Source organism: Juglans regia, chromosome 6 (assembly GCF_001411555.2).
Source record: "Juglans regia cultivar Chandler chromosome 6, Walnut 2.0, whole genome shotgun sequence".
Classification (NCBI taxonomy): Eukaryota; Viridiplantae; Streptophyta; class Magnoliopsida; order Fagales; family Juglandaceae; genus Juglans; species Juglans regia.
The window spans coordinates 36,076,512-36,148,600 of NC_049906.1; the positions used below are offsets into that span (position 1 = coordinate 36,076,512).

Below are 72,089 nucleotides of genomic sequence, written 5' to 3' on the forward strand. Positions count from 1 at the left end.
GCTATAAGCAAAGACCTAGTGAGACGGGGATTCCGGAGTGTGGGACCCACTGTCATATACTCGTTTATGCAGGTTGCAGGAATAACAAATGACCATCTCATTAGTTGCTTCAGATTCCAGGAGTGTGTAGCTGCAGCAGAAGGGAGGGAAGAGAATGGCATCAAGTTACACAAGGCTGGAGAAACAAACCCCGATAATGTGGTGGAGTCAGAACTATCTGTTGCTATTGATGTATTGAGTTCCTCTTCGGAATAATGAACAAAATGTCTTGGTTGGGTGGCAGGTGGAGCTCCAGGCTCAGTCATCAGTTTACCTTGTTGACATGTTCACGGCTACTCATTGACATGTTCGCAGCTACACTGAGTGGTAATGGAGGTGAAGGTGCTGTGTGTATAAAACTTCCTGAATTCCTAATCATCATGGATTCCTAGTTTGTAGATTACTAGAATGAATGAATTTAACTGGTGATTGTCCTGTCAATGGGGCTTATCGAGAGAACCTTGAGATTTGATGTACAATTTTTTGTACAGTTTTAGTTTAAAAGATTAGTAATTAGAATTTTTTTCTCAACGCATTTTTGCATAAGAAGATGGGAAACAAAATTTCTGTTCATTCTGCACCATCTGAATCCATGACTTTACATTTAAAGAGGGCGGGATTGGTTGTTACCCAAAAGCCGAAGGCTACCTTAAAAATCGATGTCATCTGATGGGTAACAATGATTCGATAGTGGGACAGGGATGACTCCCTTTACATAAACATGTTTGTTCTGTTGCTCTTAATATGGTGTACTCTGCTTCAGAGTTGATTGTAGATGAGGCCACATGTTTGTTCCCATGCACTATGACAGAAAGAAACCTTTGAAAATTGAGAAATTCAATGATATATTTCATCACTGCAATCTTACTTCCACTTTAGCTACATGAACAGAAGATACAGTTTCATTGGGTGGTAAGAAATTAAAAGACAACCAAGAATGAAGCGCCTCCAATTCCAACCATTTCACTTTATTGTGATCATTGCTTACGTTTGGATACTATTTTCATTAATTTTGTGAATAATAGTAAAAATATAATAATAAAATATTAAATAGTAATGAAAAATATGTAAAAAATAATAATAAAATAATAAATAGTAGTGAGATAGGGATGAAAATACTGAAGTATTCTCAGTTCCTAAACTAAGTAGTCTTTTTAATATTACCGTTTAAAGTTATTCTTCGAGTATTTTAGTTTTTTTATTTAATAATTAAAAAAGTGACTATTAATAAAAGTGTATATATTTTTTTAATTTTTTTTAATAATTAAAGATAATAAAAAAATTAAAAAAAATGATAAAAGAAAAAAACTATAAATTTGTACTAACGGTACTTCGGAAATATTGACCGGCTTGCTAGCACCATCCCAGTTTCGGGATCCGTTTGGATTTAGATATGAGATAAAATTATTTTAGATGAGTTGAATAAAATATTGTTAGAATATTATTTATTATTATTTTAGGATTTGAAAAAATTAAATTATTTATTATATTTTATGTGAAAATTTAAAAAAATTATAATGATGAGATGAAACGAGATGAGTTGATATCACTTCTCAATCATCCAAACGGTGCCTTATTGCATTTACTCTCTTACATTTAAAAGGGCCATTTACCCATATGTTGCATAAAAGATCCTTTGGATTTTAATTTCTAAAAGAACCCTTCAATTTTTTACTTTTCAAAAGGCCCTTCAGACTCCAATTCAATCGTATTTACTACACAAAAATCAGTGTTTTTCTCCAGCAACGAGTAAATTAGAAGACACAACCAAGAATGAAGCGCCTCCAACTCCCATGGCAGCGTGCATGGGGATTGGTAAGCACACTTAAACTATCCCGTCGTGAAATACTTACCATTCATTTATACGCCGGAGACTAGCTTTTGAGATCTTGTTCCAATTTTCAGGATCCGCCTTGCACTTTTCAAAGAAATCAGCAATCTTGTGGCTCGATTCATCACCATTGTAGGGGTCAATGTGAAATCCTGAGATTCCATCAACACTAATTTCTGCTGGACCTCCCTGATCTGTTGCAAAGGTGGGTAATCCGCTGTTCATTGCCTCCACGACTGTTAGACCGAAATTCTCGTACAATGCTATATGCACAAAAGCTCCTTTTGTATCAGCAATACAGCGGTATAGCTATCCATCTGATGTGGCCCTTAAGTTCGTATTTCTCTATCAAGGCATGCATCTTTTTTATTTCTGCAGTTTCTTCTCTGTCCTTTGATTTCGATGGACTGAAAAATCCCGCTACAACTACATTTACCAAATTTCTTAGCTTCTTGTTCTTTCCATACCATTCAGTTAGTCCAGTAATGTTTTTCACTGTATCAAGTCGTGCCATCGAGAAGATGATTGGTTTATTCTTGTCTGCCAAATATATAAGGAATGATAATAGAATTCAACCAGCTGTGCTTCAATCAAGCAACACAGCAACAGCTGTGCTTCAATCAGCTGTGCTTCAATCTCAATCGAGCAACACAGCACAAAATCAGCCGTGCTTCAATCAAGCACCACAGCTCAACACAGCACGTGATCCCAGCAAGTCAACTAATGGCTATACTTAGGAAATAGATCAAATCTGTCAGCTGTATATAGCTGTGTATTTAATTTATATTTTCTGTATAGCATTCTTTCTATATTTTGTACACTTTCCATAGATGGATCAGCTTGTATATGCTACTATAAATATGGAATGAAAGCACACTCTCTATCTCAACTCGTGAGATAGTAGTTTCTCAAAAACTTCTTTATGGTATCAAGAGCCTATACGGGTTGATAGAGAATTGTGTGTTTTTTTTTTTTCCTTTTCAATGGATTCCTCTGCATTCTCTGGTTCTTCTACCAACTCAGACCCCTATCCTTATCCAGCATCACAAAATGTCGCCAATTATGTATCTCTCAAATTGAATTCAACCAATTTTCTGCTTTGGAAAACACAAATGCTAAACATACTCGAAAGTTATGATCTTCAAGGATTCATAACAGGTGATGTTTCAGCACCATCTCAATTTCTTCAAAATGACTCATCTCAGCCTAACCCACTGTATCAAAAGTGGCGCAGGTCTGATAGATTGGTTAAAGGCTGGCTTACAGCTACACTTTCTGAAGAAGTGTTAGGCATTGTTGTTGGTCTAAACACAGCTTCAGAAGTGTGGAATGCTCTTGTTCATGCATTTGCAAGAGTATCCTCTGATCGAAGTCTTGCTCTTAAGCACAGACTCACCTCCATCACAAAAGGATCTGATTCCTTAAGTGATTACCTAAGGAGGTTTAAGACCATCTGTGATGAACTTGCTGCTATTGGCAAACCAGTGGCAGATCACAAGAAGTCTTGGTGGCTTCTCAATGGCCTTGGCAAGGAGTTTGAAGTTTTCACAGCAACCATGCTCAGGCCACCAGTTCCAGCATACTCAGAAGTTGTCACCCTCTTGGAGAGCTACACAGACAGGTATAAAATTGATGCTAACCCTTCACCTGTGGCCTTTTATGGACAGAAGTCCTATAAGCAAAAGAAATCCAATGCAAATCCTGGCTCCTTTACATCAAAGGGTCGTGGTTTTGTACAAGGACAGTCCACTGGCTCCAAAACAAAGGCTGAACAAAGCTTTAACAATCACTCTCGTGGCTCCCCTTCCAACTTCAAATCTGCAAACAAAGAAGAAGTTTTCTGCCAGATTTGTAACAAAAGAAATCACACTGCTTTAAGGTGTTTTAATAGGTTTAATCATTCTTTCACAAATGATAGCCTCCCTCAAGGTTTTGCAGCATTCAAAATGGAAGACAACTCTGAAAATTCTACATGGAATCCTGACACTGGTGCTACTGACCATATGACTGCAAATGAAGGTATTCTTCACTCACTGACTCCTTACACAGGTCATGATGGTATAATGGTAGGTAATGGGAAAGTATTACCTATCACACATGTTGGTCAGGCCATGGTTGGCCCCCCTACATCTCAGATAATCTTAAATGATGTTCTTGTAGTACCTGCTATAAAAAAGGACCTATTGTCTGTTAGCAAGTTAACTACTGATTACCCTCTGAAATTTGAGTTTGATGGACATGGTTTTGTGATAAAGGACAGGGTAACACAGAAGATAGTGGCAACAGGAAGGAACCAGAAGGGCCTATACACTTTTGATGCTGCCTCAAGTTTTCCAAATAAGGAGAGTTTCTATTCCTCCAGATTTCGATCCACTAATAAAGTTCAATGGCATCAAAGGCTTGGACATCCCAACTCGAGAATTTTAGACTTTCTCTGTAACAAAAAGTTTATTACTCTTGAGTCAAAACAAACTTCTACACAAATTTGTACTAGTTGTCAAATGGGGAAAGCCTCCAAGTTGCCTTTTCTTTCTAGAGACAGCACTGTTAATGTTCCTTTTGCAAAAATCCATTGTGATTTATGGGGACCAGCTCCTACTCCTTCTAGGGAAAAATATAAATTCTATGCTGTTTTTGTTGATGAAGCAACCAAATTTTCATGGCTGATTCCTCTCAAACATAAATCTGATCTCCATTCTGCTTTTGTTCAGTTTCACATGCTTGTACAATGTCAATTTAATGCCAAAATTCGTGTCTTCCAAACTGATGAGGGTGGTGAGTTCAATAACACTACACTCCTTGCATACCTTCAAAGTCATGGCATTCTTCATCAAGCTGCCTGTCCCAAAACACCTGAACAAAATGGAACAGCAGAAAGAAAGCATAGAAGTATCACAAACTTAGGTTTGACTATGATGTTTCATGCTAAACTTCCACCTAGGTTCTGGCTAGACTGTTTTTCTACTGCTGTTTTCTTGTTAAACAGATTGCCAACTCCTGTGCTTAACATGGACTCTCCATTTTTCAGACTTTATGCTAAACACCCTGATTATAGCATACTTCGAACTCTTGGATCTAGATGTTTTCCATATCTTGGAGAATACAGGTCTAATAAGCTTGAACCAAAATCTTTGCCGTGTGTCTTTATTGGCTACAGCAACAAACACAAAGGCTACAAATGCCTTTATCCACCAACTGGTCGTATTTTCACCTCAAGACATGTTGTGTTTGATGAATCTGTCCTACCTTATTCTGAACCAACACTCCTCTATGACTCCCCTACAATTGAGGGGGAACTTTCAACCTTCACTGAATGGCAACAGAATATTTCTACAGAACCTGCAAAGCAGCCATTGCCTTCTGCTTATGCTTTCCCTACAGCCATTCAAATTGAGACCATTTCCCCTTCATCTCCTATGGTTTCAGACTCTACTCCACACACAGAAAATCTGCCTCTGCCATCATCACTCATTTCTGTTCCAGCCACTGAGCAGCCAACTCCTCCACCTCATCCTATGCAAACAAGGTCTAGGTGTGGTATTCACAAACCCAACCCTCGATATGCAGATTTGCATGCTTTAACTCCTATTCCTTCTGAACCAAAATCCATAAAATCTGACCTCAAACATCCTGGTTGGTCTGCTGCAATGGAGGAAGAACTTGATGCTCTTGCCAAAAATAATACTTGGGAATTGGTTCCAAAAACTGAGGGGATGAATATAGTTGGTTGCAAGTGGGTCTATAAAACCAAACTAAAGGCAGACAGCACTCTTGAGAGACTTAAAGCAAGACTGGTTGCAAAAGGTTTTAGTCAAGTTGATGGGGTGGATTTTACAGAAACTTTTTCACCAGTGGTCAAACCTGCTAGCATTCGCATTGTCCTTACACTTGCCACTGTTAAACACTGGAAACTGCATCAATTAGATGTTAAGAATGCCTTCTTACATGGTTTTCTTAACACTCCTGTTTACATGGATCAACCACCTGGTTATGTAGATCAAAATAGATCTCAGCATGTGTGCAAGTTAAACCGAGCATTGTATGGTCTCAAACAAGCTCCAAGAGCCTGGTTTGATAGGCTAAGTGACTTTCTTTTGCAGCTTGGTTTCTACTCAAGCTCGGCAGATCCCAGTCTCTTTATATGCCACTCAGATCAGGGACTCCTTATTCTTCTCCTTTATGTAGATGACATGGTAGTAACTGGTGATAATCCAAAGAAAATTCAATGGTTGATATCTCAGCTCAGCCAACAATTCTCAATCAAAGATCTGGGTTTTCTACATCATTTTTTGGGAATCCAAGTTCTTAAAGTGGGTACTGATCTTTTTCTATCTCAGCACAGGTACATCATGGACTTGTTGACTCGAGCCAATATGCATGAATGCAAACCCTTGGCAACACCTATGCCTTCCAAAGCTCAACAATCCACTGCCTCTGAGGAGCTGTTTCATGATCCAACAACTTATAGAAGTCTTGTGGGTGGTCTGCAGTACCTCACATTCACCAGACCAGACTTGTCTTTTAGTGTGAACTATGTCTGTCAATTCTTGCAAGCACCAACACTGCATCATTTCCAGCTTGTCAAAAGGATCCTCAGATACTTGAAAGGCACTGCACACCTAGGCATTCACATCATGTCCAGCAGCTCACTCGACTTATATGGGTTCTCTGATGCAGATTGGGCAGGTTGCCCAACCACAAGGAGATCCACCTCAGGCTATTGTACCTTTCTTGGAAGCAATTGCATCTCTTGGAGTGCAAAGAAGCAACCAACAGTTGCAAGATCAAGTGCAGAGGCAGAGTACAGGGCTATGGCAGCCACTGCAGCTGAATTAACTTGGATTTCAACTCTACTCAGAGACCTTGGAGTGCCCTTACTGAAAACACCATCTCTTCACTGTGACAACATGAGTGCCCTGTATATGACAGTCAATCCAGTTCTACATGCTAGAACAAAGCACATAGAACTTGATTACCATTATGTCAGAGAAAAGGTGGCACTCGGCTCCTTGGAAACAAAATTTGTTACCTCTCTTGCTCAACTTGCAGATATCTTCACAAAACCTCTGCTCAAAAATCAATTCAAGTTGTTGCGTGACAAACTTGGTCTTTGTTTTCTTCCACAGCCAAGTTTGAGGGGGAATATAAGGAATGATAATAGAATTCAACCAGCTGTGCTTCAATCAAGCAACACAGCAACAGCTGTGCTTCAATCAGCTGTGCTTCAATCTCAATCGAGCAACACAGCACAAAATCAGCCGTGCTTCAATCAAGCACCACAGCTCAACACAGCACGTGATCCCAGCAAGTCAACTAATGGCTATACTTAGGAAATAGATCAAATCTGTCAGCTGTATATAGCTGTGTATTTAATTTATATTTTCTGTATAGCATTCTTTCTATATTTTGTACACTTTCCATAGATGGATCAGCTTGTATATGCTACTATAAATATGGAATGAAAGCACACTCTCTATCTCAACTCGTGAGATAGTAGTTTCTCAAAAACTTCTTTAAAATATCCTCTGTTCCAGGCATACATCAGCTTTAGTGTTAAACTACTATGATATTGATACTTTTAGTACATGATGGATGTGCATAAATTAAATGTAACCGAGAGGCTACAAGAAGCTTTAGATTTACATGTGCACATTTTTGCCGTCCTTTCTGTATAGTAGTTCTTCAATGGCCGGGTGGAAAGAAGTTAGCCGCCTCTGTGTCTCCGTGTACGGGAAGTAGAGAGACTGATCAACCCCAGGGGCAGCAATGTTGAACTTTGGATCAAAGATATTGATGCCCGAGACTACTCGATAAAGTCCAGGCATGGTAAATGCTGTATATGTTTCATACTGTCCGGGTCTATCCTTGCTGGAGAATAAACATATCATGAGTTAACATCATTACAGTTGATGTTTGTTGCATGGTTGTATTCAAGATAATTATTTATTTAGAAGTCCACCTTCCGACTATTTCTTGATATGTGCTTGTTATGATGAAATCGGCTACATTCATTGAAATTATGTCGGCTGTGAACTGACATGAAAAGTGATACCTGGGGTCTAATTCCTTCCATTTAGCATCTGAATCTTCGTAATTTTTTTTCTCTAATGTATGAGCAATAGTTCCCTGGGTTATTAACATGCCAAAGTTCACATTTAGAGTAATAAATAGATTAAAATAAAATGTTTATAAGCAAATCAAGATGATGGATTAGAGCCGTGTTATTCCAAGTTAGCAAGCCATCAAAGACGCGACCAAGTTTCCATAACTATAGTTCCCAATTATGAGGTCTGGTTTGCATTCCATGTGTTCAAGAATCTTAACAGCAGCATCCTAGTGATGGGAGAAGAAAAGGGAAAAGACTAGAATAAGAAAACTGTTTTGAAAAAGAAACTGACAAAAAATGCTAGATAATATCAAAACGGGAAACCCAATGGCGTACAATCCCATTCTCTGTCCTAAATGGGACTCTAAGTATGTGAGAGTGCTTAGTGTTGGCAATAGGCTCCAACTCCTGGTTGCACTTGGTCCCTCGACTATCAGGTATAAGTCTTGTTACCTGTAAAATGAAATTAAGGAGTTAAATGCATAACTAATCCTGATCCTTGCTAACTTTATACTGCTTAAGAATTATTTCTTAAAATCCTTTGTTAATAGCTCACCACAAGAATCTGAGGCTTCACAACAAGACCTTGTTGCTTGATCCCGAGGAGCAATTCTTCCTCTAAAGCTCTTACTTGATCAAAGAATGTATACCACCTAATTGTGAATTATCAAAAGGTGAGCTTAGCAAGATTGTACAATATTATTTTTATCTTTTTGGTGGTGCTTATAATTATTTTTATCATTATTGTTGTTATTGATTAATGATGCTTGAATGCATTATTTACCTGGCCGCCAGTATCAGGCAATCCAAGGACATCTGACTGCCCAAAGCAGCCATGAGGGGAGATGATCACAATGCTGAATATGTCGGGTAGCCTGCTGAAGAGAACCTCCAACTTTGCGGGTTCTGGTGCTTGGAGTACCTCAGAAAGCATCCTAACATTCTCCTGAACACTTTCTGCGGTGTTCCCCCACCCTCTCTCAAAGCCCCACTCCTTAAACCTACAAGAAGGCAAAATACAGAAAAAGCGTGTACTATTCAATATCCACCCATCATGGAATTTGTGTCAAAACAGGTTTTAGGTAAACATAAAATAATGGTCACCTCTGCCCAAAATTAAGAAATGGTATCTCTCTGGGGATTGCAGAGACAAATACAACCAGGGCACTTTGTAGCTTAGCGACTGCATCCAAAGTTGCATTTATTATAAGATCCTGCTAAATTGGAACAACATCCATTATTTGTGTATCCAAAGTATGATACAAGAAATTACTTTCTTCCATTCTCTGTGTGCCTATCCAAAGTATGAGCTGTGTTTATACCTTTCCTTTATAATTTAGGTCGTGTAAGTGCTTGAGTAGGAGCTTTGCACTCTCAGGATTCCCATGCAGCCTTGAAGTCATGAACTTCGAGATGAAGCTGACACCATTTCCGATAGAAGAAGTAAGGGTCATGCGAGGAGTGGATAAGTCAAGGACTCCAAAATCTATCTCCAAGGCATTTTCATCATTTGCCCTGCACATCATATCTGATATAGAATTTTTTTAGCAACAAGATCAAGTACCAAGTTCAGAGTGAAAAAACTCAAAGCCTGCACACACATTTTTTGTTAAAAATACATAATTTCAGGGCTATAAATATCCATGTTTTCAAGAAAACTACAATTTCAAGTCATTGCAAAATTATGTTCCCAATGGTTTTCTCACTCTGCTGTATGCTAGTTTTTCATGTCAGTTTCTCTCCTAAGTCACACTTAATTACCAGTTTTCTTCGAAGATCACTTCTTTGAATCTCAAGTATTCCGAAGCAGTGATAGCGTCTACTGAAAAGTCCTCGGAGTTCACGTTAACAAATTCCCTGAATCCAGGATTTGGTCTTATGGCAAGAGCAACATATGGTGGAACAACTGCCTCCTGCATAGTATTTTGAAGATGGAAAAGAGTTAGTCCCTCATACACAATTGTGCATGCGCATGAAAGAGGTACTAAATGAGCACCTGGGTGGAACATAGGATGTAACCAAGTAGGCCCTCCAAAACCTCTCATGAGTCTCCCTTGTCTTCTATTAATTTATTCAATTCCTCCAGTAAGTTCTGGGATTTCATTACCCTTTTGCCTGTTGCAACAAGCCTTTTCTTTGCAAAAATAATAAATGGAATGTTGATTTTTGCGTGTAAAAATTGGTTTTATGGAGAAAAGTAATCCAAATATTACCTCAAACAGCATCTTTTTATATGATAGTTGCCCTGCGTCAATGCATCCGGCATGCTATCATCATGGCCCTGCATCAATGCATCTGACATATTGTCATCATGGCCCTGCTTCAATGCATCCGACATACTATCTGCAATTAAATATGATCAGTTGTTTACTTATAAAAAAAAAATATGATCAGTTGTCACTTGAGAACTTGCTTGAAAGAAATAAACACAATGTACTCTTGGAAACAGAAAGGTTTAGAACTGAGGTAGTGGTTATTGTTTGTTGTTCTGTGACTTGATTTAATTATGGAGAAGCAGTATGAAGAGTGAAAGATTTGGCAAGCTGAAGACATGGGAGGAGGAGGATAACGAGCATTCTTTGGTTCCATTTGTCTGTAAGGAAGAGACTGAAAGCAAGATTTAAGAAACTTGCCATTAGTAGAAGCAAATTCAGATATACCTTTTATAGCAATAACTATGAAAGTTGAGGGAAAGAAAGTTGGAATCTCTAGTTGTCCTTTGTGAGAGTTTAATAATTTTTTTTTTCTTTTCTATCAGAATAAATAAAGGCACACACCCACACTGATGCTTTTAGCACATTGCCCATAAAAAAGATCCTCTATTACATTATTTCTACATAGTTGCGTTCTTTCCAACAATTTTTTGTCTTTGTTGCTTATCAGTCATTCATATCTCTCTCTCTCTCACCCCCCCACCCCAAATGGACACAAAAACAAACAGAGGGGATATACACTTCCAACCTTCGATCAACACTCTTTATTCAAAACTATCAGAACTAATATATCATACTCACAAACTTTCAAAACTGTAAGATAATGTGTGATTATGTACTATGCCAACTGTGCAGGAAGTAAATGATGCTCTTTATGGAGTATACCTGTGGATAGTAGTCCTGGCCCAAATGGTTTTGGCCGATCAAGCTTTTTCATGGCTTGCTGGGAAATCATTAGGGAACTTGAAGCTGCTCATGAGTTTTTTTTTGGGTCAGAATCTTCCACTCTTTTTCCTCTTCTTTTATAGTCTCAATTCCTAAAGATGAGAATCCTTCTTTTTCTAAGTTTAGACCGATAAAAGAGTTATACGATATATCTGGTGTGGAAGTTTTTTGAAGTTATATATATATGGTGAATAGACTTGCACCTTTCTAGGTGCAAGGAACTTTTATTAAAGGGTTGGAGTATCTTTGATAATATAGCTCTTGCTCATGAATTCGCTCTTAGTCTCAATGAAAAAGTAAAAAGGATGCAATTTGATGGTTAAAATGGATATGGAAAAAGCTTATGGTAGACTGGAATGGAGATTTTTATGGATATGTTTGGCCTTTGGTTTTTCTTTTATACACTGACGACATTGTTATCTTCCTTAATCAATCCAATAAATCCTTGAAGGGTTTATCTGAAGTATTGAGTAAGTGGAAGGAAAAAATGCTTTTGTTTCTAGGAAACATATTATGCTGGATGAAACTGGTTTTTTAGGGATAATTTGTTTCCTTTTACGTATCTTGATGTACCTATTCTCATTAAAAGGAAAAATGTTGGAGCTTCTGTAAGGGAAATTAAGGAATAAGCTTGCTGGTTGGAAGTCAATGTTGTCGTCTAATGGGGGAAAATTGGGCTTGATTAAGCATGTTTTATCAAGCATGCCAAATTATTGGTCAAAGTTGCCAGTTTTGAGGTTTGTTACCATGCTCTTCTCAGACTTTTTCTCTTTGGGGAGATAGAGAATGTAAACTAAAGAAAAAATGGGTTGCTTGTGAAAAAGTATGTCAGCCTATTGATGAGAAAGGATTGGGTGTGAGGGAGTTCTATGAAGTAAAGAGAGCATTACACACATGAAGTCAGCATGATATTTTATATATGGGAGCTCGACGCTCTTTATGGCCCGTCTTTTTTAGATCCAAACACCCGAATCCTTCAAAGAAGCAGCCATCAAATATTGATGGCTGAAAAAGTTGATGTGGCTGGCAAGAAGGTTTGAAACTTAAGAGGTCATGCATGCCTTCATCTGGGAGGAATTTGGCATCTCAGATGAACGCTATACCTTATTGTCCTAGAAGGGGGGAAGATTCACCTGTAAAGGCTAAAGGTGCTAAAGGGAATTCAGGGCTGTGTTTGGATGGCTCTAATCCTCCTGATGCTGTATGGGGTGGTTGATATTAGAAAGAGCTGATTTAGGAAATTTAAGATGTAAATAAGTCTGTTTCAGTATTTCGTTGTTATGTATATGTTGCTCTCAAACTTAATGGGAGTTTTTGAATGACATAAGTGGCGTTTTCTGGTTTTTCAGTGTTTAGCAGAAGAAATTTTTTTCTCATAAGCTATTATTCACTACCTTATACCACACACCTTATGAAAAACATATCACACTTTATGAAAAACACTCACACATCCTATGGAAAAATTGTAGGTGTGGGGTGTGAGAATAACTAGTGGCTGATGAATAAAATTTCTCTTAGTAGAAACTTGCTGTAATAAGGCTTTAGAAGAAAATTTTCAGGGCAGCACAAAACTTAAATTCAGAGATGATGATAGTAGCAATAGTGTAGTGGTCTTAAGATTCAGCTCTTTTAAACGTACATGTCATTCATCCATCTCAAACAAGTCGTAGCTCTAACTCCAAATCTACCTTTGGATCATCATAGTCCTTCACCACCTTATCTGGAACGGGTCCTTTGAAAATTAAGACCTGTTACATCAGTGCACATGTTGTAATGGTTCCTAAACCCAAAAGTTGAGATCAATAGACCTGTTATATTCTTCACAATCAATGCGGTTGTCCTCTTTCTCAATACACATGCATCCCGAGTAGATTAAGGGAATTTTAACATCAAACCTTAACCAAATGACCACCTTCATTTCATTGGCAAAGACTAAACATATATGGTCCATCGTTCACAAAAGTTTATGGGGGCCTAAAACAGGGCAATGGGAAAAAAAACAAGGCACGGAGTCCTTTGAATCATCGTAGTCCTTCTCCACTTCATCTGGAAGTTTGATGCCCCAAGTTTAAGAATATCAGGTGATTGTTTTCATAAACTTAAGTAGCAATCCAAAAACATAAAGTCCATATTGTTGTGCCTTTTTTACTTTTTGAAAAATTAAAATAATACGCAGAGAAGAGGAACAAAATTAAAATTTGATCTTATAAATCAAATTATGTCATGTGAATGGTATGTGATGTAAATATTTTCAAATAAAATTAGTCTTCTAAAAAGCACACATGAAAGATATCCCAACCAAAACACATTACAAACAGGGGCGACTTACTTGGGGTTATCATTAATTGAATTTCTGTTGACCAGGAGTTTTTGCTCTTCTTTCATTCTTGTATACCACTTTGGCTCTGTAGCTTTCATAAAACGGCACCATCCCATAACAATGATTGAGATAAAATTGAACTCGCAAATTGTCCAAAACCTTGAGGTCAAAAGATTGTAAGTTGGAGTACCCCACCCATACAAGATATCCGGTCCAATTTTCCCCTTTGTACCAATCTATATTAACCAATTGTACCCCTTCTTGAATATAACATATATGATTTGAGCTGTTACATGTTATCTTAGCATCACCAATATCAGTCTCCCAGCCTGAAATGGTTATCCAAGAATTTTTAAAATTTTTTACGATATATAGTACAATTCCACTGATCTCCTCCAAATAGTGCGGCCCCTCAATATCTATTACCCACTCTTCTTTTTTCCTCGGTCGGACATAATCATCAGGCCCCTTTAGCATTTCATTACCTTTTAAAAACTCATGAATATAACTCAACCACTTTGAGATCTGATTTTCCGGAAACAAAGTAGCATCATATTCATAGACTCCCTGTTAAACCAATATCATCATCATCGTTATCAATTCAATTTGAGCCATGCATGCTATTAAAAATGAGATCACACATACATACCTTCCACAATAAAGGATTTTGCACTTTATCATTCCATATATTCATATGCATTTTGTCGCAGCCGTTCAATTCAATTAATCCAAGCGATTTGATGTGGCTTCCATTGAATTCCAATATTTTTAATACTTCTCCAAATCTTTCTAGTGACTTGCATTCCATAACATTCACTTCTCTTATATTTGGTGGAAGCTCTGGTATTTCTTCAAGTTTACGACAAAAGCTCAAGTCAAGATTAGTTAGTTTAACGAGTCCTTTGATACTCGTGGGAAGGCTAACAATTTCAGTCTGCGATAGATCTAAACGAAGCAAACTAGCCGAGGAATTAATCATGGCAAAGAAACTATATAGTGGAAAGAAATTTGATTCTGAATGGGAACAACTAATTTGAAAATTCGATACTTGTAATGTAGTGCTCCCATTACTTGAATTTGATATCTCGTCTTCCATTGTTGTAGAATCATTAGGCAGATCAAGGGATTGCCCATCATCCCTTATCTTCTTTACAATATTTGTATAACCACCAATACAAAGCCAGCGTAAATGTTGCAATTGGATCAAACCAATTGGGAGACGTATAAGGTTTTTGCAATACCATAGATTTAATTCCTCAAGTCCAATGAGGTTCCCAATGGATAAAGGTAGTTCTTCTACTATAGTGCCAACTAGAACCAATGTCCTTAAAGATTCCATTTTAACCTCGATTTCAAGAAGATCACGGAGGCTTGAGCAATTCCCAAGATTAAGCTCGCGTAAAGATCTCAACTTGAGGCTTGTTGAAAAAATTTGGAGTTTAGAGCATCCCTCAAAACTCAGATTAGAAAGGTTTTCTAGGGATCCAACGGAATCATGCACCTTAACTAGTCTGTGACAAGATTTAACAGTCAATTTCTTCAAATTAGAAGTGCTTGAAAGATCCGGAATTTCTGTTAAGTAACAACAAAACTCGAAAGCCATGGTCGTCAAATTCTGTAAAAGAAAAGAAAAAAAGTTGAATGGAGTTTACTAAATAATTTAAAGAAAAAAAATTTATTGATGATTATAATTGTACGTACCTTGGGCTTGAATCCGTCCCCTAATTCCTTGATGATGCTATCATGCATTCTAAAGACAATGAGATTCTTCCCTTGAAAATTACGTGGCAATAACTGTGAAGAATATTTAGACCAATCCAATACTCTTAACTTGTCGGAGAGATAATTTTTTTTTTTTTTTTTGAAAAACCCAAATCTCATTAATAGAATCAAAGAATACATGACTTCTCAAGGTGAGTAACAGACATAACCTCTTGAGGACCATCCTCAACCCACACTAATTCACTTTCTAAATGTAATCCTAGTTTAGCAGCCGCATGTGCTGCCTTATTTCCCTCTCTTCTAACAAAACAAATATCCCACTCATCTTGAGCAGACATTAACACTTGAAGATCATCTATCAGATGACCCTTCCAAGACAGATTTGGAATGCATCCCTTTACCTCATCGATGACTTGTTTAGCATCCCCTTCGAAAAGCACCTTATGAATATTCAATTCAAGGCATAGATGGATTCCCCTCATAAGAGCATAGCACTCTGCTGTGAAAGCAGAACAGACAAAGGATCTTGGACCAGACACCACTAATTCAACATCCCCTCTGAAGTTTCTTACCACGATTCCATAGCCCATTAGACTGCCTTCAGCATCATAAGCAGCATCAAAGTTCAGTTTGCAGAAATCCTCTGTTGGAGGAATCCAACTTATGACAGAAACCTGTTGAGGCAACCTGTCAGCCAAGGATATTGAGTCTTGAAACAGATTATGAAAGAGCTCAACATCAGATAGAGCAGATCTTAGAAGAGCAGCTGGTCCCTTAAAAGAATTTTCAAAAACAAAACAGTTTCTTCTAATCCATATCTTATAAAAGATTGCAGCAACTTGATCGAGCATTGACACCTCCACTCGATTGAAGAGTTCTTCCCACAACAACTTAAGATCAGAGAAGTTTGAGTTCCACTTCCTTAGAGGGCTGTCATTGTCACCCCAAACATCCATAGATGCAGGGCAGTTCCAAAGAGCATGAATAGCAGACTCCTCAGCACTCTTACACACAGGACACCAAACCTCATCAACTATATGTTTCTTCCATAGCATCTGTCTTGTAGGAAGTATTCCATTTAGAGCCTTCCAGAGAAATAGTTTGATTTTTCCTGGGACTTGCAACTTCCACAACTTCCTCCAGACCACATTATCAGCTGCTGCACTTGAAGGCTCTCCTTGAGACTGCTTTGTCAAACCATAGTCTAGAAAGTAGGCACTTTTAACTGTGAAATTCCCTCGTGTTACTAACCCACATCAGTCTGTCACTTGTATTTATCGTGCTGAGAGGAATACTACATATGAGTTGTGCCTCCTCACAGTTGAACACTGCTCCCACTAGATCAGTCTTCCATTTGCCAGTATCCTCGTCTATAAGCTCAGCAACTGTAGAGATAGCATTTAACTGATTAATGGGAGACTGAACTTTGTATGAAGTAGGTTGTGGAATCCATTTGTCATGTCATATTCTAATAGAACGCCCATTTCCAACTCTCCATACTGTACCTGCCTTAACCAAACTAATGGAAGACCAAACTAATGGAAGACTAATTGTCGGAGAGATAATTGGGTGCACAAGAAAAACGCGCATTACGATTTATAAAGACTCTAAGTCTCTTCATATTTCGAAATGCTTTGGGATGCAAGCTTATCTCCTCATCGCCTTCCGGTAAATCTACTACTATACCTTCAATTTTGTTTGGCCCCTGATATAAGAGAATGATATATAAGAGTGCACTACAATTTGCTAAAGTTAATAATTTTCGAGTTGACGGTATATTATTTCATAAAAAATACTACTCTCTTGTATCTTTACATGTTTGTTTTTTTTTTCTAATACTAAATATTAACACGTTAAAATATAAAAGATTGTCTTTTCTTTCCCAACTTACGTACAATACTCTTTTAACTTTTCATAAAACAAACGCTAGCTTGAAGAGACAGTAGACATTAAATTAGAAAATATTTGGATATTTGAAACGAAAAAGGACATTTAGATATGGTTCTTTTAGTGGTTCATCTTAATAAATAAACGAACTCTATTTATAACTACAAATTCATTCTTGATCATTTAAAAGATTTTTCCCCCTAGGCCAGGTATTAATTCATAAGTCAATATTTTCCACTACATTTCACTTTTTGAAAAAGGAAATAAATGTAAAACCCGAGAACTACTTTTGTAACTCTTACCATATCTTCTTTGAACACTTGACGAACATCTTTATGAAACCACAATCTACTGCGTTTGCTAGGTTCTTTTGATGATTTTTTTCGAACAACTTCTTGACCCATATCTTGTAGCAAGTCATGCATCCAAATACGTTTATAATTAATAGTAATCAGACACTTGTCTATAAGCCTTTGGATACCATGAATTGGAAAAAGACCGCAACTATCAAATATTTCCATGACCTTAGTCAAAGGTTCTCCTTGGAAGAAAAGTGCAATGTCAAGGAACATGTCTTTCTCACTATCTTCCAAACTATCATAACTTATTTGAAGTACTCTCTGAATATTTTGGTTGGGAATATTTTTATACTTATCCAATGCACTTTTCCATTGATGTATATTTTGACCTTTTAGATCCGAACCTAGTATTGTTAAAGCTAGTGGAAGACTTTGAGCATATTTTGTTACTTGTTTCGAGAGGTCCACATAATCCTTCAACGGTTCTTTTTCCTCAAAAGCATACAAGCTAAATAGTTGAAGAGCTTCGTTGTCATCCAAAGTCCTCATCTCGTATTTTGAATCAACTTTAGAGTTATCTAGTATATGTTGATCTCTTGTTGTTATGATAACTCTACTTCCTAAACCAAACCAAGCACAATTTCCAGCTAATTTTTCTAGTTGGATCATGTCATCCACATCATCAAGAATTAGTAGAATCTTTTTAGATTGAAGTCTATGCCAAATTACATTGATTCCTCTGTCAACATCATTAATATCCAATTTTGTTCCTAATATCTCGAAAAGAATATATATATATATATATATATATATATAGTAATCACGCATACAAAGAGGATAATTACCAATCTGACTTATAATATGTTTATTCCAGTGGGCTGGCTGGATTGGATAAAGAATAGGGTATATATTAATTCAAATAAAGTTTCTAGGTAAGTCAACCTCTACCCATTAGGCCGATTATTTTAATTAATTAATTAAATTTAGATTTAGACTTTTGGATTTTTCTAAGGTGAGAGCATTGAAAATTTATTACATTAACTACTTTCACCGACAATATCATCTCCCCGGCCACGCCATAAAAGTGAAACAAAAAGTTCCAAATATTTAATATTATAAACCAAGACAATGTATCCAATATCACTTTGACAAAATTACATCATAGTGCAAATAATAAATTAGAGAAGATTTCACAACAGATCAACACAACACTCAATTTCATGACAAGCTCACAAGACCAAGACACAAAAAAATAATAAGATAAGCATCATATCTCATCCTTATTGTGTCCTTTGTCAATAACACAAAAAAAAAAAAAAAAAAACAAAAATACTAGTATGAGCTTCTAAATATGTCAACTCGTATATTTTAATTTTTTTTAGAAAAATTTAATTATTAAAAAAGTGATTATTAATGAAATTTTATTATTTTAATGGTTAAGAATGTTTTAAAAAAATTTTAAAGAAAAAAAATCAATATACACTGATATGCACAAATTTATGAGATGTACATTTGGTATGCATCCTAGCATTGTCTGAACAAAAAATATTTGAAAATAAGAGGCTTGAAATTAAAAAAACTGCTTTTACGACCAAAGTTCCATGTCATTAACCATTACCTTAATTAATTATCTACCCACATGGCTTAGTACAACAAGACAAGGGAAATACTTCATGAACAACTCCATCTCTAATCTCATTTAACACGAGCCCTTGACTACAGAAAAGATAGACTTGTAAAATTGTTGAACTATTTAATGCGTTCAACTAGGGAAATGCCATGTCCGTAGGGAATATTCGCCCAATCTCAATTAACGGGGAAAACAAAGCTTGTAAGGCGGAAAATCACTTTTACAGACCCAATAATATTATGAAAATAATATGATGTTGATTAGAAAATGTGATCTAAATTTTCTTTTGGGTATCACATTTTCTAATTGACATGATCATATTGTTTTCATAACATTGGGTTTGTAAAAGTGATTTAGCCCTCCTTAGAGGGCTAAGCGATTTTTCGCCTTAGAAGCTTTATTTTTCCTGTTAATCGTATTATCCATTTGTGTTGATAAATAATGAAAAATACAGAATTTATTCAAAAATATTAAGTTTTTTAAAATAACAATTGGCTCAATTTGTATATTGGAAGATTCAAAGCTTCTAAGAACCAACAAATGGAGCAATTTTATTTTCAACAGACATAAAATTATCGTAAAAAGCCTTATTTTGACTTTTCTGACATGATCATATTGTTTTCATAATTATCTTTTCTTTGGAAAGATTTAGACCAGAAGATATATAGAATTAATTTTAATTATTTCTAATCTACTTCGCCCCCAAAAATTTTGGATTCGCCTCAAGTTTTACATGTTACTATTGAGTAGGGCTGCAAACGGTTCGGTCCGGTCCGATCAGGCGATGGACCGAATATTTTCGGTCCATCATTTTTCCAGACCAGACCGGACAAACACCCAAAGGGACCGGACCGGTCCGGCTTATTTTTTTAAATAATTAATAAAAATTTTTTTATTTAAAATATTAAATTAAATTAAGTGGCTTATTAATGTGGATTATGTAACAAACTCAATAAAAAAATATTTTATATGGTCAATGATAATAAATTAGATGAAAATTATATTATTAATTTATATAATTACTATATAATTAACTAATTGATATTATATATTTATTAATTCATAGAATATTAACAAGTGTCAATAGCATATTTAAAATTTTATATTGTTAATAGTGATAGGTTAGATGAAGATATATATAAAATATTGTTAATTTATAGAATATTAACAAGTATTAATAATATATTTAAAAATTAATATTGTTAATTGTACAATTATTATATATAAAACATATATAAAAAATATTTTTTTATTTTTATTTATCATCCGGTTCGGTCCGGTCCGAAAAAACCGTGGACCGGACCGAATGTTTTCGGTCCTCTAAAATGTGGACCGGACCGGACCGGTCTAAGTCTCGGTCCGGACCGAAACGGTCGGTCCGGTCGGACCGTTTATCACCCCTACTGTTGAGGGTGATTCCCTAAGAACATTAGTTGTTGAAGTAATTCCCTTGTCATGATATAAGTATTAAGAATATAATACAAATAATTAAATCTACTTTTATTCATCATCTTAAACTTTTGGAACAAGATGTGATTTTATATGGTATCAGAGTAGAGGTCTTGACTTCGAACCTGACTCTATACTATACCCCATTTAATAGTTTGCTTTTGGGACAAGTATGTAAGCTGGCTTTGGACCGTTATAAATGATATGGAAGTTTGGTGCAGGGTATATGTATATGCTACGTACCTACCCAGACTACATTAACCAACATTGAGTTTGTTTATAAATAAGTTTTCTTGAGTCTCTACATATTGATATTCGTACGACCAAATTCTGCTTTGAGAAGGAAAAAGGTTCTCTCCTTTCACAGCCCTCAAACTGGATATTGATGGCACAATTTTCTAATGTATATTGGAGTTAATGATTTTCCATATTCAAGTTAATTGGACAGTTGAATGCATTAAGTTCAACTACTTTCCCAAGTCTCTCTTTTTTCTAGTCAAGGGCTCATGTTAGATGAGATTAGAGATCTAGTTGTTCATGTATTTCCCTTGTCCTGTTGTACTGAGCCATGTATGGTCCTCTAATTCAACTTTGTTATGGGGCTTCTTTTCTGCATTTCGGTTTATATTTTTCAGTTTTAGTGTATGCAATTTCTACTAATGGTATGTCATTTTACTCCATGTTTAGGGCCTCTGTTTAAGAAATTCAAAACCATATACGAATAATAATAATTGGGAGTTTGGAGTGTTTGCAAGATCATGGTTGATAAAAGGCTACATCAAGTGTAACCCAGTGAACTTTACATGATGTGCACCAGCCGTATGGTACTAATCATAGAACAACAATACAATTGAAAGGACATCAAGCAAGTCAAACTCTCTCAAGTCTCGACTCTTTTCTAAATTTCATCAGATTTTTGATAAAAAAACAACATGCTACAATCAATGGGTAAGAGAAGCATGTGGATCTAATGAGCATAAGGATAAAGGAAATGAGAGGCAGCAAAAAAACTAACTGCAACCCAAGTCCAAGTTCAATCTTCCTGGCTTCAGTTATTCTTTGAGTGGACATAAATCTTTGTGTGGATATGTGAAGCATAGAATCCTGTTTTGAAGATGAGATGTTTTGACAGGCAAAGATTTTATAGTCATGATAAGTGAAGTTTTTCCTTCAAATGCCTCTGTCACGGTCTCTCTTTGTGCTTTTCTGCTATCACCGTAGTGCTTTCTGTTAAAACCACATTTCTCCTTATGTTGAGCAATTTCTAAAGCCATTTTGAGCAATTCTACACAGAAATTCATCATAAACGTATTAACTTCTAGAGGCAGACTTATCGTTCACTTTTTGTCTTCCTCTAATTATTCTTAAAATTCGTATTCTAGAAACAGCAAAGCACATTGTTTTTACTTTCTCAATGTTGGAGTTGAAGTCACTCATTTCTAGGTTTATATTATGACTTTATCCCCCATGGACAGTTATTTGGGAAAGTCCTCAGCTTCGTTGATGTTGGAGGTGAAAGTTGTGCTCTCATTGCAACTGGTTCTTTCCACTGAAAATAGGAAGAGTTCAAGTATACTCAGTTGTGAACTTGGCCGTGGCCCATGGCTGAAAAAACAAGTCAATGTAACTACTTCCAATGCTTTTATCAGCAACCTTGAGCACATTAAAGTTAAAAACAAAAAACATATAATACATTCCATTACAAATTTCAAGTTGATTCTTTGCATGCCACTGTGAATTTGCCCATTATCCCACAGATAGTGCACAAGTCAGTTTTGGAACTAAAATAATTTTTGTACTTGTCAAACTTTTAAAACTTTAGAGCATAGATCATATGTCCTGGCCTGATAATGGGATGAATTCACAAATCGTTCGAGATTTGCGGCATTTTGGATTGTTGTGATTGGCACTAGAGAATCTCCTTCAACGATCACCTTGTCTAGTTTTCTGTTGAAGCTTTTGTGATTGCCAAGAGAGATGCAGATGCTAAACCTAGAATTGGCTATATATGTTGAATGGAGCTGATAGGTTTTGGCAAATATGATGGAACCAGAGTGGTTTCTTCTCACTACTGCACAAGTGCTTCCATGTTCACTAACCGCTACAGTGCTACACGATATGAAACTTTAATGTCTATTCGTTCCTATTTGGTTGGAATATGAAATCAAGTAATAACTCAGACAAAAGGAATAGACAAAAAAGTTTTTTTTGTCAAAAAATTCTGTATAATGACAACCATGAGTCTACCCAAAGCAATGCAAATAATCATCCTAGAAAGGCAGATTATTAAAATCTAAGGAAAGACCTAGTGAGTCGGGGATTCTGGAGTATGGGCCGCACTGTAGTCAGCGGCCATAAAAAATGACCATCTGATCATTACATAAGAAACTGTTTCAGTACTTCTGAAGGTGATGGGGAGTTTATTATTTATGTAATTGCTTGGGGGACAGAGATGCTATGAAGTTTTCTATTATATAGTTTGTGTCTAGGCATTACATGATCTGCGCTTGTTGGTCCGTTCTAATTTCTAAATCAGGTCTAACGTACGTTCTCCAAGTGGCTGTGATCATTATGAAATTATGTAAATGCTCTTGATATGAATACTCAGCTAGAACCCCTCAGAATAAATTATAGCTAAACCAACTCCAACTGAGATATCATGAGTTTTTGTCGGTGGAAATTCCAGCAATTAGCAAATGACAGTGATTGGTATCAACATATATGGTCTATGAGAAACGAAGTTTATGGGGGAGTTTTTGAAATGCTGTGGTTAGCATTAGAAACTCTCCTTCAATGATCATCTTATCCAGTTTTCTGTTGACTGCTTCAGTGTTTACTGGAAGAGTTGGTGATTCTTCACTCTGATTTGGATGTATTGAATGGAGTTGACAGGTTTTGGCAAATATGATGGCCCCCAGAGTTGTTTCCTCCCACTGCTGCACATGTGCTTGTATGTTCTCTCACAGCTAAATTAAACTTCAATATCTTTTCCCATCTGAATGAAAATTGAACCCAGGTAAGAACTTGAACTAAAGGATATTGAAAGTGACAACCTTAAGCAATAAGTCAATATTGATAGCTAGAAGTGATCAATACGTGGAGGATCAACGAGGAGCTAATATGTTGTGTGGAACATCAGATACAAAGTTTGGAGTACGGATCATCCATTTCAATTTTCAACAGATATCCCAACCAAGTCGAAGAATGCCTCTTTCTTTGAAACTTTCCATCTTTGCTGAGGCCTTTTAAAGGATGGGTCACAACCTTGTTTCTTTTTCTTCCCTTGCTTTCCTTTCATGCTTGTATACCACATTGGCTACGCTACACATTGGAAACCAAGAGGAATTTTGTCTGTGCTGAGGTGTGAAATGACTTGTTTTGCTCATTGTTCTGTTTGATATGGCTTTGGATTAATTTGCAAAATGCTAGTCTCTGCTTATGCCTACTGTTGGAGAAACAGGATGGTTGGTTGGAGTATAGGCCAAGCCACATGGTCTATACTCCAAACATGGTCTATACTCCAAAAGGACAAGCCAATGACACAATTGGAGTCCTATTGGAATATTATAAAGATTATGAACTTCTCATTTCCATGAAATGTGGGGTCCCATACACAACTTACCCTTATCATATTTCAGGTTGTTTTGCTAATTAAAGAAGGTGCAAAAGGGAATTCAAGGCTGTATTTGTATGTCTCAACTTCCTGAAAGTCATGGGGTTGGTTGATATTAGAAAGAGCTGATTTAGCATATTTGAGATGTAAATAAGTATGTTTCGGTATTTCATTCTTCTGTATATGTTGCTCTCCAACTTAATGGGAGTTCTTGAATGAGATAAGTGGCGTTTTCTAATTTTTCAGCAAGTGCTTTTAGCTGAAACTTGCTGTAATTAGGGTATAGAAGAAATATTTCAGGGCAGCACAACAATTGAATTCATCATGCAAGAAACAAACTAATGGCTACAAGGAAACGACCAAAGTGAAAAGCTTACAAGCTAAGCATGAAGATTTCCCCACTTTTGGCAAGATTGACGGTTACCTCCAAGTGAGAGAGAGAGAGAGAGAGAGAGAGAGAGAGAGAGATGGATGACAGTAGCAATAGTGTAGTGGTCTTAAGATTCAGCTCTTTTAAACGTACTCCAAATCTATCTTTGGATCATCATAGTCCTTCACCACCTTATCTGGAACAGGTCCCTTGAAAATTAAGACATATTACATCAGTGCTCATGTTGTACAGGTCCCTAAACCCAAAAGTTGAGATCAACAGAGTTGAGTTCCCATAATCCCAACCAACCAACATGAGCAATACTATCAGTACATATGCAACCCCACGAGTAGATTCATGTCATTTTTTTAACATCATATATGAAACAAATGACAACACCTGATTTCAATGGCAAATACCAAATCAAGTCTTGTATTTTGACCTTTGGGCATGCTACAATTTTTAGAAATTAAGTTTACCTTTGTCAGGGAATCCTCATTACCATTTTGAAACACCAAATCATCTTGACCACTAGCTTTCTCCTCTACACGAATACGTGTGACTAAGGTTTCCAAAGAGGTCTCCTTTTGTTTATGGCGCATCGACTTTTGAAACTCTCTCCACGAAGGTGGTAGCTTGTCGATCGATGATGCCACAAACATTTAGATTGTCTCCAATCTTAATGCCTTCGGATCTAATTTCAGCTACAACCATTTGAAAATCTTCCGCTTGCTCCGCAACAGATTTTCCAGCTACCATTTGATATCGAAAGAAGCGACTTGCCGCATATTTCTTCGCTCCGGCTTCTTCCGTATTGTATTTACTCTATAAAGCTTTCCAAATTTTCTTTGTGGAGGTGTAAGTAGTATTGTAGTAATCATAAAATTGATCAGCAAGAAAATTTAAAAGATAGCATCGACAATTATACTCATCTTTAGTATATTTTTCACTTGTGCTTCAACCATGTTCTCGGTAGTGATCTTGCTAGGATTCTTTGCAGTGAAAACATTAGAAACGTTGAGAAGACTTAGATAGAAGAGCACTTTGCACTTCCATCTCTTGAAATGAGCTCCTTTGAATCGGAAGGACTTGTTGAGATCTTCAATGCTTTCCGTGGATTTTTCAGTTGTAGGCTCCATATTTGAATCTCCTTAAAAATTGTTGGTGAAATACACAATAATATAATAAAAATTACAATTAAAATAAGATTAAAACGAAGCCAGTTTGGATTGAGACATATAAATATTGCTCTCTTTAAGGAGATTCAAACCCTCTGCGGTATACAAAATCTCAAATTAACCGGTGCAACAAAATTCCTCTTGACTCTCCTCCAGGATACAACAGCCCAATTGCGTCGTATAGCCCGAAAGAACTCTGCACAAGTGATTGAGCTTAAAGCTCCACAAAATAAAAACACCTCACTTTTACTTGGAATCTCTCGAACACACAAAAACTATCAGATGAAATCGTATGAAATTTTTTATGCACACCTCTGACTGATAACCAAAGCACCTATTTATAGGCTAGTAAAAACTTGCTAATAATTACTAGCCTGTAAAACGACTCATGAAGTAATTGAAGAATTAAACTCTGCATAAGTTAACGCACAAAATAATGATTTGAAACGGTTGAGCCTTAAAACAAAACCGTAAAAAATCATAATCAATCAAAAGTTGAAAATACTTTCTCAAGTTGGAGCTATTTTTCCGTCAGTACTCAAAAGAAGGATAACGTATATACATGAATTAAAGTCATAGCTGAAAAACTAGTACCTCAATAACCATAAATGCAATGCATGCCTACTGAAAGAAAACGTAAAACACTAAATCAACCAAAATTTATTACAAACAGCTTTCAAGATAATTACAAAATAGATTAATGTAAGAAAATCTGCAACGGCATGCAAGTAAAAATCTATATTAATGCTTTAATCCAAACGTTTGCAATTTAAAAGATAATCGTTACAAAATAAATTTTTATTAAAATTTAACAACACATTAAACTATTAGAATAATTTCTGCTGGGCCTCCCTGATCTGTTGCAAAGATGGGTAATCCGCTGCTCATTGCCTCCACGACTGTTAGACCGAAATTCTCGTACAATGCTGGATGTACAAAAGCTCCTTTTGTATCAGCAATACAGCGGTATGGCTCTCCATAAAGTTCGTATTTCTCTATCAAGGCATGCATCTTTTTTATTTCTGCTGGGCCTCCCTGATCTGCTGCATTCATCGAAATTATGTCAGCTGTGAAGTGACATGAAAAGTGATGCTTGGGGTCTAATTCCTTCCATTTAGCATCTGAATCTTCATATATACTTGTTTTTTTCGTAAGTATGAGCAATAGTTCCCTGGGTTATTAACAAGCCAAAGTTCATATTTTAGAGTAATAATACATTAAAATAAAATGTTTATAAAGAATTCAAGATGAGGTTTGGTTAGTCTACGAAATATAGAACTTCGAAAATAAAAATCTGAAAAAGATGGATTAGACCTGAGTTATTCCAAGTTTGCTAGCCATCAAAGCAGCCACCAAATTTCCATGATCACTATAGATCAGGAGTTCTGGTGCTTGGAGTACCTCAGCAAGCATCCTAACATCTCCTGAAGGCTTTCTGCAGTGTTCCCCCACCTTTCTCAAAGCCCCACTCCTTAAACCTACAAGATGGAAAATACAGATAAATCGTGTACCATCCAATATCCACCTATGATGGAATTTGTGTCAAAACAGGTCTTGCTCAAAATTGAGAATTGATTTCTCTTTGGGGATTGCAGAGACAAATACTTTCTTCCATTCTCGGTGTGCATATGAGATGAAAAATAAAGAGTGCCTTTGAGCTGTGTTTACACCTCTTCTTTATAATATAGAGCTTGTAAGTGCTCGAGGAGTGGCTTTGCACTCTCAGGATTCCCATGTTGCCTTGAGGTCACGAACTTTGAGATGAAGCTGACACCATTTCCGATAGATGAAGCAAGGGTCATGCGAGGAGTGGATAAGTCAATGACTCCAAAATCTATCTCCAAGGCATTTTCATCATTCGCCCTGGCACATCACATCTCATATAGCAATTTTTTTTATCAACAAGATCAAGTACCAAGTTCATGAGAGTGAAAAAACTCAAATATTTTTTGTTAAAATACATAAATTTCAGGGTTATACAAATCCATGTTTTCAAGAAAACTACATGATAATTTCCAGTCATTGCAAAATCATCTTCCCAATGGTTTTCTCACTCTGCTATATGCAAGTTTATCATGTCAGTTTCTCTCCCAAGTCACACTTAATTACCAGTTTTCATCGAAGACCACTTCTTTGAATCTCAAGTATTCCGAAGCAGTAATAGCGTCTACTGACAAGTCCTCGGAGTTCACCTTAACAAATTCCCAGAATCCGGGATTTCGTCTTATGGCAAGAGCAACATATGGTGGAACAAATGTTGCCTCCTGCATAGTATTTTGAAGATGGAAAAGAGTTAGTCCCTCCTACACAATTGTAAATGCGCATGAAAGAGGTACTAAATGAGCACCTGGGTGGAACACAGGATGTAACCAAGTAGGCCCTCCAAAACCTCTCATGAGTCTCCCTTGTCTTCTATTAATTTATTCAATTCCTCCAGTAAGTTCTGGGATTTCATTACCCTTTTGCCTGTTGCAACAAACCTTTTCTTTGCAAAAACAATAAATGGAATGTTAATTTTTGCGTGTAAAAATTGGTTTTATGGAGAAAAGTAATCCAAATATTACCTCAAAAAGCATCTTTTTATATGATAGTTGCCCTGCCTCAATGCATCCGGCATGCTATCAACATGGCCCTGCATCAATGCATCCGACATACTATCATCGTGGCCCTGCTTCAATGCATCCGACATACTATCTGAAATTAAATATGATCAGTTGTCACTTGAGAACTTGCTTGAAAGAAATAAACACAATGTACTCTTGGAAACAAAAAGGTTTAGAACTGAGGTAGTGGTTTTTGTTTGTTGTTCTGTGACTTGATTTAATTATGGAGAAGTAGTATGAAGAGTGAAAGATTTGGCAAGCTGAAGACATGGGAGGAGGAGGATAACGAGCATTCTTTGGTTCCATTTGTCTGGAAGGAAGAGACTGAAAGCAAGATTTAAGAAACTTGCCATTAGTAGAAGCAAATTTAGAATAACTAAGAAAGTTGAGGGAAAGAAAGTTGGAATCTCTAGTTGTCCTTTGCGAGAGTTTAACAATTTTTTTTCTTTTCTTCTTCGTATATCAGAATAAATAAAGGCACACACCCACACTGATCCTTTAGCACATTGCCCATAAAAACACACATGAAAGATATCCCAACCAAAACACAGTACGAACAGGGCGACTTACTTACTTGGGGTTATCATTAATTGAATTTCTGTTGATCAGGAGTTTTTGCAACATTGGCTTCATCTCTTCTTCTTTTTTTTTATTTGCTCTCCTTTCATTCTTGTATACCACTTTGGCTCTATAACTTTCATAAAACGGCACCATCCCAGCATAAAGATGACTTTTGGGATAAAATTGAACTCGCAAATTGTCCAAAACCTTGAGGTCAAAAGATTGTAAATTGGAGTACCCCACCCATACATGATATCCAGTCCTATTTCCCTTTTTGTACCAATCAATATTAACCAATTGTACCCCATCTTGAATACGGCATACATCATTTGAGCCGTTACTGGTTATCTTAGCAGCACGACAAATTCTCTTACACCTCATAGTATCATTAAAAAATAAAAATATTACGACATATAATACAATTCCGCTTATCTCCTCCAAATAGTGTGGCCCCTCAATATCTATTACCCACTCTTCTTTTTCCCTCGGTCCGATATGATCATCAGGCCCCTTCACCATTTCATTATCTTTTAAAAACTCATGAACATAACTGAACCAGTCTGGAATATGAGTTTTAGGAAACAAAGTAGCATCATAATCATAGAGTCCCTGTAAACAAAGTACCATCATCATCATCATCATCATCAATTCAATTTGAGTCATGCATGCTATTAAAAATGAGATCACACATGCATACATACATACCTTCCACAATAAAGGATTTTGCACTTTATCACTCCATATATTCACATGCATTTTGTCGCAGCCGGTTAATCCAATTATTCCTAGCGATCGGATGTGGCTTCCATTGAATTCCAATATTTTTGATACTTCTCCAAATCTTTCTAGTGACTTGCATCCCTCAACATCTACTCGTCTTATATTTGGTGGAAGCTGTAGTATTTCTTCGAGTTTCTTACAATGGCTCAAGTTAAGATGAGCTAGTGTAACGAATCCTTTGATGCTGGTGGGAAGGCTAACAATTTCAAGCCCCGCTAGATATAACGAACGCAAACTGGTCGAGGAATTAAACATGGTAAAGAAACTGTATAGTGGAAAGAAATTTGATTCTGAATGGGAACAACTAATTTGAAGATTTGATAGTTGTAATGCAGTGCTCCCATTGCTTGAATTTGATATCTCTTCTTCCACTGTTGTAGAATCATTAGGAAGATCACAGGATTGTCCATCCTCCCTCATCTTCTTTACAATATTTGTACAACCACCAATACCATGCTTGCCTAAATGTTTCAACTGGATGGAAGCAATTGGGAGACACATAAGGTTTTGGCAGTACGATAGATATAATTCCTCAAGTCCAACGAGGTTCCCGATGGATAGAGGTAGTACTTCTACTGCAGAGCCATATAGAACCAATCTACGTAAAGACTTAATTTTACACTCGATTTCAAGAAGATCACGAAGGCTTGAGCAGTTACGAAGACTAAGCTTGCGTAAAGATCTCAACTTAAGGCTTCTTGGAAGCATTCGGAGTTTAGAGCATTTCCCAAAACTCAGATCAGAAAGCTTTTCTAGGGATCCAACGGAATCATGCACCTTAACTAGTCTGTGACAAGATTCGATTGTCAATTCCTTCAAATTAGAAGTGCTTGAAAGATCCGGAATTTCTATTAAGTGACTGCAAGACTTGAAAGCCATGATCGTCAAATTCTGTAAAAGAAAAAAAAAAAAAATTTGAATGGAGTTTACTAAATAATTTGAAGAAAAAAAAATTATTGATAATTATAATTGTACATACCTTGGGCTTGAATCCGTCCCCAAACTTCTTGATGAGGCTATGACGCATTCTAAAGACAATGAGATTCTTCCCTTGAAAATTTTGTGGCAAATATGATAAAGAATAGTTATACCAATCAAGGACTCTTAACTTGTCATAGAGATAATTGGGTGCACAAGAAAAACGTGCATTACGATTTATAAACACTCTAAGTTTTTTCATATGTCGAAATGCTTCCGGATGCAAGCTTATCTCCTCATCGCCTTCAGGTAAATCTACTACTATGCCTTCAATTTGGTTTGGCCCCTTATATAAGAGAATGCATATATAAAAGTGTCAGCAAAATTAGTGCATAAAGTCGTTCATAAATTACAATTTGTTAAAGTTCATAATTTTCGAGTTGACAGTATATTCTTTCGTAAAAAATACTACTCTCTCGTTATCTTTACATGCTATTTAATTTCCAATACTAAATTTTCACGTGTTAAAATATAAAAGAGTGTCTTTTCTTTTCCAACTTGTGTAAATGAGTACTCTTTTAACTTTTCATAAAACAAACGCTAGCTACAAGAGACAGTAGACACTAAATTAGAAAACATTAAGATATTTCAAAGGAAAAAGCTGGACATTTACATATGGTTCTTTTAGTGATTCATCTTAGTAAATAAACGAATTCTATTTATATCTACAAATTCATTCTTGATCATTTAAAGGATTTTTTCCACTAGGCCAGGAATTAATTCATAAGTCAATATTTTCCACTACATTTCATTTTTAGAAAAAGGAAATAAATGTAAAACTCAAGAATTTCTTTTGTGACTCTTACCATATAATCTTCTTCCAACACTTGACGAACATCCTCGTGAAACCACAATCTACTGCGTTTGCTAGGATCTTTGGATGATTTTTCTCGAACAATTTCTTTACCCATATCTTGTAGCAAGTCATGCATCCAAACATATTTATCATCACAATCATTAACAGTAATAAGACACTTGTCTATAAGCTTCTGGATACCATGAACCGGAAAAAAATGGCAACTTTCAAATATTTCCACGACATCAGCCAAAGGTTCTCCTTTGAAGAAAAATGCAATATCAAGGAATATGTCTTTCTCGCTATCTTCCAAACTATCATAACTTATTTGAAGTACTCTCTGAATGTTTTGGTGGGGAATGTTTTTATACTTATCCAATGCACTTTTCCATTGATGTATATTTTGGCATTTTAGATCCGAACCTAGCACTATTAAAGCTAGTGGAAGGCCTTGAGCATATTTTGTCACTTGTTTAGAGAGGTCCACATAATCCCTCAACGGTTCTTTTTCCTCGAAAGCATACAAGCTAAACAGCTCAAGAGCTTCATTGTCATCCAAAGTCATCACCTCGTATTTTGAATCAACTTTAAAGATATTTAATAAATGTTGATCTCTTGTTGTTATGATGATTCTACTTCCTGAACCAAACCAAGCACGATCTCCAGCTAATTTTTCTAGTTGGACCATGTCATCCACATCATCAAGAATTAATAGAATCCTTTTAGATTGAAGTCTATGCCAAATTACACCAACTCCTCTATCAACATCATTAATATCCAATTTTGTTCTTAAGATCTCGAAAAGAAGTGTATTTTGTAGGTGAATCAGGCCTCCCACTTGTTTTGAAATTTCTCTAATATTTCTCAAGAAACAACTTCCTTCAAATTGAGAAGACATCTTGTTATAAATATCGCTTGAAATAGTTGTCTTCCCAATTCCACCAGTTCCGAATATCCCTACCACGAGTATAATATCATTCCTTTCGATACTTAAATGCTGATAAATGTCTCGTATACGAGATTCTATTCCAATTGGATGCTTGGCAACACTTAAAGGTGTTCGATTTACTATTTTTGGGTTCACCCACAAAATGACTTTTTGGATAAATTCTGACTCATCATCCCTATCAATAAAAGAGAGAAAAAAAAGTTAAAGAGTCAGACATTTCACAGATAAATGACATATGAATATGAGTTGAGTTAAAGTATATATTATTTTTCCTTCCTTAAATCTGAATATTTTAATATATATTAGATTGTGCATTTGTTGTGACTTGTGCCATTGTCAGATACTAATTACATTTTCATTCTTTTGTATGTATTTAATTATAACATACTTTTTAACTAATTCTTTTTCCCGTTGTCGTTCTGTCCCTTCCTTAAATCTGAAAAGTATAATTTAAGAGTATTTGTGAGTCTTTATATCTAGAAACAAATTGAAACTAAAAACCACTACTTATTTAAAGCTGTTTTTTTTTTCTCATTCTTTATATGACCCAAATAATAAACAATTCCCACCCTTAATTATTTTTTTCCAACTCTCATTGAATAGTTAATTGATGGACGATATTCCATATATATTCCTCTATTCCTTAGCTTTTGCTTGCAATTCATCAACAGTTATTGCAATTCCATATAAATATCTCAATAGCATCATATATATGCACACAAAAACATATATATATATATATATATATATATATATGTAGGCAACCCAGACAAATTAGCTTACCCGGCTAAATATTCCAACCCAGACAAATTAGCTACTTCTTCTAAAGCTTTCTTCCAGGATTCCAGCGGCGACTTTATGTCATCCTTGATTTTCTCTTCAAGTTTAGTGAATGCTTCTCCAAATCTTCCTTTTTGTTTTCGTACTTCCGATGGTTTTACTTTATAGAATATTGGTAGAACAATTTGTTTCATTATTTTCTTCCACTCAAGAATTTTCAATAGCTCGTCTAAGCACCATCTGGATTCAGCATAGTTTTTAGAGAATACAATAATCGAAATCTGTGACTCTTCAATAGCTTTGAAAAGTTCTGATAGAATTTCCTCTCCTCTTTCAAGGTCGATGCTATCTTTGTAAGTCTTGATTCCACTTTGAAGTAAAGCACGATCTAGATGAGAAATAAACTTGTGGCGAACATCTTTACCTCTAAAGCTCAAGAATACATCATGATTCCATGAACTGATGGAAGGAGATGAAGAAGATGAAGAAGAGGAAGAAGCTCCTAATTGAAAGGCCATGGAAGAAGTCATGCTCTCAAACTCTCAGTATTCGTGATTACTATTTAATTACCAAGAGGTCCAATTATAGAGTAGTGTGATAGCAAATAAATAAATAATTAATGAGAAGTGGGTAGAAACTTCTCGGCAACTTCTTGGCAATAACGTCGACCATGCATGCATGCAAATTAACCAGCAGACTAGGTCAATCGATCTTATATACCATGCTAATTAACCAGCAGGCTAGGCAACTTCTTGGCAATAACGTCGTGAAGTACGTACTTGGCTGTTGCTGAACAAAACAAGAAGATAAGTGTAAATAATAAAGTCCAGAAAATGGAAGGAAACTACATTAATAAATAATAAGTCGCCCATTCGATTGGTCCAATTTGTCATATCCTTTGTCCATTTGTTTTCAATTTTTCTCCTGTCGCCGGATAGGGAATCCACTACTTTTTATATGCGCTGGTGACTGGAAGCTAGCGGCCGCCCTATGATCGAAGCCCGAAAGCAGCCACCACTTTTCCATTTTAAAAACACGTACAAGATATATATTAACAGACCTAGTTATAAATTATTCGGACCATCTCATTTAATCTCATCCCAAATACCATTCAAATACAAATATTTTTCAAATACCATTCATCCCATCTCAAATAAATATTTTTCAAATAAATTATTTGAACCATCTCATCTCATTTCATCTCAACATCTAAATATCATTCAAACACAAATATTTTTCAATTTTAAATTTTTAAATTTTTAACTTTTTCATGTAATTATTACCTAACTATTACAAATTTTCAAACAAAACACAGAAAAAAAAATCAACTTTTTCATATCTCAAAATAAAAATAATATTATAACCCTCATTTTAACTTTATAATTTTTTTATTCAACATTTTTTCTCTTATTTCCTAAAATTCCTTGAAAATCTTAACTTAAATCATTTTATTACTATTCACAAATTATCTCACTATGATTCACAGATTAATTCTCATCTCATTTAGTCTTATCTATGTAACCAAACGAGACCTTAAGCGTATCTTATAAGAAAATAGTTTGTACAAATTTTGAATAAGATAAGTTTAGTGTAAACTCTTTGAACAAAAGAGATCAATATGAAAAACTCTGTTTTTTATGGTACATATATCTCTCTTCTAATCTAGGGACTTAAGTATAATGACATGCAAAATCATCACTAGTATTAAAAGTTTAAGCTCAAAGCTGGAAGATACAGATTTAATCATTTATATTTTTCTTAATAAGGTTTGGGTCAACCATTATATCCAAACAGCACAGACGATAGGTTAAAATTGTGTTTAGTTTATTATTTTAAAAAATTAAATTATATATGTACCAATCATGTGTTTAATTACATGAGTATGATACATGGCTTAGGTATATAATCTTAAAATTAGAGCTGCCACAATTCGGTATTTTATGTGACACCATATTATTACAAATAATATAACATTTTATTTTATTTTATTTTTGTTGGTAAGCCAACTAACACCCGTATAGAGGGTTTTTAGCTTTTGATCATATGTGCATGCGTCAAACACATGTCCAGATGAGATCACCCTGTTTGGATTGAGAAACGCTCTCAATCCATCTTATCTCATGATCTCATCTCATCATTATAATTTTTTCAAATTCTCACGTGAAACATAATAAACAATTCAATTTTTTCAAAATACAAAACAATAATAATATGAAAAAATAATATTCTAATAATATTTTATTCAACTTTCAACTTTCATTTAAAATCATCTCATCTCATTTCACTATTCAAACCTTACCAATTTGCCATGTGAACTTTAGAGGGTGACTTTTAGATTCTCTCTCAAAAAAGTACTTTTCATTGAAAAGCACAACCAATTTTTTTTTTTTGAAATCAAAGATCATAGATATTCCTCAAGCAAACGTATTACATTGTTCCTTACAAATAATATGCTCAATACAGCTTGGAATACATTCAAGGGAGAATAAATCTTCTGCACTATTAAGGGCATCCTTGGCTAGCAAATGAGCTGCCATATTAGCATCCCTTCTTGTGTGCCCAATACTCTAGCTAGGGAAAGGCTTCAGTATAGCTTTAGCGTCTTCAAGAATTAGACCACCAAGACTCCAGTCCATGACTGAGCTCTGCATCTGTTTAACCACCTGCAGGGAGTCCCCTTCAAGGACAATGTTTGTAACTCCGATGTCCTTGCAGAAAAGGATTGCCATCAACATTGCATAGGGTTCGGCAGTGAAGGGTGAAACTCTTAAGATTCTTCTTGATCTGATAGTTCCCAAGACCATTCCTTGGCAGTCCCTCAGAATGGCTCTGATGCCTATCACTCCCAAAGACTCATTTAAAGCAGCATCCCAGTTAAGTTTGTACTTCCCATCAGGAGGCTTTTTCCATGTAAGCTTATCTTCAGGACAGTTTGCTGCTCCATGAGCACTGACTTGGACCTTAGCTGCTTTGAAAAGCACAACCAATTAATCAAACATGCATGGCGGGTTAAAGAAGAGAGTATACTATATATAGGCTTGTAGTTGCCAAATGACCCAAACTCATCTATGACATGGCATCAATATATATGTAGCAATTGAGGAATGTCCAATTATTACACTTCAGTACATTAATGGTTTGCGATAAATGACCCAGACTGCTGCAAAATCATCAAAATTGATAAATGATAGGGCCTTGACAAAATGCCAACGGTTACGTTTGGGTAGTAAGGTGATCTCAAATATTCTGTGAATAATAGTGAAAAATAATAACAAAAAATATATATTTTAATCAGACTTTCATTAAAATCATAAAACATTACATAGCATTCAGATCAAACCAAAGAGCATGATCAACACAACTAGGGACATGATGTTCCCACAACATTTGAATGTCAACGATATTCCAAACATATCGAGCTAGCCTATGAGCCACTCCATTCCCCATTCGACTAACATGCTCAATGTTAACCTCCTGAAAATATTGCATCAAGCCTTTTGCCTCCTTGATCAAGTTGCCATTAGGTGAAAAGAATCCTGATAAGGCTGTAGTCTTGTACCAAGAGCAGACAATCAGATTCAATAATAAGCTTAGGGATGCCAAGAGGAATACAAAGCTGCAATCCTTTGAACACAGCAAGCAACTCAACAATAATAGTGAATAGTAGTAAAAAATTGATAAAAAATAATAAATAGTACTCTACTATCCAAACTATCCTAAGAGCTGTATGCATGTGTTGGCATGTTGAAAACAAAGAAATGATTAACTCTTGAAATTGGGTATATTAATAGAGTGGGGCTACTCGCTGGGCGTACGGTTTTTTTTTTCTTTTTTTTTTTCATATTTTTTTAATACATTTAAATATTTTTAAAAAATAAAAAAAAAAATATACCAATACACTTAAAATCACTTCCTTAATCACTAAGTAGGTCAAATGGAGTGGTCAAAGTGGAGAGGCAAAGTAGCTTTTTCCATATTAATATGTCTATATATATTTATATATCCTTTAACTTAAAAGCGGCTATAAACGACGTGAACAGTAATAAACAGTATATAGTGTTGCAGTAATGAACAGTGATGAACAGTATGAAACATGCTACAGTAATTAAAAGTGCCGAACAATGTTACAGTAATGTGCTACAGTGATGAACAGTGTTCGTGAAAAGTAATAAACAGTGCTAAACAGTAAAATAAATGATAGAGTTTTGTTAAATATTTTTAGAGTAATGCTACATACAGTTGTGGAATGTACAAACGTCGTGCAGTCGCTTTGAAAAAGAGTGGGGTCCACTATTAAAAAATTAATTTATTTTCATGTAGGTCCCATATTTATTCATTTTTTTCAAAGCGACTGCACGGCGCTTGCATACTTACAACTGCAAGTATCATTTATCATTTAAGAGAGTAAAATCATATAAATAATTAGAGTTTGTAATATAATTTAAATCTCATAATATTCTTAATTAACTAAAATTATTTAGATAAAATGATTTTTTACCATTATATTATTTTTGGGGTTTCAAAAATAGAAAAAACTTACTTTAATGATGAAAAAATGTGAGAGCAATATAGAAATAAAATATTCTGTATTTTTTCAGTTCTCATTGGGTCATTGAGTACTGTGGTTGAATTCTACAAAATTCATATATTTTGCTAAGAAAACTATTGTTAAAATATCTAAAACATTTTAATTTTCATATTACTCATATTACTGTAACGTTCTGTTATCATTATAATGCTTATTAAAATTTATTTTCCTACTTCTGTGCATTAAATTATTAACTAATTAGTTTTCTTTAAAAAAATATATTATTTTTACACATCATATTCTTTTTTTGGACACATCATTTTTAATTAGATAAATGGGCAAACGTGCTTTGCACGTTATATAACCGCTAGTATATATATGAATAAATATAGATAGAAGTCACTATATATTGGGAGCATCCATTTTGCACACATGATGTGGCATCATTAAGACCACACATCTTCCCAAGTAAGTGTTGGGAACAATCAACTAGAAGCAGCCATATAGTGAGTGCAAAGTGTGCACTGCTATAGTGGCTTCTCTCTAGCATTACTCCAAAAAAGTAAAAGCTGGTAAAATAATCAAATATAAAAAAAGGAGTACCCCTGCAACCAATATGGAAGCAAGCAATGTTCTGATCCCATACTTATAAAATTGTCACCATGTACAGGACAGGGCCCCCTCTCCTTCATCGTGGAAAGCTTGCAGCATAATGGCTGTGGTTCAGCAAAAGAAACTGTGCGGCCAGCAATTAAAATCTACGAGAAGCATATCGGCACTACAAGGCAACATCCAGGAGCAATGGCTTTCACAATCGCATTGCATGCCAAAGCTTGAGTGATATCTAATACAACTTACTGCTGATACATGCAAGTTACTTTTCCGTAGTTTTTTGTCTTCCCTCTATAATCGGGTGCTGTCTCTTGTAACTTTGTGTACTTGGATTGCATCCCTAGGTGATGTTTGGGAGAATAATATGAGATGAGAATTTTGTCAATAGTAGTAAGATCTATAGTTTAAAGTTGCGTTTGGGTAGGTAGTCTGTGAATAGTAGTGATAGAATATTGAATAATAGTGAATAATAACAAAAAGTAGATGAAAAGTAATAATAAAATAATGACTAGTAGTAAGTTATTCTAAGAAGTAAGGTTGCATTAAGTATTTATTGGGTTTTGAAAAATGAGAGAGAAAAAAGTTGAATAAAAAATAGTATAAAATGAAATATTATTATAATATTATTTTTGTTTTAAGATTTAAAAAAAATGAATTGTTATTTGTTTGAAAATTTAAGAAATTTGTAATGATTAGTTTGAAAAAGTTGTAATGATTAATTTGGAAGTGTTTGTATTTGAATGATGTTTGGGAAAAAAATGAGATGAGATGAGATGAGATGAGATTGGATGGGATGAGATATGTTTCCTGCACATATTGAATTCTATTAACTTTGGTTAAAGAATTATTTATTGTCTCATTATTTGAGATGTCTTAGACCATGTTGATACCAATTAATTTATATTTTGGCATAGTGACTCTATCAGACTTAATTTTGGTATTTGCGACTCAAATTAAGGTTGTCATGATACATTAAAATTCCATGATTCTACTCGGGTTGATGTAGTTGTACTGCTTGGCTGTATTGCGCATAGATTTTCTCATTGCGCATATTGGTTGAACACATGTTCCCTATTTTCTCCGTCCTGAGGATTAAAGTTCTTATAAATGTTACACAGCCACTATCAAGGGGCAGAACTGTGATTATTCAAGGAAAATCAATATGGATTCCTTTTCAATATGAGAGGTTACCACAAATCTGTTTTCGTTGTGGAGTAATTTATCATGAAGCTAGAGAAAGGATGTAGTAAGGCAAATGGTACTACTCTACATGGGGTTAATTCAAAGAACCAGTATGGGGCATGGTTGAGAGCATCTAATCAGAATGCTTCTATTGTGAAGTCTCTAAAGGATGTTGATGTGAACCAAAATGCGGAATTGAGTGATAAGGGGGGTCATTCTTTAAAGGATGTTGATGTGAACCAAAGTGTAGGATTGAATGATATGGGAGGTCATACTGGGGTAATGGATTCCTCTTGGGAGAAGTCAGAATCTTATCACTTTTCTATTGGTGGAGTTAATCATGTTTCTGGTGAGATTGCAATGAAGAGTCCTAGTCTATTATTATCTGAGAAAGGTGGTGCTATGGATGATTATGCTCTTATTAAGGATGAGAATGTTGGGAAATCAAAAGGAGTTACATGTACTATTGATTTAGGAGTGGTTTGGATTCAGAGGTGAGTTGAGATGGGTTGAGATGGTTTGTGAATAGTAGAATAAAAGTTGAATTACTTATTATATTTTGTGTGGAAATTTGAGAAAGTTGTTTTGGGATTTGAAAAAGTTGAATTGTTTATTATATTTTGTGTGAGAATTTGAAAAGTTGTAATGATGAGATGAGATAAGTTGAGAGGAATTGAGGTGGGTTTTGAATGCAAACGAGGCCTTAGCATCCTGTGACAGGGCCTTACAGCAGGACTCCAATAAAAAATGGAAACGCCAGGCAAGGACTCGCCAACATCTAGGTTCAAATGTATCATCATCTGTGCTGCCTTCTAAGAGAAAGAATAAGTCCTGTGGATATCTCTACATGCGAATCTGTTGTTTCCAAAGTTTCCTTAAACAATCTTGTGTTGATGAGGCAGGTAATTCAAACACCCACACAGTATTGGCGGAGGCTGAATCCCAGCCCCGCCAAAAGAAATGAATCCTTTATGTTGGAACTGTCGAGGGCTTGGCAACTCTCGCACAGTTCGTAGCCTTTGTCATATGATAAAGGTATAGAAGCCACATATGGTTTTTTTAATGGAAACTAAAATGTTGGGTAGTAGTATACAGTCTTTGAAATTGAAGTTGGGTTGTTCTAATGTTTTAACTGTTGATGGTGTTGGTAACTCTGGGGGTTTAGCTTTGCTCTGGATGAAGTAATGGAGATTGGTTTGATTAATTACTCTCACAAACACAGTCATGTGAAAGTTATGCAGTGTAGAAACAGACCATGTTGGTACTTCACTGGATTTTATGGTCACCCTGTGGTTCATAATAGAATGGAGAGACGGGACTTGATCAGATTTTTAAGTAAAGATATCAATTGCCCTTGGATTGTGATGGGAGATTTTAATGAAATTGTATCTTTGTCTGAGAAGAAAGGGGGAGCCAGAAGACCAATAAAGCAGATGATGGATTTCCAACAGTGTATAATGGATAGTGATTTGTGTGATATGGGTTATTAAGGATCCAGATTTACTTGGTGTAATAATAGAATGTTTGAAAATTTTACCTTGGAAAGGCTGGATAGAAGTTTGGCAAATAAGGAATGGTTTAATTTGTTTGGTTGTATTCCTGCACAGACTTTACTCTCTTCTTGTTCAGATCATTCTCCAATTTTCTATTCTATTCCAGATCAAGATAAGTTTCACTGTTTCCAAAGAAAAGAATGGAGATATGAAGCTAGTTGGAATTTGGATTCTGATTGTAAAGAGGTTATTAGACATACTTGGAGTACTGGCTCTTTTTCTTCTGATAAGGTGATAGACTTACAGCATTCATTGAATCAATGCTGTGTAGCTTTGAAAGGATGGAGAAAAGATAAAAGGACTAATGAAAGGAAAGAGTTGCAGCAGATAGAAGAAAGGATGGAATCCATTTAGAATATTGGGACAAGGGAAGCTTGGGAAGAATTGAGGGTGCTTCAATCTGAGAGGAATTTATTATTGGAGAAAGATGATATTCAATGGAAGCAGAGGGCAAAAGTTCACTGGCTTAGATTTGGGGATAGAAATACAAAGTATTATCATTCATGTGTAAACCAGAGAAGAAGAACTAATTTCATTAAGGAAGTTGAATCAGAAGATGGCAGGATTTTAACTGATGATCTAGACATTAAAGCTGCTTTTACTCACTATTTTTCTAATATTTATTCTTCATCTAATCCTGAGGATCCGTGTGCATGTTTATAAACTGTGGAGGAGAGGGTGACAGTGGATATGAATGCTATGTTGATCAAGCCATTTACAGAGATTGAAGTTAAACAGGCGCTTTTTCAGCTGTCACCATACAAATCACCTGGCCCGGATGGATATTCTGCTTCTTTCTTTCAAGTTCACTGGGATACTATTGGAGAAAAGGTTAGTCAGATGGTATTGGATTTTCTGAACTGTGGTGTGGCACTTTCTTCAATTAATCAGACTTTTATTACACTTATTCCAAAGATTAAAAGACCAACCAAGTTAACTGATTTTCAACCTATTAGTATTAGTTTGTGTAATGTAATCTACAAGATAATATCAAAAGTTTTGGCCAATAGACTCAAAATTATACTACCTCAGATTATTTCTACCCATCGAAGTGCTTTCATACCAGGTCCTTTGATTACTGATAATGTATTGGCAGCCTATGAAACAATCCACACTATGAATTCTGCTTTGAAAGGTAGAGAGGGGTTTATGGCAGTGAAACTTGATATGAGTTAGGCCTATGATAGGGTCGAATGGAGCTTTTTAAAGCTAGTTATGGAGAAATTGGGATTTGGGCATCAATGGATAAGTCCGATTATAGAATGTGTTTCATCAGTCTCTTACTTAGTGTTGGTTAATGGTGTTCCACAACAATAATTCCAACCTTCAAGAGGTCTTAGGCAAGGGGATCCTCTATCTCCATATTTGTTTATTTTATGTGCAGAAGTGTTTAGTGGGCTTATCTCTCATGCTCATATGCATGGTACTCTTACTGGTGTGCCCATTGTAAGGGGTTTGGTTCGTGTCTCACATCTTTTCTTTGCTGATGACTGTTTACTATTTATCAGAGCATCCTCAATTGAGTGGAGTCGATTACAAGACATTCTTTTATGCTATGAAAGAATCTCTGGCCAAAAGTTGAATAGAGAGAAAGACATCGTTATTTTTTAGCAGAAACACAGCAATGGGAATGAGGCAACTTATCAAAGAAATCTCAGGGCTTAGATCTACTGGCTGTTTTGATAAGTATCTTGGGCTACCTACATTGGTTGGCAGGCAAAAGAATAGTGCCTTCAAAGGGATTATTGATAGAATTTGGGGTAAGCTTAATAGCTGGCAATCAAAATTTTCGTCGGAGGCTGGAAAGGAAATATTGCTTAAGGCAGTCATCCAAGCTTTGCCAACTCTTTGTATGGGATTATTTAGACTACAAAAGACTTTGTGCCATCAGATTACTAATATGATGCAGAATTGTTTTTGGGGTCATCATGATAGTTCTCAGAAGATCCATTGGTTAAGCTGCAAGAAGATATGTATTTCAAAGAAATCTGGTGGTTTGGGGTTCCAGGGATTTGGAGGCTTTTACCGCTATGTTAGCAAAGCAATTGTGGAGGATTTTGCAACAACCTTCTACTTTAGCTACTGAGATTCTCAAAGCCAAATATTTACCCACATCATCCATCATGGAGGCTAAGTTGCCTAAAAATGCTTCATATGGATGCCAACACCTTCTTCTTATAAGTTCCAATCTCCAATCTCCAGTCTCTATCTTAAGTGCAGATGACCTGGTTTCAAAATTGATCATTCCTGGAACTAATGAATGGAATAAAGCTTTAGTACAAGATATTTTTACCGAAGAGGAAGCATATATGATTCTAAACATGTGTATTAGTCCTCTGTCAAGGGATGATAGCCTGATCTGGAGGTGTACTAATAATGGAAGATATTCAGTTTGAAGTGCATATTATCTTCAACTAGATTTAAACTCAAGTTCTGTGTGCACCACTTCTTCTCAAACTAATGGATTGGAGAAACTATGGCAGAAAATTTGGAATTTAAGACACAGCCAGTGGTTAAAAACTTTATATGGAGATCATGTTGTGATATCCAGCCCACCCGTAGTAATCTCAAACTAAAGCATGTTCTGCAGGAGGATCTCTATCCAATATGTGAAACTGATGTTGAATCTGTGATACATAGTGTCTGGGATTGTATTTTTGCTAAGGATGTTTGGGCTCTATGCAGCAAAAAGATTCAAAAGTGTAGTAGTATACATAATATCAAGTCCTTGGTTCTTAAAATGGTAGAGATGTTCGATGCAGCAGAATTTGATTTATTTTTGGTTATGGCTAGACTGATATGGATGAGATGTAACAGGCTGGTTTTCAGGGGGTATTCCAGCAACCCAATAAACTATTTCAGGTTGCTATTGATTCTATGGAAGACTTCCAATCAGTTTGTCTTTCAACTTTTAACCTCACTATGCAACCTCACTATGCATGAGCAGGTTCCTGCTCAACGTTGGCAAACTCTTCTGTTGGGTTTTATAAACGCAAACTGGGACATTGCTATCAACTGTCAAAGCAAGAGGATGGGAGTAGGGATTATCTTGAAAGATGACAAGGGGGTTGCTATTGCCTCTAAGCAGATTAGTATGGAACTCCAATGCCACAACAGAACACAACACTCAATTTCTTGACAAGCACACAAGACCAAGACATGACACAAACAGATAATAAGATAAGCATAATACCCCCTCCTTATGTGTCCTTTGTAAATAACACAACAAAAACAAAAATAATAGTATGACTTCCAAATGTGTCTACCAAATATGTCCACTCGTATATTTTATTTTATTTTTATTTTTTTTAATTCTTAATTATTAAAAAAGTGACTATTAGTGAAATTTTATTTTTTTAATGGCTAAGAATGTTTAAAAAATGTTTTAAAGAAAAACAAAAATCAATTTACATTGGTATGCATATTTGGTATGCACCTTAGCATTGTCCAAATAAAAAATATTTGAAAATAAGAGGCTTGAAATTAAAGAAACTGCTTTTACCACCAAAGTTCCATGTCATTAACCATTACCTTAATTAAAAATCTACCCACATGGCTTAATTAATACAATAAGACAAGGGAAATACTTCATGAACAACTCCATCTCTAATCTCATTTAACATAAGCCCTTGACTACAGAAAAGATAGACGTGGAAAAGTGTTGAACTAATTAATATGTTCAACTGTCCGTAGGGAATATTCGCCCAGCTTGAGATTTGAGAAGAGAAATGCTGTGTGTCCCGTTGGGTTCTACCGATGGTGGGTCTCAATGGTTTTTTTTTTTTTTTTTTTTAAATTAATGATTAAATAAATATTTTTTAATGAGGTTGTGAATTTTATTTTTAAAAATATTTAAAAATGTTAAAAAAACACATATAAAAAAAATAGATGAAATAATATGTCCAAGAATCTCCAATATGACAAATCATTAAGTACTCAATTAATATGCCTTGGAAAATTGTGCCATCAATATCCAGTTTGGGGGCTGCCAAAGGAGAGAGAGAACCTTTTCCTTTTTCAAGCCGAATAATTTGGTTAAATGATTATCAATATGTAAATAGTCGAAGGGAATTAACGGGAAAAACAAAGCTTTCTAAAGCGGAAAATCGTTCTCCTCTCTAAGGAGGGGTAAATCACTTTTACAGATCTAATATTATCACATTAGATATCTATGACATCTAATATTCGGAACTGGAGGAATTGGTAAAACAACAATTTAAAAAGACATCTATAGACTATAATATGATTTAATTTGAAGGAAGTTGTTTCTTGAAAAACATTAGAGAAAATTCAAAACGAGCAGAGGTCTGATTCAGCTGCAAAATACTCTTCTTTATGATATTTTAAGAACAAATTTGGATGTTCGTGATACTGACAGATGAACTAATGTGATTAAGCATAGACTTTGCTCTAAAAGGATTCTACTAATTCTTGATGATGTGGATGAGTTGGTCCAAATAGAAAAATTAGTTGGAGATCGTGATTGGTTTGTTTTAGGAAGTAAAATCATCATAACAATGAGAGATCAACGTTTACTAGATAACTCTAAAGTTGAATCAAAACACAAGGTGATGATTATGGATGACAATGAAGCACTTAAAGCTCTTTACCTTGCATGTTGTCCGGAAAGATGAACCATTTGACGATTATGTTGACCTCTCTAAACAAGTAATACCAATTGCAAAGGGCATTCCATTAGCTGCTTTGACAGTACTAGGTTCGGACCTAAAGGGTAAAAGTATACGTAAATGGAAGAGTGCATTGGATAAATACAAAAACATTCCCAACAAAAACATTCAGAAAGTAGTCTATGAAGGATTGGATCATATTGAGAGGGAAATGTTCCTTGATATTGCTAATGTCATGACAATATTTGATAGCTGCCTTTTATTCTTAAAAATTTTAAATTGATTGAATTAAGGACCTACTCGAACATCTTTCTAGGCAAGCCAATAATGTTGTTTGAAGAACACAGAGTGACAGATGTGCTTGGAGTTGGCTATATTATATGATCTGTACTGGAAAGTGAATCACCATTTGATAACATTATAACAAGAATATATTCAAAAATTGACATTGAAGTTGAAATGAGATTCTAACTAATTTAACCATAACAAATCCCATGTTTTCATATTAGATTAATATATCCAAGAATAAAGAAATTCCTTTGATCTAAATTTTATTTTGGGTATCACATTTTGTAATAGACATGATCATATTATTTTCATAACATTGTGTCTGTAAAAGTGATTAACCCCTCCTTAGAGAGCTAAGCGATGTTTTGCCTTAGAAGCTTTATTTTCCCTGTTAATCGTATGATCCATTTGTGTTGATAAACAATGAAAAACACAAAATTTATTTAAAAATATCATTTTTTTCAAAATAACAAATGGAGCCAAAGATTCAGACCAGAAGATGTATAGAACTTTGGATTCGCCTCAGGTTTTACATGTTACTGTTGAGGGTGATTCCCTAAGAATAGTAGTTGTTGAAGTAATTCTCTTGTCATGATATAAGTGTTAAGAATATAATACAAATAATTAAATGGACTTCTACTCATCATCTTATACTTTTGGAACAAAATGTGATTTTATATGGTATCAGAGCAGAGGTCTTGAGTTCAAACCTGACTCTACACTATATCCGATTTAATGATTTGCTTTTGGGACAAGTATGTAAGCTAGCTTTGGACCGTTAATGATATGGAAGTTTGGTGCATGGTATATATGCATATGTTACCTACCTAGACTACATTAATCAACATTGAGTTTGTTTAAAAATAAGTTTTCTTGAGTATTTACATATTGATATTCGTATGACCAAGTTCTGCTTTGAGAAGGAGAAGGTTTTCTCCTTTCACAGCCCTTAAATTGGATATTGATGGCACAATTTTCCAATGTATATTGGAGTTAATGATTTTCCATATTCAAGTTAATTGGACAGTTGGATGCATTAAGTTCAACTACTTTTCCCAAGTCTCTCTTTTCTCTAGTCAAGGGCTCATGTTAGATGAGATTAGAGATCGAGTTGTTCAAGTATTTCCCTTGTCCTGTTGTACTGAGCCATGTATGGTCCTCTAATTCAACTTTGTGACCATATAGTAGGATCTCTTGTTATGAGGCTTCTTTCCTGCATTTCTGTTTATATTTTTCAGTTTTAGTGCATGCAATTTCTAATCATGGTATGCCAATTTACTCCATTTTTAGGGGCTCTGTTTTAGAATTCAAAACCATATACGAAATAACGATAATTGGGAGTTTGGAGTGTTTGCGAGATCATGGTTGATAAAAGACTACATCAAGTTGTGTACCCCAGTGAACTTTGCATGTGCACCTGCTGTATGGTACTAATCATAGAACAACAAAACAATTGAAAGGACATCAAGCAAATCAAACTCTCTCGACTCTTTTCTAAATTTCATCAGATTTTTGACAAAAAAAAAAGCAACATGCTACAATCAATAGGTAAGAGAAGCATAAAGGAAATGAGAGGCAGCAAAAAAACTTTCTGCAACCCAAGTCCAAGTTCAATCTTCCTGGCTTCAGTTATTCTTTTAGTGGACTTAAATCTTTGTGTAGATATGTGAAGCATAGAATCCTGTTTTGAAGATGAGATGTTTTGACAGGCAAAGATTTTATAGTCGTGATAAGTGAAATTTTTCCTTCAAATGCCTCTGTCACAGTCTCTCTTTGTGCTTTTCTGCTATCACCGTAGTGCTTTCTGTTAAAACCACATTTCTCCTTATGTTGAGAAATTTCTAAAGCCATTTTGAGCAATTCTACAAAGAAATTCATAATAAACGTATTAAGTTCTCGAGGCAGACTTATGTTGGATCACTTTAATATTCCTGTCATATTCCTTTAATTATTCTTATAACTCGTATTCCAGAAATAGCGAAGCACATTGTTTTTAGATGCATATCACAAACTGCAGTAGCAACACATTTCTTTCACTATATTTATTTGGGAAAGTCCTCAGCTTCGTTGATGTTGGAGGTGAAAGTTGTGCTCTCATTGCAACTGGTTCTTTCCACTGAAAATAGGAAGAGTTCAAGTATACTCAGTTGTGAACTTGGCCGTGGCGCATGGCTGAAAAAACAAGTCAATGTAACTACTTCCAATGCTTTTATCACCAACGTTGAGTATCAAGCTAAGTAATTCTTCTGAGAATTCTTCTGAGAGTTTTCACAAACACATGGAGGGCAGTCCAGACAATTCAGCAATAACGTAATGGCCAACGAGTCCTTCTCTCCAATTGTACATCATCTTCATAGAATCTTCTAGAATACAACAGTAGAGAAAACCGTTATCATTTTCTCTCAAGTTATTTGTAAATTCGTTATTCCTTTACTTGTTATTTCTGTGTATATATAGCACCCAATACACATCAATGAAATCAGGAAAATCCTTTCTGTTTTTATCTTCATTCTGTTATCATGGTATCGAGAGCCTTTTAAGGACTCACGTCCAAACATATTCATGGCTTCCCCTGCACCTCATTCTTCCCCACCCACCCTTTCCTCCTTTTCTCATATTGTAACCACAAAATTAACTAATGATAATTTCCTTCTCTGGAAGGTGCAAATATCTGCTTACCTTCGTGGTCAGGGTCTCTTTGGTCATGTTGATGGTTCTCTCTCATCTCCTCCCAAATATCTCACTGATTCTTCCACCTCTCAACCAAAACCTAACCCTGATTTTACATCTTGGCAGCGCACTGACCAGCTCGTTCTCAGTGTGTTATTCTCCTCTCTTTCAGACTCCATTCTTGGCCATGTGCTATCTTCCACCACTGCACATTCTCTTTGGTCCTCTGTTGTCTCCATGTTTGATTCTCACTCTCATGCTAAGGAATTTCAGATCCGATTCCAACTCACAAATCTTTCCAAAGGAGACCAAACGATCTCAGATTACTTTGGGAAGGTACGTTCCCTGGTTGATTCACTGGCCACAATTGGAAATACTCTTCCTGATAAGGAAATTGTCACATACCTTTTAAATGGGTTAGGACCCTCTTATGAGGCATTTATCACTTCGGTCACTGCAAGGGCTGATCCTCTTTCCTCCCATGAATTATTTCAACTCTTACTTATTAATGAAAGTAGAGTTTCCCATCAAAATAAGAGCCTCGTCTCCTCTGAGCACTCTGTGAATTTAAGTGTTTCTGAACAACGTGATCACCGTGGTCGTGGACGTCAAGGAAGAGGAAGAGGTCGTTCAAATTCCTGGAACAACTCTCGTGGGCGTTCCAACTCTTCTTAACAAAACTACAACAACCAGCGTCCTACCTGTCAAGTTTGCAACAAATCGGGCCATGTTGCTCTTCAATGCAGGTATAGGTTTGATCATGCCTACCAGTACAAGGCTCCTTCATCTTTCTTGGCAAATTACACTGCTCCTAGCTCCGTATCCGACTCTTCTTGGTATCCTGACTCTGGCGCTACACATCATCTCACCAACGAGCTCAGCAACTTGAACATCTCATCAGCACCTTACACTGGTAGTGATTCAATACACGTGGGTGATGGAACTAGCATTCCGATTCAAAATTTTGGTGACTCCTATCTCTCAACTCATAACTCATCTTTTCATCTTAGAAATCTCTTACATGTTCCAGCCATCACCAAGAATCTTGTGTCTGTTCTTCGATTTTGTGTAGACAACTCATGTTATTTTGAATTTCATTCCTCTCATTTTTCTGTGAAGGACACTCAGACGAAGAAGGTGCTCCTCACAGGACCCACGCATAACGGGCTTTACATTTTCCCTACTCTATCTCAGTCCACCACCAGTCCATCCAGCCATCTTGGTGAAAGAACGTCTCCTGGCCAATGGCATCAGAGGCTCGGCCATCCTTCTTTGGGCCTTGTTTCTCGCATTTTACGGCAATATTGCTTACCCACTAGTTCCAGTGATTCTACTTTCTTTTGTAATGAATGTCCAATAGCAAAGGCACATCAATTGCCCTTTAGTGTCTCTCGGACAGTTTATACTAAGCCTCTTCAATTGTTATGTGCTGATGTTTGGGGTCCTGCACCTCATACATCTAGACTTGGTTTTAAATATTACATTTCCTTTGTGGAACAATTCACCAGATATACTTGGATATTTCCTATCAAATTCAAATCTGATGTTACTCAAGTTTTTACCACTTTTCTTCCCTATCTTGAAAGATTATTTGATACTAAACTCTTAACACTTCAAACTGATGGTGGTGGGGAATTCAAACCCCTCACTCAAATTTGTCAAAAGTTTGGTATAACACATCGTCTCTCTTGCCCTCATACACATAAACAAAATGGTCTCGTTGAACGAAAACATCGTCACATCGTCGACACTGGGCTAGCTCTTTTGGCCCATTCCTCACTTCCATTCTCCTTTTGGGCTGATGCTTTTGAAACTGCAGTTTACTTAATTAATCTTCTTCCTTCTCCTGTCACAAAAAATAACTCTCCTTATTTTCTTGTTCATAAAAATCATCCTGATTATAATTTTCTCAAAATTTTTGGATGTGAATGTTGGCCCAATCTTCGACCCTATCTTCCAAACAAATTAAATTTCAGATCCGTCTCTTGTTTATTTTTGGGGTACAGTACATATCATAAGGGATACAAGTGTTTAGATCTCATCACAAATCGTCTCTACATTTCACGTGATGTTATCTTTAATGAGAAATCTTTTCCATACAAAACAATTCGGCCCATTTCAAAACAAATTCCATCTCCGGAAACCGTTTCTCTACCCATTTTACAACCATCTATTCTCGGGCCTGCTCCAAGCCCATCTGTTCCTCTAAACACTACGGCCCACTCCTCACCTTCATCTTCCTCCCGCACTCCATCTGCAGAAAACACTCCCATTTCGAGTTTTACTTCCCGTGTTGACCCTCCCAACTCCACTTCCCCTTCTCCTCTCTCTGATTCATTATCTCTACCGAATCACACCTCTCTTGTTCCTCGTCGTTCCCCCATCATTACTCGTGCCCACACCAACTCTTCCCGACCCCGTGTGTTCACCGATGGAACTGTTCCTTATCACTCTCGGTATTGTTTCACTACTGATGCTCATGTGCCTGATGAGCCGTCTAGTTTTTCTGCAGCTTCCAGGTTTCCAGAATGGTGGCAAGCTATGTGACAGGAGTTCAGTGCACTTCAACAGAACCAGACATGGAGCCTTGTTCCTGCACCTCCCTCAGCTAACATTCTTGGCTGTCGATGGGTGTTTCGCACCAAAACCAAGGCCGATGGCTCTTTTGAAAGAAGAAAAGCTCGACTGGTCGCTAAAGGCTACCATCAGCTTCATGGATTGGACTACACTGAGACATTCAGCCCAGTAGTCAACCTTCAACAATTCGTCTCATTCTCTCTATTGCAGTGACCCGCGCTTGGCCCCTCAGACAACTGGATATCCAGAATGCCTTCTTACATGGATCATTAACAGAGGATGTTTATATGCAACAACCTCAAGGTTTCGTGGACACTACTCACCCAGATTACATCTGCAAGCTTCACAAAGCCATCTATGGCCTTAAACAGGCTCCTAGAGCTTGGTTTGCTCAATTAAGCGCATGGCTCCTTGATTTCGGGTTTACAGCATCCAAAGCAGATCCCTCTCTATTTACCTTATTTCATGGTAATGTGCAGGTCTACTTTCTCGTGTATGTAGATGACATTGTCATCACAACATCACACTCATCTGCTATTGATGATCTAATCTCAGCCATGAGTCGCAACTTCCCAGTTAAGGACCTTGGTCCTCTCTCCTTTTTTCTTGGACTCGAAGTGGATTACACGGCCAATGGTATAATTCTATCTCAACGGAAGTACATCAAACAATTGCTCACCAAAAGCAAGATGTTATTTGCTAAGCCCATCACCTCTCCAATGGTTGCCAACCTCAAGCTCTCTAAATTTGACTCTACAGATTTTGAAGATGCTACTCTCTATAGGAGCATCGTTGGGGGCCTCCAATATTTGTCACTCACGAGACCTGACCTTTCCTTTGCAGTTAATAAAGTGTGTCAATTTATGCACACTCCAAAAACTGCACACTGGACAGCCGTGAAACGCATCTTGAGGTATCTGAAAGCCACGATTAATCATGGTCTCATCTTCAAGCAACAAAAAGCATTCACCCTTCAAGCATATTCTGATGCTGACTGGGGAGGTTGTCCCGATGATCGACGTTCAACCGGTGGATTCTGTATATACTTGGGTCAACACTTAATCTCGTGGAGCTCAAAGAAGCAGAGCACAGTAGCACGATCTTCCACAGAAGCAGAATATAAGTCCCTTGCATCAGCAGCAGCCGAAGTCATCTGGTTACAAACTGTCCTTCAAGAGCTACGAGTTTTTCTTCCATCAGCTCCTACACTATGGTGCGATAACATCGGAGCAACATACCTTTATGTCAATCCAGTGTACCATTCCAAAACTAAACGCATGGATATTGACTTCCATTTCGTGCGAGATCGAGTTGCAGCAAACACTCTACAAGTCAAGTTCTGTAGTTCACAAGATCAGTTAGCTGATCTTCTTACAAAACCAATTGTTGCCGATCGCTTCCTTCGCTTCAGGACGAGTTTGAACGTAGTTGATACCCCGTTCAACTCGAGGGGGCGTATCAAGCTAAGTAATTCTTCTGAGAGTTTTCACAAACACATGGAGGGCAGTCCAGACAATTCAGCAATAACGTAATGGCCAACGAGTCCTTCTCTCCAATTGTACATCATCTTCATAGAATCTTCTAGAATACAACAGTAGAGAAAACCGTTATCATTTTCTCTCAAGTAATTTGTAAATTCGTTATTCCTTTACTTGTTATTTCTGTGTATATATAGCAGCCAATACACATCAATGAAATCAGGAAAATCCTTTCTGTTTTAAAGTGGTGTATGTTCTAACCACTCCTAGGCCGTCTACAAATGAGGACGAGACAATTGCTCAAAGTCGGGCAAGAATCAAGTGGGAACAAGACGACTACATCTGCAAGGGTCACATCTGCAATGCAATGTCTGACACATTGTTCGACGCGTACCAGAACAAAGCAACCGCCAAGGATCTTTGGGACGCACTTGAGGCTAAGTATCTTTTAGAAGATGCTACAAGTAAGAAATTTCTGGCTACCAAATTTTTCAGTTATAAAATGGTAGACTCTAGGCCTATTGTTGAACAATTCAATGAAATTATACATATTCTTGATCAATTCACTCAACACAATATGAAAATGGATGATTCTATATCGGTTTCATCCATTATCGATAAACTTCCTCCATCATGGAAAGACTACAAAAGAAGTCTAAAGCATAGAAAGGAGGAAATGTCTCTGGAAGATCTAAGCCAACATCTTCGTATAGAAGAGGAAATAAGGTTCAGAGAATGTAAAGAAGAGCGTGACTCTTTGACCTCCAATATGCATATGGTAGAGGAAGGAAAGACTCACAAAATTGGACAACCCAAGCAATCCGGATATGAAAACCGGAAGAGAAAGAATAACTTTGGAAGAAAACAAAGTTACTTCCAAGGCAAGAATCAGAAGAAACTGAGTGTAAATTGCTTTCATTGTGGAAAGCCAGGCCATTACAAAAGAGATTGTCGTTTCCTTAAAAAGAAACAACAAAACTCTGACTCCAAAGAGAATTTTATGGCCATGATTTCTGAGGTCAATATTCTTGAAGGAGACAACTCTTGGTGGATTGACTCAGGAGCAACAAGACATGTTTGCAAAGACAAGAGTTTGTTTAAAAAGTATGAGTCGGAAGAAGATGGATGTGTTATCTACATGGGAAATTCATCCACTTCTACAGTTAAAGGCAAAGGCACAATAGATTTGGAGTTCACATCTGGAAAAGTGCTTACTCTCAGGGATGTATATCATGTACCAGAAGTTAGGAAAAATCTTGTATCTAGTAGTCTTTTGAATAAGTATGGGTTTAAATTAGTCTTTGAGTCAGATAAATTTGTTCTGACCAAATGGGGTAATTTTGTGGGGAAGGGATATCTGAGTGAAGGCATGTTCAAACTCAATATTAATAATAAAGTGAATGTTTTTGTTTATATGCTTGATTCATATTTTTTATGACATTGTCGTTTAGGACATATTCATGCTAGAAAGCTTGATAACATGGTTAATTTAAGTTTAATTCCTAAATATGCTAAAGATATGATAGATAAATGTAGAATATGCATGCAAACAAAAATTACAAGAAAACCTTTTTCTAGAGTAGAAAGGACTTCATCTTTATTGCAATTAATACACAGTGATGTATGTGACATGCATAGCACGCCTACTAGAGGAGGTAAAAAATATTTTGTGACTTTTATAGACGATTTCTCTAGATATTGCTATGTTTATTTGATGCATTCAAAAGACCAAGTTTTGGATAATTTTAAGGCATATAAAAATGAAGCAGAAAATCAATGTGATGTCAAGATAAAATGTCTTAGATCCGATAGAGGAGGTGAATATCACTTTCCTGCTTATTGTGAATCTGTAGGCATTATTCATGAAACTACTATGGCTTACACTCCACAACAAAATGGAGTGGCAGAAAGGAAAAACAGAACTTTAGTAGAAATGGTTAATGCCATGCTTACTAATTCTGGTTTAAACAAAAGTTTTTGGGGAGAAGCTATGCTGACAGCATGCTATATTTTGAATAGAATACCCCACAAGAAAACTAAAGTTTCTCCATATGAATTATGGAAGAAAAGAAAACCAAACTTAAATCATTTTAAAGTTTGGGGTTGTCGAGCCATAGTTAGATTACCTGAAGCTAAGATAAAGAAGTTAGGACAAAAAGCCATTGAGTGCATTTTCTTAGGTTATGCATATCACAGTGTTGGCTATAGATTCCTAGTTGTGGAACCTAACGGTTCTGTTGATGTCAATACAGTGATTGAATCCAGGGATGCTGAATTTTTTGAAAATAGATTCAGTGAAATTCCACTTTTTAATGATAAAATAGTGGAATTAGACAGATCACTTGAAAATAATGGTGAATCTGGTGAACCACTTGAACCAAGAAGGAGTAAACGAGTCAGAACTGAAAAGTCATTTGGACCAGATTTTGTTGTGTACTTGGTAGATGGTACAAGAGATTCATCTTGTAACCAAATCATGATTACACACAATGTTGAGAATGATCCTATGACGTATGAAGAGGCTATGAAGTCTCAGGATGTAGCTTTTTGGAAAGAAGCTATTAATGATGAAATGGATTCAATCATGGGTAATAATACTTGGAAATTAGTAGATTTACCCCCTGGTTCGACACCTATTGGTTGCAAATGGATTTTTAAAAGGAAACTGAAAGTAGATGGAACAATTGAAAAGTTTAAGGCAAGATTAGTAGCAAAGGGTTTTACCCAGAAGGCAGGGTTAGATTATTTTGATACCTACGCACCAGTTGCTAGGATTGCTACTATCAGAACTTTGATTGCCTTAGCAGCCATCTACAAGTTTGAAATCCATCAAATGGATGTTAAGACTGCCTTCTTGAATGGTGAGTTAGAAGAAGAAATTTACATGGAACAACCCGAGGGGTTTGTCATGCTTGGCCAAGAACATAAAGTTTGTAAATTGGTTAAGTCACTTTATGGACTTAAACAAGCACCAAAACAATGGCACGAAAAGTTTGATAAAGCTGTAGTGAAAAATGGTTTTAGGATACATGAATCTGATAAATGTGTCTACAGCAAGTTCAATGGAAATAAAGGTGTTATAATATGCTTATATGTGGATGACATGTTGATTTTTGGCACTGATAATATGAGCATTGAAAGTACTAAGAAATTTTTGTCATCAAATTTCGATATGAAGGATTTGGGTATTGCAAATGTGATTTTGGGTATTAGAATTATAAGAAATGATAATGGTATAACTCTAACCCAATCACATTATATTGAGAAAATATTGAAAAAGTTTAATTACTTTGATTGCAAACCCATGGCTACACCTTTTGATTCAAATTTTAAATTGTATCCTAATACTGGGAGAGCAGTGGATCAACTTGAATATGCTAGAGTTATTGGTTGTCTAATGTATGCTATGACATGTACTAGACCTGATATTGCATTTGCAGTAGGCAAACTTAGTAGGTACACTAGTAACCCTAGTCATATTCATTGGATAGCTGTACAAAGAATTTTCAAATATTTGAGAAATACCATAAATTATGGTATTGAGTACAGCGGATTTCCTTCGGTAGTAGAAGGATACACAGATGCCAGTTGGATAACTGAGCATGATGATCACAAGTCAACCAGTGGGTGGATATTCACCCTTGGTGGAGGAGCAATCTCCTGGGGATCAAAGAAGCAGACATGCATAACTGACTCTACCATGGCAGCAGAGTTTATAGCATTGGCTTCTTGTAGCAAAGAGGCAGAGTGGCTGAGAAATTTATTAATAGAGATTTTGATTTGGCCAAAACCAATGCCACCAATATCTTTGCATTGTGACAGTCAGGCTACACTGTCGCGGGCCTATAGCCATATATATAATGGCAAGTCTAGGCATATTGGTTTACGACATAGCTATGTGAGGCAATTACTCACAGATGGAGTAATTACAATTGATTTTGTGAGATCTTGTCAAAATTTGGCAGATCCGTTAACTAAAGGACTTGCAAGGGATTTGATGTGGAAGACATCAAAGGGGATGGGTTTAAAGCCAATACAATAAAATCACCAATAATGGAAACTCGACTCAACTCTTGAACATATCAAGACTTGAGTTCAATGAGCAAAGTACATTATATGTTCGTGATTTGCAAGCACTGTGATATTTAACTTAGTTTTCAAACTAATTTAATCATCCCAAGGTTTGAAGTGCTTGGTACTGTAATGAAAATGAGAGGTTGAGCAATAAGCTCTTAATAGATTTATAACATGGTTATGTTAAAGTGTTTAGTTACAGGACACTTTTGATAAGTCTACCTATATGAGTGTCGGGGGTGGTGCCGCCTCCTATGCGAATTAAGGCTTTGTCACTAAAGCGCTCATGAAACCAGGATATAGACACAAGGCCAATCCACGTGTCGGCTTTTATGAACTACCCAAAGAGAAGAAAGTTTATATGTGAGATATATCCGGTTAATCGTATAGAATTGCTAGTTCAAAGCATTGTCTACTATGCCATTCTGGTTAGCTTTGATGTATTTTCACTATGTGAATGTTCAAGTCCAAAAGACACCTTCATTTATGTATAAGTTTTCCTATTCTAACCAGGATATATTTTGAAAATGGCGGGGGATTGTTTGAAATATTTTCAAAATAATATATATATTATTTATAATTAATAATATTTTGGGGATTTATTTTTGGAAGTTGTGAATTGTTTTGGAAAGAGAGGAATTAAGGAAAGTTTATAAGCAATAGCTTATGGTTATAACATTTTTGGGTCTATGAGCCTCCATAAGCCAATCACCCCTTTGACGAAACGGTTTTAATTTCTCTTCACCGCATGCGTGAAGCACTGCGTCGCATGGCTCAAGCCTCATCCTCAAGTGACGCACCGCATGCCTGGGCGCTGAAGCATTGGAACGCACCAGGGGCTCCACCATGCACGAGGAGATGCAACGCATTGGAAAGAAAAATTAAATTCCAATGCGTGCACGCAGTGATTCGAACTGGTGCCATCCAGTTGAAACGGAAGCCAGGCGACCATTGGACTGAGTCCAACGGTTGTGTCATTTGGCAGCAGGCAAAATATATGTACTTGTTCTGAACAGTTTTCAGAAATACAAAGAATTATAACTTTTCGTTCACAACCTTTGGTTATCTATAAATAGACCCATTGGCCTGCAATTTGATAGATGACAGAATATAATTTCGAATTCTCTCTCTCTCTCCCAAGTTCTTCACTTCTTCATATTATTAGAACTTGTTAGAATCTGTTTGTTCTCGAGAGAACAGATTTCTAATTTCTTGGTTGAATAGCAAAATCTGAGGGTATTCGGGGTCTAATTTCGTGTGTGCATAACGCAGTTAGACAAACAGACTTGTTCTGGGCTTCATTGTATCTTGGAGGCAAATTCGCTTGTAACCCGTGTGCATACCGTTATTGGTGGGGGCGAATATTGTCTTAAGGAAAGCGACATTGTAACGCGCCTTGAAGCAAACTTTCTCTGACTATTGTGTTTTTTGCAGCCCTTTTGTTCCAACAAAAGTTGAGATCAATAGAGTTGAGTTCCCATAATCCCAGCCAACCAACGTGAGCAATACCGCCAGTTTTTATGCAACCTCACGAGTAGATTCATGTAATTTTTTTAACATCATATATGAAACAAATGACAACACCTGATTTCAATGGCAAATACCAAATCAAGTCTTAGAGACAAGAGAGAACAAACAAAAATGAAAGGAAAAACTCACCTGAAATTTCAAAGAAATAGCAGCAACAGGGGCAGGCGATTTAACAATGATATCCCAAGTAAAAGAAATAAAAGCAACAGGGGCCGGCAGGCCACTTGGGCTGCAAATGCTAAACCTAGAAATGGCTGTATATGTTGAATGGAGCTAACATGTTTTGACAAATATGATGAAGCCGGAGTTGTTTCTTCCCACTACTGCACAAGTGCTTCCATGTTCAATAAACGCTACACCATATAAAACTTCAGTATCTATTCCTATCTGGTTGGAAAATGAAACCAAGTAAAAAACTCGAACTAATTTAAAGGAATGGACAAGAAAGTGATTTTTCAAATCTTGGTATTCTTTGTGGATCACCAAAGCAATGCAAATAATCATCCTAGAAAGGCAAGATTATTAAAATCTATGAAATAATATTCTTCACAATCAATGTGGTTGTCCTCTTTCTCAAGACACATGCAACCCGAGTAGATTAAGGGAATTTTAACATCAAACAGTAACCAAATGACCACCTTTATTTCATTGGCAAAGACTAAACATATATGGTCCATCGTACACAAAATTTTATGGGTCCTAAAACAGAGCAATGGAAAAAAAAAAAAAAAAAAAAAAATCTGGAAGTTTGTATCATCGTACTCCTTCTCCACTTATCTGGAAGTTTGATGCCCCAAGTTCAAGAATATCATCCAAAAACTTAAGTACCAATCCAAAAACATCATCCCACAAAAGAACAGAGATTATTAAAATCTACAGAAGAAGTCCGTGTCATAGTGTCCCTAAATCCAAATTTTAGGTGCTTGGCAACAATTTGTTTATGTGTACTTTAGAGTGAAGCAGCATGAGCAATATTGTTAGCACACATGAGTATTGTTCTATGATAAAGTCCATATCATTGTGCCTTTTTTTCTTTTTGAAAAACTCTATCAAATCGGTGCTTATAGCACACCATCAAAACATAAATTTTAAAATTTGAATGCTACAAGTTAAATCTTACCATTTAAATGATATGAATGTTGTGCTTTACAGACTAGCTTGAGAATATAATAACTTTTTTTCGGTATTAGAAAGTAACAGAAAAAAATAATACAAAGAGAGAAGGAACAAAATTAAAATTTGATCTTATAAATCAAATTATGTTACGTAGATAGTATGTGATGTAAAGACTTTTAAATAAAATTATTCTTCAAAAAAAGACACATGAAATATATCCCAACCAAAACATAGTACGAACAGGGCGACATACTTGGGTTATCATTAATTGAATTTCTGTTGATCAGGAGTTTTTGCAACCTTGGCTTCATCTATTTATTTTTTTATTTGCTCTCCTTTCATTCTTGTATACCACTTTGGCTCTGCAACTTTTATAAAACTGCACCATCCCTTCGTAACGATGATGGAAATCAATTGAGCTCGCAAATTGACCAAAACCTTTAGTTCAAAAGATTGTAAATTGGAGTACCCCGCCCATACAGCATATCCATTAATTCCCCTTGAATACTGCATACATGATTTGAGCCATTAGTGGTTATCTTAGCATCACCATTAGTGGTTATCCAAGCAGCTTTGAAGAACAACGATTTTGAAGTGCATAAAAGTTTAATACGTAGGTTGTCTGAACACAGTTTCTCCAACAAAGTAGCCCAACCAAACATGTTCTGAACACATTTCATAATCTGAACTGACGGAATTGAATCTGGAATCCTGTTTCCCACAAAGATTATGCCAATTCGATGGTGCTTAGGATATCCCTGCAATACGAAAATTATAAATGTTTAACAAGATAAGCTAGCAAATTTTGAAGAATACCATTTTTTTTTTTTAAATGAACCATTGGCATTCATATTAATAGAACCAATAACAAAGTTAATACCATACAATTAAAAATTAGGATCAAGCAAGACCCTAGAATGAATAAAATCTGGACATTGATGACACCATTGAATATACAGTATCATCCACAAAGCAGCGTGCCTTGCAAGTAAATGAGCTGCTCCATTTTCTTGTCTACCGACATGAATTACATCATACACTGCAAACCGAGAAAGAAGACTTTGAATTTCAGAAATCAGATTCCCTTGCCTTGAAAAATTAGGTTCTTTAGAACCAATAGCCCCAATAACTTACAATGAATCCTCTTCCAATAGCAAACTTGAGAAACCTAAAGTCAGATCATTTAAAGATCCATTAAAGCAGCCAAAGCCTCTATATCATTTGCTTCAAACAGCCCAAATTCCTTCCAAAATCAAAGCAAATAAGGGCTGGTTTGGTTACGCAAAACCAAACAATCTCATTTCATCTCATCTCGTATAATCATTACAATTTTCCTAAACTCTCACACAAAATATAATAAACAATTCAATTTTTCTAAATCTCAAAACAAAAATAACATTAAAAAATAATATTATAACAATATTTTATTCAACTTTCAACAAAATATCTCATATCATCTCATCTCATCTGAACTACGTAACCGAACGAGGCCGACATCACATTTTTCATTCCTTAAAATAGCCCCAATAACCATAAAGTCAGAAGAATACCAATTTTGAAGTTCAAAAAGGATACCAAATGACCATCTTTTCTATTTCAGTGGAAAAAGCTAACTTAGGTTTTAAACATCAGAATTCAATGCAAGAGTATAATTCTATAAATTGGTATTAGCATATATGGTCTGTAACGCCCCATTCCTGAGGGTCCGGAGAGTTAACTCATATTACCTGATAATCAACTTCAACATTGCTAATATACTTTCAAAAGCTCTAAATTAAACGTAAACACTTCAAATTTAATTGACCACACATACTCGTATATAAAATCCTCAATACAGTAACCCCAAAAAATTACCAACTTCTCTACATGCCACTTAAACTCACATTTCAACAATATAATTAATCAAATCACCAATACTCATCGAAAACTTTCTATTCTTAATCCACTATTCTTAAGTCATCTCACCCAATTCTTCATAGTCCTGATCCTTAGCTGAAATATCCAAAAATCATCTGAAAATATTGGAGATAAAGGGGGGTGAGTTATCAACAACTCAGTAAGTAGAGAACATATACTAGTATGTAAACATGAGCATTTTCATAATTCAGAAAGCAGTACAACATATTTACTTTCAGAATGCATAATCAAAGCATGTTACCAAAAATTTCAGAGCGAAGCTTTCAATAAATTTCTTAATCAAAATCCTTTGGTATGTCAAAATCTGAGACCTCATCTTTATCATATTGGAGCATCACATCGGGACAGATACCATGTTTAACCCCCGTGGTAGGGTTATAAACCACCATTATACCCGTGTCTGGGCCGTATCCACTATTATAATCTGTGGTTGGGCCGTATCCACTATTATAACTCGTGGTTGGGACGTATCCACTATTATAACCCGTGATTGAGCTGTATCCACTATTACCGAGCAGAATATTAGAATCAGACTTAATTAGAATACAGAATCAGAAATCCATGCCAAGATTTTCAGATGACACATCATATCAAAACTAAATACTGAACACTTTTAGAACATTTCACATATCCAAGAATAATAGACACAAAATGTTTTCATTTAATCAAAGCAAAACTTTTGGGATCTTATATTCACTCTGTTTTATAGTTCAGAAATCGAATGCTAAAATCAGCTCATGTCTACACCACTCATGACAAAAACTATTTTCTCTTATATTGGATTTATGCATATGCAGAACAAACATCTGAGATCGTTTTTCAATTTTATTTTCAAAAATAAACATGCACATTTTCAAAGTCAACCTCATTTCATTTCTTTTGTGCAAAGTTAGTATAGGAATCTTGCTTACCTGGACTTCTTAGCTTTTTAGAATTTTCCTCAAAAATGTCGAATCAACTATAGACCGTCACCTATATAAAAAAAAATCACGTAATTTTTGTAAATTTCCAATCAATCACGTATTTCGATACTTAAGCCTAAACTTCTAAAATAACCTATTTTAATTCCTCAAAACCTAAAATCCTCATAATCCAAAAATATATCATCACTTTTTAAAATCATCAATACCCATCATAACTAACGTCAAAGTCAAAACACCAATATTTATACTCGAAACAGCCAACCAGACTGCAGAAAATTTGTTAGTGTAAAAATATATTAAAATCTCAAGAAATTCTTTAGGAAATTACTTACAGTGCTAAAATATAATTTCTAAAGGATCACGGAGGTGCAAGAGGTGGCGGCATAGTTACACAACAGTGCAAAATGCACTATGGCCGTGGGTCTCAAAATGCTAAATTTTGAACGGGGACAAACGAGGACTTGATATTACTAAGAAAGAGCTTAGAGGTGTTGGTGAAACTAATGGTGGCTGTAGTTGGCCGTGGGTGGCGGCGTGGGCGGCAGTTGGAGGCCAAAAAGCTCAAATAAAAAATGGAGATGAATGGGTTTCACCGGTAGCAGATAGAGGTTGAGGAAGGGTGGGTTAGGTAGCTGGGAGGCCGCCGATACTGTGGTGAAAATATGGTGGTTGATGGTGGCACAACGGCGGCGCTAGAGCACAAAAACCGCTCGGCTTGAAGCTATGCGTGGAGGCTAACGACAGCGAGGGAGCAGCTGGAAACAGGGGGTGGTCGCCGGCCGGAGGAGAAGAGAATGGGATGGGCGGTGACGACCACAGATGACGCACGATGATGCTTGGGGCTGACGAAGCAAACGAACGAGGGAGAGGGGAGGGGGTGTCGTGTGCTGGAAGAAAGAAGCAGAGGAAAAAAAATGAAGAGAAAAAGAAAGAGAAGAAGGAAAAGAAAGAGAGGGAAAAAGGAAAAAGGGAAAAGAAAAAGTGAGAGAAAGAAAGGAGGTCTAATCCTCACAACTTGGGTTACAACAATGATCCAACGAAAAGAATTTCAAAATAGTAAGTTGAATACAATAATTTAAATGCAGAGACTAGTTAAATAATAATAATAATAAAAATCCAACAATACAATAATTTTCAAGTCCAACATTGAACTAATTTAAAGTAAAGAGTAATTTAAATGCACATCATAATAATTTTACAACTTAAAAATATAAAAATAAAACCAATGAGGAGTCTGATAAATTTAAAACAAGAGGACCAATAATTAAAATAATCTTTTAATTAAAATAATTACACTAAAATACGGGATATCACATGGTCAATCATACAAGAAGTTTATGGGGGCTAAAACAAGGCAAATGACCACCTTTATTTCAGTGGCAAGTTGAAGCCCTAAACTTAGGTAGAAGGACAATTCTTCTTGACCAAGCAATCAAAATAATCATCGTACAAAAGAAAAACACAGATTATTGAAATCTACAAAAGAAGTCCGTCATAGTGTCCTTAAACCCAAATTTTATGTGCTTGGAGACAATTTATTTGTGTGTACTCTAGACAGAGCAATATTGTCAACCCCAATGCCTATTTTTTTTGGTATTTAGAAATAAAGGGAAAAAATATAGTACGAAGAGAGAAGGAACAAAAATTAAGGGAAAACATTACTTCAAAATCAAAGGAACAAAGGCGACTTACTTACTTGGGTTATCATTAATTGAATTGCTCTTGATCATTAGTTTTTCCAACATCATCGATTTCATCCACTTTTCTTTTTTTATTTGCTCTTCTTTCATTCTTATATACCACTTTGGCTCTGCAAGTTGTATCAAATGGCACTGCCTCCTCATAAGGATGATGGAGATAAAACTGAACTCGCAAGTTGTCCAAAACCTTGAGCTCAAAAGATTGTAAATTGGAGTACCCCACCCATACAAGATATCCAGACCGATCCAAATTAACCAATTCTACCCCTCTTTCAATACAACGTACATGATTTGAGCTGTTACTGGTTATCTTAACATCACCAACAACACCCTCCTCCCGGATATTATCATCATCAAAAAACATTACGAGATATAATACAATTCCGCTGATCTCTTCCAAATAGTGCGGCCCCTCAATATCTACTGCCCACTCTTCTTTGACATCATCAAACCCCTTCACCATTGCATTATCTTTTAAAAACTCATGAACATAATGCAACCATGCTGGAATCTGATTTTCCATAAATAAAGTAGAATCATAATCATAAAGTCTCAGTTAAACCAATATAATCATCATTATCAAATTTTTTCATGTATACCTTTTAAAATGAGATCACACATACATACCTTCCACAATGAATGATTTTGCACTTTATCATTCCATATATTCACATGCATTTTGTAGCAGCCGCTCAATTTAATAGTTTCTAGTGATGTGATGTGGCTTCCATCGAATTGCAATATCTTTGATACTTCTGGAAATCTTTCTAATGACGTGCATCCCTCTACATATATGTACCTTATATTTGGTGGAAGCTCTAGTATTTCTTCAAGTTTCTCACAATCGCGCAAGGAAAGTGTAGTTAGTGGAACGAATCCTTTGATGCTCGTGGGAAGGCAAACAATTTCAGTCCCCTGTAGATCTAACCATCTCAAACTGGCAGAGGAATTAAACATGGTAAAGAAACTATATAGTGGAAAGAAATTTGATTCTGAATGGGAACAACTAATTTGAAGATTTGATACTTGTAATGCAGTGCTCCCATTGCTTGAATTCATTGGAGTCACCAATTCATGGAGTCGTTCTTCACGTAATGAGATCTCCTCTTCCATTTTTGTAGACTCAATAACAAGAAGGGATAGCCCATCATCCCTCATCTTCTTTACAAGTTTTGGACAACCACCAATCTCGAGGAGAGATAAATTTTGCAATCGAATGCAAGCAAATGGGAGACGCATAAGGTTTTTGCAATTCGATATTTTTAAATACTGGAGTCCAACCAAGTTCCCGATGGATAAAGGTAGTTCTTCTATTGCAGTGTGATTTAGAGTCAATGTCCTTAAACATTCCATTTTGCACTCGATTTCAGGAAGATAACGAAGGCTTGAGCAATCACAAAGATGAAGCATGTGTAAAGATCTCAACTTGAGGCTTCTTGGAAGGATTTGGAGTTTAGAGCATCCACGAAAATCCAACATAGAAAGTTTTTCCAAAGATCCAACGGAATCATGCACCTCAACTAATCTTCTACAATTTTGGATAATCAATTCCTTCAAATTTGAGATGCTTGAAAGATCCGGAATCTTTTCTAAGAATTGACAATTAAAGAAAGTCATAGTTGTCAAATTCTGTAAAAGAAAAAGAGGAAAAGTTTAATGGACTTCACTACATAACTCAAAGAACAAAAAAATTGTTGATGATTATAATTGTGTACGTACCTTGGGTTTGAATCCATCCCCTAACTCCTTGACCAGGCTATCACGAATCTTAAAGACAATGAGTTTCTTCCCTTGAAAATTACGTGGCAAAGACTCTACAGGATATTTAGACCAATCAAGGACTCTTAACTTGTCAGAGAGATAATACGGTGCACAAGAAAAATGTGCATTACGATTTATAAAGATTCTAAGTCTTTCCATATGTCGAAATGCTTCGGGATGCAAGCTTATCTCCTCATCCCCTTCAGGTAAATCTACTAGTATGCCTTCAATTTTGTTTGGCCCCTGATATAAGAGAATATTGCATATACAAGAGTCTCAGCAAAATTAGTGCATAAAGTTGTCCATAAATTACAATTTGCTAAAGTTAATAATTTTCGAGTTGACGGTTTATTATTTTATAAAAGATACTACTCTCTCGTTATCTTTACATGCTATTTTCCAATACTAAATATTCACACGTTAAAATATAAAAGACTGACTTTTCTTTCCCAACTTACTTATAGTACTCTTTTAACTTTTCATAAAACAATCGCTAGCTACAAGAGACAGTAGACACTAAATTAGAAAAATATTCGGATATTTGAAATGAAAAAGCTGGACATTTATATGGTACTTAATTTAGTGATTCATCTTCATCAATAAACGAATTGTATTTATAACTACAAATTCATTCTTGATCATTTAAATGATTTTTTCCACTAGGTATTAATTCATAAGTCAATATTTTCTACAAGATTTCACTTTTAGAAAAAGGATTTCTATTGTGACTCTTACCGTATCTTCTTCGAACACTTGACGAACATCCTCGTGAAACCACAATCTACTGCGTTTGCTAGGTTCTTTGGATGATTTTTCTCGAACAATTTCTTGACCCATATCTTGTAGCAAGTCATGCATCCAAATATATCCATAACTACTCCCTTTAACAGTAATAAGACACTTGTCTATAAGTCTTTGGATACCATGATCCGGAAAAAAACCACAACTATCAAATATTTCCATGACCTTAGCAAAAGGTTCTCCTTTGAAGAAAAATGCTATATCAAGGAACATGTCTTTCTCATTATCTTCCAAACTATCAAAACTTATTTGAAGTACTCTCTGAATATTTCGGTTAGGAATATTTCTATACTTATCCAATGCACTTTTCCATTGATGTATACTTTGACCTTTTAGATCTGAACCTAGCACTGTTAAAGCTAGTGGAAGTCCCTGAGCATAGTTTGTTACTTGTTTAGAGAGGTCCACATAATCCTTCAATGGTTCCTTTTCCTCAAAAGCATACAAGCTAAAGAGTTGAAGAGCGTCATTGTCATCCAAAGTCCTCACCTCGTATTTTAAATCAACTTTAGAGTTATCTAGTAAATGTTGATCTCTTGTTGTTATAATGACTCTACTTCCTGAACCAAACCAAGCACGATCTCCAGCTAATTTTTCGAGTTGGACCATGTCATCCACATCATCCAGAATTAGAAGAATCCTTTTAGATTGAAGTCTATGCCAAATTACACCGACTCCTCTATCAACATCATTAATATCCAACTTTGTTCCTAAGATCTCGAAAATAAGTGTATTTTGTAGCTGAATCAGACCTCCCACTTGTTTTGAAGTTTCTCTAATATTTCTCAAGAAACAACTTCCTTCAAATTGAGAAGAAATCTGGTTATAAATATCGTTTGAAATAGTTGTCTTTCCAATTCCACCGACTCCGAATATCCCTACCATGAGTATAATATCCTTCCTTTTGATACTTAAATGCTGATAAATGTCTTGTATACGAGACTCAATCCCAATTGGATGCTTGGCAACACTTAAAGGTGTTCGGTTGACTATTTTTGGGTTCAACCACAAAATGATTTTTTGGATAAATTCTGACTCATCATCCCTATCAATAAAAAAGAGAGAAAAAATTTAAATAGTTAGACATTTCACAGATAAATGACATGAATATGATTTGAGTTAAAGTATATATATTTTTTTCCATCCTTAAATCTGAATATTTTAATATTAGATTGTGCATTTGTCATGACCTTTTGCCATTGTCAGACTTACATTTTCATTCTTTTGTATGTATTTAATTATAACATACTGGATTTGTGTCAATTTAATTGCCCCATGATAAATATCTCAATAGCATCATATATATATATATAGGCAAAACTTACCCGGCTAAATATTCCAACCCTGACAAATTGGCTACTTCTTCTAAAGCTTTCTTCCAGGATTCCAGCAGCGGCTTTATGTCATCCCTTATTTTCTCTCCAAGTTTAGTGAATGCTTCTCCAAATCTTCCTTTTTGTTCTCGTATTTCCGATGGTTTTACCTTATAGAATATTGGTAGAACAATTTGTTTCATTATTTTCTTACACTCAAGAATCTTCAATAGCTCGTTTAAGCACCATCTGGATTCTGCATAGTTTTTAGAGAATACAATAATCGAAATTTGTGACTCTTCAATAGCTTTGAAAAGTTCTGACAGAATTTGCTCTCCTCTTTCAAGGTCGACGCTATCTTTGTAAGTCTTGATTCCACTTTGAAGTAAAGCATGATTTAGATGAGAAATAAACTTTTGGCGAATATCTTTACCTCTAAAGCTCAAGAATACATCATGATTCCATGAACGGATGGAAGGAGATGAAGAGGATGAAGAAGAGGAAGAAGCTCCAAATTGAAAGGCCATGGAAGAAGTCATGCTCTCAAATTCTCAGTATTCGTGATTACTATTTAATTACCAAGAGGTCCAATTATAGAGTAGTGTTATGGCAAATAAATAATGAAAGAGAAGTGGGTAGAAACTTCTCGGCAACTTCTTGGCAATAACGTCGACCATGCATGCTAATTAACCAGCAGGCTAGGTCAATCGATCTTACCATGCTAATTAACCAGTAGGCTAGGCAACTTCTTGGCAATAACGTCGTGAAGTACGTACTTGGCTGTTGCTGAACAAAACAAGAAGATAAGTGTAAATAATAAAGTCCAGAAAATGGAAGGAAACTACATTAATAAATAATAATTTACCCATTGGATTGGTCCAATTTGTCATATGCTTTGTCCATTTGTTTTCAATTTTTCTCCTGTCGCCAGATAGAAAATCCACTACTTTTTATATGCGCTAGTGAATGGAAGCGGCCGTCCTATGATGGAAGCCCGAAAGTAGCCACCACTTTTCCATTTTAGAAACACGTACAAGATATATAACAGAGCTAGCTATAAATTATTCGGACCATCTCATCTCATCCCAAATACCATTCAAATATAAATATTTTTCAAATACCATTCATCCCATCTAAAATAAATATTTTTCAAATAAATTATTCGAACCATCTCATCGCATTTCATCTTAACATCCAAATATCATTCAAACACAAATATTTTTTCATTTCAAATTTTCAAATTTTTAATGTAATTAATCATTACCTAATTATTACAACTTTTTCAAATTTTTAAACAAAACACAAAAAAAATTCAATTTTTTCATATCTCAAAACAAAAATAATATTAAAAATTTATATTCTAACCCTGATTTTAACTTTATAATTTTTATTCAATATTTTCTCTCATTTCCTAAAATCCCGTGAAAATCTTAACTAAAATCATTTTATTAATATTTACAAATTATCTCACTATTATTTACAGATTAATTCTCATCTCATTTCATTTCATCTATGTAACCAAATGAGACTTTAAGCTTATCATATAAGAAAATAATTTGTACAAATTTAGAATAAGATAAGTTTAGTGTAAACTCTTTGAACAAAAGAGATCAATATGAAAAACTCTGTTTTTTATGGTACATTTGTCTCTCTTCTAATCTAGGGACTTAAGTATAATGACAAGCGAAAGCACCATTTGTCCTAAAATTTTAAGATGAGAGGAAGATATAGATTTAATCATTTATATTTTTCTTAATAAAGATTGGGTCAACCATTATATCCAAACAGCACAGACGATAGGCTGAAATTGAGTTCAGTTTATTATTTTAAAAAAATTAAATTATATATGTACAAATGTGTTTACATGATCAGTATATATGATACATGGCTTAGGTATATAATCTCAAAAATATAGCTGCCACAATTCGGTATTTTAATTTTTATGTGACACCATATTATTACAAATAATATAACATTTTATTTTATTTTATGCCAACTAGCTAACACCAGTATACACGGTAGTACGTAAGTCTACTTGCATTCCTTTATACGGTTTTAAACTCAAGTCCTTAATTAGGGGTAAAACAAAGGTCCAGATCTAATACCCATTAAGATTATTTTAATTAATTCTTAATTTAAACATAAGACTTTTTGGGATTTCCTGACATTCACTACAAGATCAAATTATTTTACTTTTAGGCCGGGATTAAATTTGTTAGGGACGAATTAAATTTCGTCCCTAAAAGTAATTATTGGAGATGTCTGAAAACTTGGCTGAGTTTCTAAATTCATTCAAACGGATCATAAAATCGTTTCAAAAATACAAAACCGTTTGAACGTGAAAAAATAGATTTAAACAAGGAATTAATGTCTATTCGAACAGTATATAAGCTGTTCGAATAATAATCTTGGCGGGAAATTAATTTATTTTTCCCAGGAAAAGTTCATAACCGTTTGAACTTACATTTATTTGTTCGAATGGAAGAGATTTGGTGGGAAAATGTGGTAGCAAGGTTGCTGGACCGTTCGAACAAAAAAAATATTGCTCGAACCAATTCGAACACCCATTTATTCATTCGAACGACTAATTTGGTTGGAAATTATATAAAAATTGTTTATCGCCATTAATTTGTGTATATATTTTTTTCTATTAAAATAATAAATATTTTTTCCATTAATTTTTTATCATTTTCAAAATATAAAAAATTTGTGTATATTATATATTATGATTTACGGTAAGTTAAAATATTTATAAATTCATAAATTAATTTTATGTAATTAATTTCAAGATTTTATAGTGATTTCTTTTATGTTAAATTTATATAAATATAACTTTAAAGATAATGTTATTTTTTATATTATGAACGGTAAGTAAAATTAAAATAAAATAAACAAGGTAGCAAATACTAAAAATAAAAACCATACGTTAACATCCCAAATATATAATGTTCGATACAACAGAAAAAAGTAAAATAATAACTAAAACAATCTATTTGCTAAGTAGATCAAAATCCTCTTGTAATATTTTAATGTGTCCATCTAGATCCTTAAGCTTCTCCATGATGGGCTCAATGAACTCAACAAATAGAGCTCGTACTTGATCCAAAGTAGCCCCAAGAGGCTGTCTCTCAAGACCGGCAATACTACTAGAAGCTGGATCGGTCGGCGTGCCATTATCTTGTACTGCTGCAGTCTTTCGCAAGTGCCCCTTGCTCTTGCTGAATGTGATCTTGTTAAGGGACCTCATCTGTGGCGACCTCCACTCAATCCCAAACATTGTAACCCTTGATCGGAGTAGGAGATTAGATATCAACAGTGCAAATGGTAGATTACCTCCATTGGAATAGCGTGACTCTGATCGAATGCGGAGGAAGAAATACAATGCCAGATCAATCGGCTTCCCCCGTGCTATTTGTAACAAAAATTTGGCTCGCTAGATCCCAAAATCAGTCTTGTGTTTTTTCAGATCGATGTTATACCCAACAATCAAATTCAGCATTCTACAAAATGTTATACAGTTGGCCTGATCAACTTGCTCCCATCATATGGAGGAGCCAAAGGGTCTCGCACTAGCTGACAGACTTGATCATTTGTGAGACCATCATCATGTAGATCCTCGTCCTCACTATCATCCGAACTAACATTCGGCTCTACATTCAGCGCTAGAGATGAGGATGCTGCCAGTGTATCCGAATCAGATGGTGTAGCCGCTGCTCCCGGAGTAGCTGCCGCAGCCGCTACATGATATGCGTCGACCATGTGCGAAATATCAAGGAACTCAGCAATAATGCTGGGAGAGAAAGTAATACTCACTTCCTGGATTGCTAAGGTGTAGCATAGAGCATCAGCGTCATGCTCTCCCATGGCACGATAAAACTCATCGACCATCTTCGAATATGCAGTCCCCCTCTGGTGACAGATCGGTGTCCATCCCTGGTCGGTGATGATGGACTGTATGCTCCATCCCTCTCACGCAAGATTGTAGTAGGGCTGTGCAAAATTCAGAAATTTTTGACTCCGCCCGACATCCACTCTGATTCTGACTCCGACGGAGTCGGAGTCATCGAAATTCGGAGTAGCTCCGAATAGATAGTAGGAGTCCGATTCTGATTTTTTTTTATAAAACAAAAACCCAGCTGTAAAATGATGTCGTTTTGAACATTGACTCGAGCGAGATATCGAGCGCAAGTCGAGCGAACCTCTCTGGAAGAGTTTTGCTTGAGCGCCACGTCAAGCGCACTTCGAACGAACCTCGCTGCATGGGTTCCGCTCGAGTGCTGAGTGGAGCGTACATCGAGCGAACCTCTCTGGAAGAGTTTTGCTCGAGCGCCACGTCGAGCACACTTCGAGTGAACCTCTCTGTATGGGTTCCGCTCGAGCGCCACGTCA

At 35.8% G+C, this 72,089-nt stretch overlaps 6 protein-coding genes across 7 annotated transcripts in view; 2 read left to right on the forward strand and 4 right to left on the reverse strand.

Annotated features, from left to right (window-relative positions):
* LOC108981927 overlaps positions 1-570 on the forward strand; it is a 4,623-nt gene extending 4,053 nt beyond the window's left edge. Inside the window, exons 5-6 of the mRNA XM_035691195.1 lie at positions 1-198; positions 284-570. The exon at positions 1-198 is cut by the window's left edge and continues 117 nt beyond it. Of these exons, the coding sequence (XP_035547088.1) occupies positions 1-198; positions 284-343 (258 nt within the window). The 3' untranslated portion in view covers positions 344-570. The remainder of the gene's footprint in view (positions 199-283) is intronic.
* Positions 571-26,239: 25,669 nt separating this feature from the next.
* On the reverse strand, positions 26,240-33,589 carry LOC109011007 (disease resistance protein RPV1-like). The gene is made up of 10 exons (XM_035691172.1): positions 33,053-33,589; positions 31,331-32,444; positions 30,526-30,810; positions 29,472-30,437; positions 28,776-29,375; positions 28,167-28,296; positions 27,950-28,082; positions 27,273-27,866; positions 26,917-27,080; positions 26,240-26,773 (listed from the first exon to the last, which is right to left on the reverse strand). Exons 1-5 carry the CDS (start codon positions 33,577-33,579, stop codon positions 28,776-28,778), a joined length of 3,492 nt encoding a protein of 1,163 aa, XP_035547065.1. The 5' UTR covers positions 33,580-33,589; the 3' UTR covers positions 26,240-26,773; positions 26,917-27,080; positions 27,273-27,866; positions 27,950-28,082; positions 28,167-28,296.
* LOC108980720 (disease resistance protein RPV1) lies at positions 26,911-33,579 on the reverse strand. Its single transcript, XM_035690799.1, has 8 exons — positions 33,053-33,579; positions 31,331-32,444; positions 30,526-30,810; positions 29,472-30,437; positions 29,235-29,375; positions 27,712-27,905; positions 27,323-27,465; positions 26,911-27,080 (listed from the first exon to the last, which is right to left on the reverse strand). The coding sequence occupies exons 1-8, from the start codon at positions 33,577-33,579 to the stop codon at positions 26,911-26,913; spliced, it is 3,540 nt and encodes a 1,179-aa protein (XP_035546692.1).
* An 8,959-nt stretch (positions 33,590-42,548) lies between the features above and the next one.
* Positions 42,549-43,010, forward strand: LOC109021514. Its single transcript, XM_019004158.2, has one exon. It carries the CDS (start codon positions 42,549-42,551, stop codon positions 43,008-43,010), a length of 462 nt encoding a protein of 153 aa, XP_018859703.2.
* A 16,715-nt stretch (positions 43,011-59,725) lies between these two features.
* On the reverse strand, positions 59,726-68,239 carry LOC109015523 (disease resistance protein RUN1-like). The gene is made up of 6 exons (XM_035690800.1): positions 67,713-68,239; positions 66,322-67,432; positions 65,545-65,829; positions 64,453-65,454; positions 63,926-64,336; positions 59,726-60,043 (listed from the first exon to the last, which is right to left on the reverse strand). The coding sequence occupies exons 1-6, from the start codon at positions 68,237-68,239 to the stop codon at positions 59,726-59,728; spliced, it is 3,654 nt and encodes a 1,217-aa protein (XP_035546693.1).
* On the reverse strand, positions 62,084-68,257 carry LOC108984302 (disease resistance protein RUN1-like). Of its 2 annotated transcripts, XM_018956210.2 has the most exons (7): positions 68,134-68,257; positions 67,713-67,956; positions 66,322-67,432; positions 65,545-65,829; positions 64,453-65,454; positions 63,822-64,336; positions 62,084-62,174 (listed from the first exon to the last, which is right to left on the reverse strand). In XM_018956210.2, the coding sequence occupies exons 1-6, from the start codon at positions 68,237-68,239 to the stop codon at positions 63,833-63,835; spliced, it is 3,252 nt and encodes a 1,083-aa protein (XP_018811755.2). In that variant the 5' UTR covers positions 68,240-68,257; the 3' UTR covers positions 62,084-62,174; positions 63,822-63,832. The 2 variants fall into 2 exon arrangements, with proteins under 2 accessions (XP_018811755.2, XP_018811754.2); XM_018956209.2 differs by having other exon boundaries at positions 67,713-68,257.
* Positions 68,258-72,089: the final 3,832 nt, after the last annotated feature.

Excerpts from the sequence above, each read along its gene's own strand:
- LOC108984302 (XM_018956209.2), bottom strand. The coding sequence starts at position 68,239 with ATGACTTCTTCCATGGCCTTTCAATTTGGAGCTTCTTCCTCTTCTTCA. Across the intron at positions 67,433-67,712 it reads GGGTTGGAATATTTAGCCGG|GGATGATGAGTCAGAATTTA; the intron begins GTAAGTTTTGCC and ends TTTTATTGATAG. Across the intron at positions 64,337-64,452 it reads AAAATCATTCATTGTGGAAG|ATTCCAGCATGGTTGCATTA; the intron begins GTATGTATGTGT and ends ATGGAAAATCAG.
- LOC109021514 (XM_019004158.2), top strand. The coding sequence starts at position 42,549 with ATGGGAATGAGGCAACTTATCAAAGAAATCTCAGGGCTTAGATCTACT.
- LOC109011007 (XM_035691172.1), bottom strand. The coding sequence starts at position 33,579 with ATGACTTCTTCCATGGCCTTTCAATTAGGAGCTTCTTCCTCTTCTTCA. Across the intron at positions 30,811-31,330 it reads TGTTGGAAGAAGATTATATG|GGGCCAAACCAAATTGAAGG; the intron begins GTAAGAGTCACA and ends CTCTTATATAAG. Across the intron at positions 29,376-29,471 it reads AAAATCCTTTATTGTGGAAG|GGACTCTATGATTATGATGC; the intron begins GTATGTATGTAT and ends CTTTGTTTACAG.
- LOC108980720 (XM_035690799.1), bottom strand. The coding sequence starts at position 33,579 with ATGACTTCTTCCATGGCCTTTCAATTAGGAGCTTCTTCCTCTTCTTCA. Across the intron at positions 30,811-31,330 it reads TGTTGGAAGAAGATTATATG|GGGCCAAACCAAATTGAAGG; the intron begins GTAAGAGTCACA and ends CTCTTATATAAG. Across the intron at positions 27,906-29,234 it reads CGAGGGAAAAAGAAGAGTGG|GAGGGACTAACTCTTTTCCA; the intron begins GTAATAGATATT and ends ACAATTGTGTAG.
- LOC109015523 (XM_035690800.1), bottom strand. The coding sequence starts at position 68,239 with ATGACTTCTTCCATGGCCTTTCAATTTGGAGCTTCTTCCTCTTCTTCA. Across the intron at positions 67,433-67,712 it reads GGGTTGGAATATTTAGCCGG|GGATGATGAGTCAGAATTTA; the intron begins GTAAGTTTTGCC and ends TTTTATTGATAG. Across the intron at positions 65,830-66,321 it reads AAGTGTTCGAAGAAGATACG|GGGCCAAACAAAATTGAAGG; the intron begins GTAAGAGTCACA and ends CTCTTATATCAG.